This window comes from Pteronotus mesoamericanus, unplaced genomic scaffold (genome assembly GCF_021234165.1).
Source record: "Pteronotus mesoamericanus isolate MK-2021 breed Mesoamerican mustached bat unplaced genomic scaffold, CSHL_Meso_final contig_29, whole genome shotgun sequence".
NCBI lineage: Eukaryota > Metazoa > Chordata > Mammalia > Chiroptera > Mormoopidae > Pteronotus > Pteronotus mesoamericanus.
In genome coordinates, this window is record NW_026555123.1 from 452,285 (window position 1) to 524,373 (window position 72,089).

A 72,089-nucleotide genomic window follows, 5' to 3' on the forward strand; every position below is an offset into this window, starting at 1 on the left:
CATTTTGTAGTAGCAACACAGTCAAAGTCTGAAGACAGGAAACTGAACAAAATTCCTGACATTTCTGGCCTTCAAATTTCGCAGACGTCATCAACCTAGAAAAAACAATGAAAGAGCATATAAACATTGAGAAATATTTCAGATGCAAATTATTTCCAAGTTGTGCAAATATTGCGCATGGCCAACAATATAGGACATTACACATACAACCACATTCATCTAGGTCAGCTCCTGGTTTGGCAACGTTTGGCCACCTCCTCAAAGAAGTTGTGTTTTTCCCCTGGAGAGTTCACCTCTGCTGTTCTTTCTTTCAAGTGTTTCTCTGGCATAATATACGGGTTTAATCTATAATTAGGTTGACTCTACATCTCAGAATGAGACTGTTTCAAACTTAATTAAGTACCAGTTTAATTATTAGTAGGACCTCCTTATTCCCTTAAAAGATTCCAGTTTGGATGGGAAATTATGTGGTCCCCTATGTGTACTGAGACATCGCTGCTGTTTGTGGAGCTCTTGGGATATAAGGTTTCTATGACCTGTATAAATAAGTTTCAAACACACAGCTTCATTCTGCTTTACCGCTTCATGTACACACACCCTTCTATGGGATTCTGTTGCTCTTGGTTCGCTGCTGTGATTGCCTAGCCAATGGTAGATGTAGTTCTCTGGTCAGGTTTTCTTCCTTGGTTCCAGTTTTAACGTTCAGTTCCATGTTGATATAGCTTTCTCTGTATGCATTTCATCCTTATATATATCCTGCATTCCTTCTAAAGCAGCAAGGTTCTTTGCCTTTCTTAACTATAAGCTTTTTTTTGATAGTTTGAAGCAATTTATTTTTTTTCCTTCTACAGAAGTCATTCTGAATTGTCTCATTTCTTTGCTTTCCCCATCTCGTTCTGTTCTCCACTTTTCAATACATCATAACATGCCTGGATATCTCTGTGCACCATGTATAATGTCAGTTTCTTATTCTTCAAGTTTTCCATGGTCTTGAGCTCTATTTCTCTCTAAAAAGCCTATATTTTACTTTACCAGAACACTCCCTACTTTAAATCATACATCTATTTCTCCCACACTTTTGCCAATATAAACATTCATAAATTTAAGGCCTACATTACATTATAATTATGTCAACCCTGGGAGATGGTAGAATTTTGATTCTCCTGGGGAGTTTCAGAGGAGTTTTAACCATGACGCCATTGAAGATTTCTGAAATATGAAGCCATAGGCAGAATTTTATCTTTTGCAGTCATACCACATAGTCGGTGATAGAGAGCTTATTAAAACTCTGAGATAGTATGCAGAGAAGTTAAATAACCTGACATGTGCATGGAATTTTTCCCCCTAGCAAAAAGTATTGGTTAAATAACCATCTAGTTATGAAACATACATCATCAATAAAATGTTCCTTGTTTTCAAAGATGTTGCTGAATAAGCACTAAAATATCTGCTCCTATCACTTACTCCAGTTTCTGTGTATTTTTAAAGTAATTTGATGAGTCAAATATTTACTTTCTTATTCGTTTATCCATATACTCATTCAGTCAAGGATTATTTATTGAGCACTGACTACATGTCAGGTACTGCGTGAGGCACTGAGGATAAACGGTGAATGAGTAAGACTCTGCCGTTGCCCTAGGGAGCTTATAGGCCCCTGGAAAACAAGTAGGTACCTCAAGAAGAGTGTGATAAGAAATGCACAGGTGTAAAAGGTTCACCTTCCTGAGACCTAGTGATCAGACAAGGCTTCCTGTGAAAAGTCCTGTTCAAGCTGCAATGGCCACTGTGACATGCGGTGACCGGCCACCTCGAAATGGAGCAGCAGAAGGAAAAACTGACATAGAGTACAGACCACAGGATTAGCAGACGGCCTACTGGACAGGGTCTTTGGACTCCCTGAGCTATGTGGGAGGAATTAGAAGTTAGAATTTCTGTGAAACAGGTGGCTGTAAAGCTAGAGAAATATTTTTTGTAAGGACGCCTTCATGTTCCAGTTTTTACCCCTGGCTGCTGTGCATGGGGAACATACATCACCCACCTTAATATATTTCATTTGTTTCCTCAAACACACTTGCCAACACCCGGGCGGTGCGGGACCCTCATCCTGCAGGATATGGGAAGCGGATTAGGGAAGCGGCCCCGGGTGTGGCGGGGAGCTGGAGCACAGCAGCAGTGTGACACTGCAGGACTGTCTCCAGCTCTAACGGCCGCTCACACTGTGGTGCAGGTTGGGGGCAGCACCTTCTCTCCCAGGCGACCTGGGCCCCGGGGCCCTCGCAGTGCGGCTGCGGGGGTGCAGGGCATACTCTCCGCCAGGTGAGGCCCATCGGTGCTGACGGGAGCTCCGGCGTTTTCCAGACCCAGCCAGGGGTCTGGAGTCCAGGCCTCCTTGTTCACCAGTTGTGGTTGTTGTAAGCACTTGCCATAGGTGGTTTCCCCAGGGCTTTGTGAGAGGTCAGCCTTTTCACGGGGAGGTCACCTTGGGGAAACAGATTTTGGACAGGTTATCCCTTAGCTCTCCCCCTTTTCTGAACATGTCAGGTTAAAGATGTTGAAAATGTTCCTTTGCCTTTTAACATATGATTTAATTATTTTAATCTGTGGACAGTGTTTAGCTTTGTAACAGATACAACTCAGTTCTTAGCATTTTTTTTAAATTTAAAAATATTCTTATTTTTATATTACAAAATTAATAATGCTCTGTAGAAAAACTGAAAAACTCAGTTAACATAAAAAAGAAATTAAAACAGGTCATGTGTTTTCATAATTTTTCTAACTCTAGAGAAAAGCATACATATATGCACACAAATATATTTTTGTACATGTATACACACACACACACAAACACACATCTTAATCACACATTTATTGAAAGTCTGTAGACTTCTTATAAAATGATACCAGACATTTGAATATTGATGGTTTATATGAGTATTTCATTCACACAGATGTGCACATATGCGGGCAACCTAGGAAAATATTATGAGCTACTTATGGTTAGATTACTGAATGAGATGATTCATGGAATTAGATTAAATTTGTTTATATTCCAAGATAAAGAAACCCTACTTAAAACATACAACAATTTCAGTGACAAAAAACTAATTGTTAACAGGATTGTAATGCAGTTATAGAATTCTATCAAATGAGTGACTTATTACTAGAAAAATGGTGTCAAATGATCTAGAAAGCCCATATTCTCTGAGAAGCAATCATGTGACAAGGGTCACCGTGAGACAGTGACACAGATTGTTCTGGTATGTTCTCCCATGTGGGGCCCATTTTTCTCTAAGTTGGCTATGGCTCTTCGCAATGAAAAGATTTCATTCTTTTAATGGCTGAGTAATATTCCATTGTATCTATGTGCCGTAGTGGCTGCATCAATTTGCAATCCCACCAAAATGCAGTAGGGTTCCCTTTTCTCCGCATCCTCACTGACACTTATTTTTGTTGATTTTTTGATGATAGCCCTTCTGTTGAATTTATTTTGGGTGCTTGTGTGATAGGCGATACCCAGGAGATGAACTTGGCTGACCGTCACTGACCTGCCCATCTCAGCGTGTCTTCCCCTCTGATACTCGCTGAACCGCTGCCATTAGCGCCTTTCAGCGTAAGTAGCGTTATCAGCTTGTTTGGATGTGTCTGCATTCCAAATGTCGTGCCTATAAAGACGTACCACTCCTGAACAGTTTTGTTAGCACACACAGACCCGCGGAGCCGGCTGGCGGCAGCCCTGTTTAGCTCGGGTGGAAGGTGAGAAGCAGCGTGAGCATCGCCGGCTGCCGGGAGAGCCGGCCGCGCAGACTGTCCACAGGGGGCGCCCGCCCATTGACGTCCTTCCCTAACTCCGTCCCTTTCTCTGTGCCTCTCTGGGAGGGACCTGTCGCTGTAATTCTGGGTTTTATATTTCCTCAAGAAATATACATTTCATCGTATTTAGTTTTCCATGCTTTTGGATTTTGTATAAATGAAGTTATACTTTTATAAGTTGTTTTTATCACTCAGTATCACTCCTGAAAGTCTTTCGTGATGATGTATATAACCATAATGTCTTCAATTTAATTGCTATATAGTAGTTTCTTGTGCGAGCATACTGTAGTTTCTCCGTTTCCTGCTTTTTACAGTTGGAAATAGTGTATGAGTATTCTTTCTTTTTTTAATTTTATTTTTTTTGAGAGAGAAAGAGAAACACTGATCTGCTGCTCCACCCTTCCATACATTCATTGCCCGATTCTTGTATGTGCCCTGACCAGGGATAGAACTTGCAACCTTGGTGTATCTGGATGATGCTCTACCAACTGAGCTACCCAGCCAGGGCTATTCTTTATTTTTTAAAATTTATCTTTAATTAGACTTGACATACAATATTATATTAATTTCAGGTATAACATAGTTTCAGCGGTAACATTTAGATAACTTACGAAGTGGTCACCCTGTTAAGTCTGGTACTTGCCTGACAGACACCATACTGAATTATTACATTATTATTGATTATGTTCCCGCTGCTGCACATTATATTCCATGACTATTTTTATTACTAGAAACTTATACTTTTTAGTCATTTTCACTTTTTCATCCAGATATGCAATATCCACCCCCCCAACCTGGCGACCCTCAATTTGTTCTCTGTATCTTCTGCTTTTGTTTTGTTTATTTATAGTTTTTTTTTTAGATTCCATATATAAATGAATCATATGATATTTGTCTTGGTCTATCTGACTTATTCCACTTAACATAATACCCTCCAGGCCCATCCATGTTGTTGCAAATGTTAAGATTTCATTCTTTTTATGGCCAAGTAATATTTCATTGTATATATGTACCATGTTTTCTTTTACCAAATGTTCATCAGTGGACACTTAGATTGCTTCCATATCTTGGCTATTGTGAGCAATGCTGTAATGAATTTAGGGATCCATATATCTTTTCAAAATAGTGTTTTAGATTTCTTTGGATAAATACCCAGAAGTGGAATTGCTAGGTCATATGGTAGTTCAATTTTTAATTTTTTGAGTAACCTCCGTATGTTTTCTGTAGTGATTACACCAATTTACAATCCCACAAACTGTGCATTAGGGTTCCCTTTTCTCCACATCCTCACCAACATTTGTGGTTTGTTGATTTATTGATGATAGTCATATTGACAGATGTGAGGTGATATCTCATTGTGGTTTTAATTTGTATTTCCCTGATGATTAGTGATGATGAACATTTTTCATGTGTCTGTTGGCCATTTGTATGTTCTCTTTGGAGAAACAAGTATTCTGGTCCTCTGCCCATTTTTAATTTGAATTGTTTTTTTTTGACATTGTGCTATATGAGTTCTTTATATATTTTAGATATTAATCCCTTTTTGGATATATATTAGCAAATATCTTCTTCCATAAGTAGGTTGCCTTTTTGTTTTGTTGATGGTTTCTATTACTAAAATGTTGATGTAGTCAATTTATTTTTGTTTTATCTTAGGAGACATATCAAAGAAAATATTGCTAAGACCAATGTCAAAGATTTCTGGGGGTTTTATAGTTTCAATCCTTATATTTGAGTCTTCTATGAGTGTTCCTGTACCTGTCTTCTGGTGTTTGCTAATTTCATTAAGGCAGTGTTTTTGAAACTGTGATTTGTTACCCCATTACTGGATTATGAAATTGGCTTAGTGGGTTGTGGAGCAGCATTAAAGAATTATTACTATACTATACTAGACTAGGATCAAAGGTGGAAGGTAGGGGGTAGGTAGGACAGGGGAGAGTAATGGGGGAAATGGGGACAACTGTAATTGAACAACAGTAAAAAAAGAAAATCTCAGATTGCATTGTACAGAGGGTGAGGGTTATTTCATAAAACCTTTGCTTCAGTATGTGTGAATCTATGTGTATGTAACATGTACACATGTATTGAATTATAATGTAAAATATATTTTTTATTGGGAATCATGGCCCTAATTTTAAAAGCTATTGCTCTGGTATACATGGTTAGGAATAGGTTTTCAGATCACAATTTACTACACATCTTTTCCTATTGTGTACACATTAACAAATTATTGAGCTATAGCTATTTCTAATACTTTTGTTCTTTAAACTTTACACTAGTGTCAAGTGGTTAATACACCACCGTCTTACAGTATTGGAGTATTCTAAATCTGACTATATACTTTTATTAGTATATTGTCTATTTTCATGTTATTAATTAACATCCTTTTATTTCAACTTGAAGAACTCCTGAATTTCTTTTTTTTTAAGACTTACTTATTTATTTATTTTAGAGAAGGGAAGGGAGGGAGAAAGAGAGGGAGAGGAAAACATTAATGTGTGGTTGCATCTTGTGCGCCCCCTATTGGAGACCGGGCCTGCAACCCAGGCCGGTGCATGTGCCCTACACTGGGAATGGAACCAGTAACCCTTTGGTTCACAGGTGGGCACTTAATCCACTGAGCCACACCAGCCAGGGCTCCTTTCAGAATTTCTTGTAAGGCAGTCTAATGATGGTAAACTTTTGTTTGTTTGGGAAAGTCTTAATCTTGCCTTCATTTCTGAAGAACTATTTTCTGGGTAAAGTATTCTTGGTTGGCAGTTTTTTCTTCCATGTTTTTGAATGTATCATCCTACTGTTTCCTGGCCTGCAGGTTTCTGCCTAGAAATCTGTTGATGGCCTTAGGAGAGTTCCCTTATAGGAGGAAATTTTTTTAAAAAAAATTTTTATGCTTTAATTTCCTTATTTTTAATTTTTTATAGCCCACCAGCTTTCTGTGCTGCAGTCTGAATTTTCTGATGCTTTTACAATTTTTTCTTTGTCTTTGATTTTAGACAGTTTTTAAAATAATGCATCATGGAGAAGTTTGTTTTAGATGGACATATTAGCTTCTTGAACTTGGATGTCTAAATCTCTCCCTAGGTTTAGGACATAACAGCCACTATTTCTTTAATAATGTTTCTGCCCATTTCTCTCTCTCTTCTTCTTCTGGGATGCCATTGATATGTGTAGATTGTTTATCTTAATGGTTATTCCATAAGTCCTGTAGGCGTTCTTTATTCCTTTTCATTCTTTTTTCTTTTTGCTCTTCTGGCTGGATAATTTCAAATAATCTTTTTCCAAGCTCACTGATTTTTTTCTTTTACATGATTCAGGCTACTTTTGAAACTCTCTATTGAATTCTTCAATTCAGTCACTGTAATTTTCAGCTCCAAAATTTGTTTTTGTTTTTGTTTATTTGTTTTCTGTCTCTGTTGAAGTTCTCATATTGTTATTCGATTTTGTTAACTTGTTTAATTGTATTCCTTTGTAGCCCTCTGAACATCTTTGTAACAATTATTTTAAATTCTTTCTTGGGAAATCCATATATCTCCATTTCTTTGGGTTCAGTTACTACAGGTTTAGTGTGTTGCTTTGATGATGTCCCATTTCTGGGATTCTTCATGATACCTGTAGGTTTGCATAGGTGTCTGTGCGTCTGATGATGAAGTTACCCCTTCCAGACTTTATAGACTGACTTCAGTAGGGAAAGACCTTCACCTGTGGGAGTTGAGGAGGCATATTCTGTGATTCTAGGTCTAATGGTGCAGGGCATCAAGTGCAGGTATGTGTGGTGGCTCTGGTCCAGTGGTGTATGTTTCAGTGGCTTGACATGTTGAGGTCTATAGCAACTGCATGTTCCTTGGCAAGTACTGTGTGTGTGTTTGGGGGGAGGGTCCACAGTGGCTTAAAGGGCTGTTGGGTCCTCCACAGGACCTTTAATTTAGTTCCAGTGCTGGGGATCAGGGAAGGCAGCAGTGGTGGTCAGATCTGGTGGTGTGCACAGACTTGGCTGTGGGTACCAGCAGCAGGTGCCTGTGTAGTGGAAGGGACTGGTTGCAGGCACACATATAATGGTGGGGGGAGGGCCAGCAGCCAGGTCCAGGGCCAACTGTGGATGCACTGGCAGTTACAGGGGCCCTGGCTTTGATGTGCCCTTTTGTGGCTGCAGGACCTCACCTTGAGTGTGCAATCTTTTTGTGAGGTTATTCTCCAGCGTTTTGTTCTACTGTGTTTCTGAAGATTCTCAAGGGGACTCTTGAGTCTCTCAGAGCTATTTCTGTTTGTGGACAACTAATTGTTGATCTTTATGGTGGACGGAGCCTGAGGTCTCCTACTTTGTCATCTTGCTGATGCCATTCCCTTTTGATTCTTGAATGTGTTGGATTAGAGACAGCTTGATGTGGGTAACTGAAGTAATGTCCTTGGGATCTCTATGTAGCTGTCTTAATTTGCACAGAGATATGATCTGTCACACCTTACAATGTTATCTATAACATTCTCACTTTTAAGAGTGAGTGGTCCTGTAAAATTCTCATCCTCTATGCTTCAATTTGGCAATTAATAACGCATCAATTCCAGACTAAAAATTATTTGGTTTTAAGCCTCCCCAAATTAAAGACATTTAGGTAGATTACTCTTAGTCTTTATCCACGTTTAATTAGTATGCAATTGCTAGAATTCTCTATGGCCACTCCATCCCTTTGAAGGAGGAGAGAGAGGGGGAGGGAGAGAGAATTTTTTTTGTATAAAAATTACTTTTCAGCCTGCCTTATATATTTTGGCAGCCAATTTGTATGTTAAAAAATGACAACTCTTAAAAGATCTGTATCACCCATTGTCACCTGTATTTTGTTATAACATTTTCCATTATCTTAAAGGACCTTCTAAATTTTTATAATGTAAAATCTTTTCAGCATTTATTCTATAAAATATCAATATTTCAATAGAAAGTCATCATGTGGAATCAAGGCACATATATTTTAAATAAAGACATATATAGAATCACTATTATCACCTGAAGTACACAAGGTTATTAAATGAAGTAACACATCTTGGACATGATCAGAATTATCTAAACCACAGCATGTAAAATTTTTCTCTAAAAATTTTTAATTCCAATTGACATATATTAATTTCAGGTATACAACATTAGACACTTACATACCTTATAAAGTGGTCACCCCAATAAATCTAAACCATAGCATTTCATATGCAGTTTTATAAAAGTTGTGGTTTCATTGGATCAAATTGATATCTTGCTTTCAAACTGCAGACATGAGAAATAGATTTTAAAAGAAAACATTTACTGTGAATATAGAGATAAAGGAATAAGAAAATTCCAGCTGGCTGCCATAGCTCCCCTTCTGGCCCCTCCTGGGAAACACAGGAAAAAGGAAAATAAGAGATCAAGACCGCGCCTGGACACAACCCTAGGCTAGGATTTGCTGGCAAGTAAACAGCTTCAGACCTGAACTTGAATTCCAGCATCAGTCTCTCAGACAGAGATAAAAATACTAGAGTTCTGTCACATCTCCTTAGAGCTTCCCTATATAGGGTAGCCCTGTTCCTGTGTAAGGACCTCCATACAGGTTGGTTCTCTGCCTTCCCACATCTTGTGCACCAGGCACCTCTCTCTCACTCTTCCTGCTTCTGTCTTCTCTCCAAATGCCACTTTCTGCTGGGGGCGTCCCCTGATTCCTGAAGGAAGGCCCCGAAGCCTCTTCCAGGCTCCCACTCATGTTCTTTTATGTCTGCTAATTGAATGCATTATTTCCATTGTGTTTTGCAGAATTCTATTTCCTTGAATTTCTCCTCAAAAGAGAGCAAACAGACAAATAAAAATCTGAAATCTGTTTTGTGGCCCAGTGATTTTAGGACACTTTATTTTAGACTTCTCCTACATACTTATTTTACACATTTGAGTATTAATTGTTCTGAGAAGTAATTCAAGAAAGAAATTTGTTTTTACTCAACTCTTCCGGAATTAATTGACCATGAATCACTTCTTTTGAGAAAAGTCTGTCAGCAGACTTCTCTGGAACAAGGTTGGGAAATGTCCTATTGTATTGTGATTTGTTTTCTGCCTCTCCACTAGGCCATAATTATCGGTATCACTAGTGCTTGATACAGTGCCTGGCACATAGTAGATCCTTAGGGAAATTATTTGTTAATAAAATATGGGAGAGAGAAAGAGAATGACTTCCATGCTGGAAACTTGGGCAAACACAGTTATTAACTGTTGCAGAACAGAATACTCCAAAATTTGGTGACATAAAACAATCATTCTTTTTCTTGTTTTTGATCACAATTTTTGTGGATTTGGAATTCAGAAAGAGCAGAGTAAGGACACGCCCCCTCGCTTCCGGTCACGTGGGACCTCTGATGCCAGGATGTAGACGGCAAGCGGCACTTGGAGTGGTGGGGCTGGAACTGCTGAGCCGGAGGACCCCATTTCCAAGGCGGTCTCTGCGCTCGCGGGAACGGCCTGCACCCTTGCGTGCGGCTGCTCGAGCGTGGTGGGCTCAGCCCTGCCCATCTTCTCGCATCCTGGCTCAGGGCCCCCAGAAACCAGGCAGAAGCTACCTGTTTTTGAACATGACTCACCCTCAGAGATCTCAGACGTGCCCAGGAGTGTATGGCTGTGCTTCACACGGGCGCAGCAGGCAGGAGACTCCTGGCCCCACTCACTGTCACGGGGAGGGGGGTGGTTAGGAGAAGAGAGTTTGCTGGGTAGGAGACGTGGGAAAAGAGTGTGTTTGAGAGCGAGGCCCACGGGAGCATTCAGGCGGGGTGTCTACTAGCATGGGCCTGGGGCCCGGGCGGCAGGGGGAGTGGAAAGCGCGGGCTGAGGCTAACCTGTGCAGGCGACGCTGCGGGCACCCGTGAGACCCTCTGTCCTTCAGGGGGTGTGAGCAGAGACAGAGAGAGGAGAGGCTCGACGTGGGCCTGGTGTTATGGACCGAATGTTGCCCCCTCAAATTCCCATGTAGAAACCTTAATCCCCAATTTGATGGTTTTAGGAGGTGAGGCTTTTGGGAGGTGATTACTTCGGGGAGGGAGGGAGCTCCTGGGAGCTCCCTTGTCTTATTTCTTCCATGCAGGACGCGATGCGAAGACAGGGGACAGTCTGCAACAAAGAAGAGGGTCCTCACCAAGCCCCACCAGGCTGGCGCTCTGGGCTCGTTGGGCTTGGAGACTCCAGAGACATGTGACATAGAGTCCTGTTGTGCATGGGCCACATGTCCAGGGTACCTTGGGATGGCAGCTCGACCTCACTAACACACCTGCGTACTGCCAGCTCTGAAGGGGAAACTGGAGGAAAACACGCAGGGACGGGGCCGAGAAGCTGCGGTCATGGCGCCGGGAGGAGGGCAGCATGGTCGTGGGCAGCCGAGAGAGGACGGGGCTCCAGGGCGGGGCGGTCGACAGCATCACATGCCCCGGAGAAGTCCAGCAAGAGGGCCCGAGAGGTGCCCGCTGGGTTTGGCATTACCCCACCCTTGACTAAGGGACGATTCAGTGACGAGATGGGGGCCAGAGGTGGCAGTGGGGGACGGCTGTGGCTCTGTTGGGGTGGGAGTTGGGGGTGCGGAGCTGGAGTGCGCGCCACGGAGGCAGGAAGCTCCGCGTTCGCGGTTGAGCAGAATCCAGGTGGAGAGAAAGCTCCTTTCCCCTCCCGCAAAAGCCCTTCCTGGTGATTGCACCAGAAATCCCATGGCACCTCATTGACAATGGTTAGAAATGTGTAAAAGTCATCGAATGGCAAAAGCTTTTTAGGAGCGTAAGGCAGCCAGGGCGGATCACATAACAGCCCAACATGTGACGCGTCCCTAGATAAGCCCGAAGCCACAGCCAGTGACAGCTCTGCAATCTGCCAGGGAGTAGCTGACCCCGGGAGCGAATATACTTCCTCTGCTCGGCAGCTGCAGGCTGCTGAGAAGGGCCGTTTGCCAAGTCCGTGTTCCTGAAGGGCTCGCAGTCCTACGGGCTCTGTGATGATCAAGTTATGTCTTCAGATGGGAGTGAAAGAGCTGTGACTGCTGGGACAGGGAAGTGTCGTGGCGTCTTACGCGTTCGACGGTCCTCCCGACATCCCCCTTCTAGGAGGCGGCGCATGCAAACCTGCAGGAGAAACAATTTGAAAGATTGTAGTTATTTATTTATTTTTAGAGAGCGGGGAAGGGAGGGAGAGAGGGAGAGAAACATCAATGTGTGGTTGCCTCTCGTGCGCCCCCTACGGGGGACCTGGCCCGCAACCCATGTATATGCCCTGACTGGGAACCGAACTGGTGACCCTTTAGTTTACAGACTGGCTCTCAATCCACTCAGCCATACCAGCCAGGGCAGGAGAAACAATTTTAAGGTTCAGTTTTTTCCGACTCCTTGGGACTTAAAGGTAGCTCTTGGAAAAATTTTGTTGCAGCTGATAAACTGTGTTTAGATGAACTAATAACCTTAAAGCTCTTAGAACACAATGACTATTGTAGGAATAAACACCATATAAATGTTACTATTAATATCACTTTCTTATTATGTTATAGCTTTAAATACAGAAGTAAATTTGATTTGAAGGAAATCCTTTTTCTCCTTTATCTCACATTTCATAGATAAGATAAACTTCATATTTTGGACCTTTTCAAGAAACATTGTAAAGATGTGGGTAAAATTTCTTCAGCCCAAAGTAAAAGCACTATTACCAGAAAACAAAGTGACAACCATCCACATGTACTCAAAATAGAACCCACATTTGACAAATGACTGGATATATTTAACCAAAGTGGAAGTTCTTTGCGGCTGGTGTGGGCTTTGATTCCAGCGACTTGTTTTTGACTCTGATTATCCAGGTTGAGAGAGCGTCCTTTTGGGAAAAGCAGTATGTTCGAGTGATAAAACGTACGGGTGTAAAGTGATCTGACTTGAAGGCCTACTGAAAATTAGGAGCCTCATGGTACACCTCCTGTCTCTTTTGCTGTCTTAGAGAGAGAGAATGCTAGCAAGTTCAGGTCAGAAACTGTTTACTTACAAGCAAATCCTAGCCTAGGGCTGTGTTCAAGCTCTGTCCTGATCTCTCATTTTTCTTTTTTCCTGTGTTTCCCAAGAGGGGCCAGGTGAGGAGCCACAGCAGCCAGCTGGGGAGGTCGAGAGCAGGGTCTATGGGGAGATTATTTTATCCCTTCATTCCTATTCTGAAAATAAAACCTTTTCTAGCAAAGCCATCTCATGTTTGCACTTCTGAAAACAGGATTCCATTTTGATTCTATGCCTGCAAAAGTTTGATATAAATCCACATGAAGCTGTGTTTTAGATAGTAGGGAAAAAGTAGATGTGATTTCTGACTTCAAGATGTTTATATTTTAGATATATTTGAAATTCATAGCCAGCTGTCTGTCTATTATCTATCTATGTATCTATCTACCTACCTATCTCTCTCATGTATACATTTAGAAACATGAAGTGTTTATTTTGAAATTTATGTTTTCTGCACAGAAAAATAGTGGGACAGTTATGTAGGTCTGGAAGAATGTTTTAGAAAGAGGGAATAAGCAGTGATGGAGTAAATGCGATAAATTAGAGTTAAAGGCTTTACAAAAATTCCTTCATGAGATTGAAATAAACTTTCAAAGTGTTTTAGACAGAAGTCATTGTGGGCAACTCAAAAGCAGCCTAGGTATGATGAGTTGGCCCACAAATGGAGTCACCTGGCTTTCCTAGCGCTTCTCGTCTTCGAGGACCAGGGTGACACGGGCCATGTACTATGGTAAGAAGGGATGCTGTGGCCTAACAGGTACATACACTTGTGCTTCCAGAGAACACAGGGGGTGGTCTCTGATGCTTAAGCAGAGGGGATTTAAACTAATCACAGAGATGAGCCGTGTGTTTTGCATGCACCAGGTGTTCTGCAAGTGCTTCTTGTCCATAATGCAACCCACGTAGTTGTGAGGATTTTATGGACCTAAATCCCTGAAATGCATTTTTTTTCTTTGCTACTGGTGTGTTCTGACACAGCCTGATCTTGCGTTTTCTTTAGGCCACACGTGTGCTTGAAACCTCCCGGAGGCTACAGTGCTACGCCCAGGCTAGGAGTACGTCGTAGACGTGCCCGTTTCCTGCAGCCACTTAAGGCAGTAAAGTCCACAACAAGATTTTGGGGGGCCTTAAACACCAGTTCAGAGGTTGTATCTCTGAATATTGGTCCTCGCTAATTTTCAAAACTAGAGTTTGTTATCCTTTATAATGTTATGTCTAAAGTCAACTGTTTCTAAACTCAGCTTTATGGGAATTGGAATAGAGTTCGTTTCCAGGCAGTTTTTATGTCTCTGGAACTCACGTTCTTGCTGGTCTAGAGACTAGAGTTTGTATCTTCCGGAAATGAGACAAGACCTGTTGGTGGTCAGAAACCATTACTCGTTAACCCATCTCCTGAAGTTGAGCTTTGCCTGATTGATGTCAGTGGCAAGCTCAAATGGAATACGAGATTATTTCTAATTTAATTTTTGATTATCCAGAACATTAGAGATATACCAAGAGGTCAAGCAATGTTATGGAGGGAAATAAAGTCTCTCTCTCTCTGAATTAGCTATCCCTAATGGTAACAATACGTTATAGGGATTAGAAAATTGTTTGGTGACCAATGAGATAATTTCAGTACCACAGTGAACTATATACAAGATAGCGATACAGGATACTGTACTCAGTTAATCGTTTAACAAAAAGTATGCCTTTGATGTCTGATACAGGAGTCACAAGTCACATGTGGCTACTGAGCACGTGAAATGTGGCAAGTCCAACTGAGGAACCAAATTTTAAATTGTTTTATTTTAATTATTTTAAATTTAAGTTTAAAAACTGATACATGGTTCAGTTACTGGATGACTTTTATGAATGATTGAAACAACTTGGGTAGGTCTGTTTAGTTTTTGAGTAAATTCTATGGAGTCTGAGTACAGAGCAAGTGTTTGCTGTGAAAGCTTAGTGTCTAAATTGAGATTGTATTACATGTGTAAAATACACACTGGGTTTTAGAAACAATACAAAAAAGAATGTAAAATAACTCTTTCATAATTCTTTTACATTGATTACATATTGAAATGGTAATATTTAGATATATTGAGTTAAATCAAATATATTATTTTGTTTACCTTTACCTGTTTCTTTGAAAGTTTTGTAACGTGGCTTCTGGTAAATATACAATTACATGTGAGGCTCATATTCTATTTCTATTGGAACAGACCATACATGGTACAGTATTTCAAAACAAGGAAAAATTGAATAAAAGCATGGGAAGATCTGGAAATAACTGAAGCTTTTAGGTACTCAGAGGAGAGGAAACATTCCAGAGAGAGGGAATGGTGTGTGCCCAGGGCTTGGGCGAGAGTGTGTGTGTGAGGTTCTCTTGCGCAGCAGGTCCAGTGCGTGCAGTGTGTGCAGGGACTTGATGCGAAGCAGCGGGGGGTTCAGCTGTGGAGCTGAGCCCTGAGGAGGCCTGGCCGGCCGGCTGCTGAATGCCAGGCTAAGGGGCTTGGGTCGTCTTCTCTTGGCCATGTAGGACCGATCGCACATTGTTGAGACATGAGGATATTTTCTGGGGCTTAATTTTGTTTCATTTGAATGGAGAAATACTGGAAAGGAGATCAGCTAAGAGAAGATTGTGAAATCCATGGTGTAAGGAGGACCTGATTTCAGCTGGGTCGTGGTGGTGTTGGAAATAGAACTAATGAGAATGAGAAAACAATAGCTAATATTTATTAAGGGCTTATTTTTGTGCCAAGAATTGTGCTAAATACTTTTGCAAGAGTCGTGTTATGTAACTCTCATAACACTTCTCTGAGGCAGGTCCTGGTGTTGTCCCCACTTCACCGTGGAGGAGGCTGAAGCACACAGAAGTCGAGCATCCTGATGAGTGAGCTAGTAAGACCACATGGCTGGGCAGAGGTGGAATCTGACTGAAGTAATGAAATTGACCAATAACGATTAGGTTCAGTTTTGGGAAATGAACCTAAAAAATGCCATCTTTTTCCTGTTTCTCCATCTTTCCTGGAGAGCAATCCGCGCTGGGGAGGCTGGGGGAGGGACGCCTCTCTCTCTGTCATCCAATCTGCGGAGCGGGGGGAGGCTCTCGGTTGGCGGTGAGCTCCTGTTGGCTCCAGGATTAGGTGGCCCACCCTCCAGTCACTGCGTGTGTCCTGGGACTCGGTTTCTTCCTCTTTTTTTTCAGAATTTTGGAATATCAGACACATCGATCCCACAAATTGTAACCACACAGCATGAAACTTGAAGCCAAAACACCTGAGTTTAATCCCTTTCTTTGACTCATAGCAGCTATGTGACTTTGGGTATTTGAAGGTGTGAGCTTCAATTTCCTCTTCTGTAAAATAGTGCCAGTGACAATCTGTGACTCCCAGGAGTACAGGGAAGATGAAATGAAGTCGTGTATATGAAAATACTAGGAGGTGCTCCGTAAAGCTTCAGAGTGAGAAACTGTCTTTCTGTACGGTGTGCACTAAGACAGAGGTACCTGGGGTGGAAGGAACAAAGGTTTGTATCTAGACTTGCCATGGTCAAGCTCCGGATTCTCTAAGCTTTGTGATCTCTAACATGGGAATAAAAATATATTCTTTTCCTACCATTAATTGTTTTGAGTGTCAAAAAAAATTAACATACACAGTTATATGATTTAGGTTTGTAAAATGACACAATGAAATATAAATATGAATTGGTGATGTTAGGAAGTGCACAAAGTTTTAAAATACTCTAGAAAGCCTTTCACTGGATATTTAAGAAACTGGGGGAGGGGTGTATAAGGGGACTAAATGGTAATGGGAACAAAATACAATAAAGATTAAATAAAAAAGAAACATTATTCAAAGGAAGATAAAAAGCAATAACCCAGACTTAGAGAAAGGACCTCGAAGGCTTAAGTGGTCTTGTCTAGAGTCACATAATGTTCTCAGAGAATAGGAGGTAGAATCCCAGTGGTTCCTCTGGGCAACGGAGTCTTGAAGTCTCAAAGGTCAGATAATATGAAACCTTAAATAACTGCAATGTTTTTAATAGGCATGTTGCCCTATTAAAGTAGTATGCACATAGTATGCACATGCAGGGCAACATGCCTGCATGTAGAGTGAATTCCCATTTATTTGTAGGTAACAGGGGTGTGTGTGTGTGTACACATGTGCATACTACATGTCTTTTCTGAAGGGCATTAAATGTCAAATTAGAAAATAATATCAGGGATTTATAGTTAGTAATCTCTACCAATGCTATAATGGCAATGTATATGGAAGCTCTCATTGCAAAAAGATCTCTCAGAAGTGCAGTTAAGTAACAGTGTGAGTTATGAAATAGTGTGTACAGGTTTCTACAATTTGTGAAAAATAATATACATATATGATTCATATATATATATTTGCATGTCTAAATATCTATTGAAAAATCTAAAAATATTTTAAATAATGTCCCATGAAAGTTGCTGTGGTATTTCATTGCTCATATGATAATTCCATTTTAATAATGAGGCTTATTGTTGCAAAAAAATGAAAACATGAAAACTTTAAAAAGTAAACATGTTTATGACTTTAGCACTTTTGATGAATCAGTAGCTACATATTTTAATTATAGACAGTTAACCAATTAAAATCTAAAAAAACAAGAAATGAAAAGATGTATTATAATTAATAAATTGAAACAACTTATTTCACAGTTACTTTAAACAGCACTAAAAATATTGTCATTTTTAACTTCCAAGTAAAATAAAATGTAATAAATTATAATTTTTAATGTGTGGTATGTGCTTTAAATATTTTTAATAAATTATATATAATCTAATTTATTACATCTAAAATTATACTCAACAGTATATTATTCTAAATATGTTAATAAAATATTAAGTGCATTGATAGATTTAGCATAAACAATTTTAATATTTCTAAATTTTTTTAGATTTTGATTTTTTACAGGTACATATCTATTTTTATTATTATTGCAGTATTGCTTCAAAACAGGCTTTATATTTATCTGAAGAAAGGGTGGTGCAATCCTTCTAATTTCTCTGCTTTCACTCTATTTCTTTCAGATTCTAGGCAATAGAGGCCTTGCTTTGTTGGGTGTATTTAACCTCGATCAATACAAGGAAGTCATGGCCAATTAGTTTTTCCTTCTGTCACTTAAATCTGCCCACTTTTTTTGGTCTCCTTTGCCTGGGGAACAGAAGCCTAATATATAATGAATATGTCATAACAAATACATATTGAAATCATACCTGAGAAAATTCCTCTTAGATTCCTTAAAGCGATATCGTATTAACCTATGCTAAATATTTACACATTTTGGAATGTAGGATTCTGTTTTTCAGTGTTAGTGACTGTACTTTCTAAAGTACCACTTGTCAAGAAAACTCATTTTTAATAGTCAACAAGTGGTGTTGATTTCAAGATTTCTAACATATAGACTTGAAACACTAGAGTGATAGCTTTTGTCAGAACAAAGTACTAGCTGACAATTCAAAGACATACCTTTTTCTGAATGGTGTATTGTGAAGAGGAAATACTTGTGAACAAAAGGTGGAAATAACTGAACTGGGAATCAGGTATCACAGGCTGAGAACAAGAGTAACGGAGAGAATATATGGGCAAAGTCCGAGGGCTTGAATGACAGCTCAAAGGCGAGATGGGATTTCACCCACTTTCAAAACATGACTTCTGTGCTCTCCTTTAAAGCGCCGGCTGCTTTTCTTTATTTCAAGTGACTGTAACTATCAGTGCTCAAGCGTATATATGAGCTTCCACTGACTCAAGGGTGGTAGAAATATCTGTGTTTCATTGGACTTCATTCAGCAACTAGATCCTTTTCAAAGATTCGCATTCTCAAGTGTATTTTATAGATGAGTTCTTTACATGCATATGCTGTAAGTATAATCTTATCTTTCCTCATGGAAAATACGAGGATCATGAAGTTAGAAATATTACTGTTGCATGTAATTTTAAAAATAATTAATCTACCTCTAAGAGCTAAAGTCAAGAAATACAAACACCTGTTAATATGGTAAGGTGTGTAAATAATCCTAGCTGTATAAATTTGGAGATACTCATAGGAATATCTTACGCTCCTCCTTGGTAATGATGCTCCTATAGCAAACTCATCTGTAATCATTGAAGTGGTGTTAATGAGGGCAATTTAGAGAGCTGGCATGCCCTGGAAGTAATACTAGCAGAAAAAAAAATCACTACATAGTTCAAAGACTTGTGGAATTATGACTGGTGTTTTTGTGAATGAAAGATAAATATCAAATTATAAGGAAATGAATACCCAGGGGGATAATAAGGTAAAATGTGAAATAGGACAAAAGACTATAACTCTGAAAGAGATCTGAAAGACACAATCTGGGGGTAATTATGCCTTTTTAGTTCTTCCTTTCGTAGGGCTTACAAAAAAAAAAATAATACAAGAATAGGTAAATAAAATGAAATAACATGGATTTTGGGTAGAAGCTAGCTAGAATTTTAGTGCTAAGGTCATTTTTAAATATGATTTTTATGTTGTGATATAACAAGACTATCTAATCTATTTATGCAATGATGTACTTTTTAATAAAATTCCCTAGTTAAAACTAAGGACATTTTGATTAGTTAAAAATCATTTGAAGGGAGGTAGTCAATTGGCAAATTTTGTTTTTGGTATTTTACTGAATCATTAGACTACGAGAAAAGTTGCTTTAAATATAGTTGACCATAAAATTTTAATAGAGAAAATGAAATAGAAAATTAATATAATCAGAGACATCATCCTCAAAATATTTATGCAAAGAGCATTTTGACCTTTTCTGTAAGGTAGATTAAAATGAGAGCAACCACCACAAAATAATTCTTCAATAAACTCACAAGTCCCAGCCATTACTTTATCTGAATAAATGTCCATTTCAGCTCTTTAACATTTTTTGTGAAGGGTAGTGGAGTGGAACCGACATACTTGTGTAGCACTGATTTGGAAAAAGAAACCCATTTTCAACCCATGGGATTACAAAAGAGGCTACTACTTCACTGGGTTTTAGAAGGCAGGGCTTTTGGTAAATAATGTGTTTGTGAATTTTAGAGCAAAAAGGAGGAACCTTTGAAATCCTGGAGGCATCAGCTATGAGAAGTAAGCCTGGTAAACACTGACCATGCCTCATTTTGAAATGAGATGTAAATGAGGTCCCGAGGGATTAAATACTTTTCTCTCACGGTCAGGTAGCTGGTGAATAGCAGCACTGGGCTGTAACTTGGGCCCTCTAACTGCCTCCTGACATTGCGGCTCCTGCAGAGTCCTCGCGTCCTCCCGTGCCCTTGCATCCACCAGCCCTCATTCTGCGTGCGTCGTTACCATCTCCCACGTGGCCTGCTGCCTCAGTGCCGTTTCTAGGATGTGCGCTTCAGACTCCCGGGGCCTGCCCTGCTGTGAGGTGGGAGGATGGGACCACGCTCCGCCGGCGCCCCTTCTCCACTCATCTCTCCGTTCATCTCTGACAGAGTTCTGCGTTTTTGCTCTTATATTCATCTCTCCGGGGGCCTGTGTTACATGCTTTCTGTCTTTTTTCATGTAAGACTGCTTCCAGCATTCATGTTAACTTGATTTTATCTAGTAAAAGGCTCCAGATTTTTTTTTTTTTTTGGAGTGGGAGATGACAGAGTGATCATAGTTAAAACATGTCCTAGGACCCGTATCTTTCAACTGTGCCCCGTCTGTGATACCCTTATTTGCTGGCAACCACCCCAAGCTATCCCCCGCGCAACTGTCAGGTTACTTCCCTCGAGCACACATTGCCCCACTGTTATCCTTATCATTAAAAAATGGGAGTTTACTCTCTATATTTACAGAAATAATTCCTTAGTAGGATGTTTAGGATTTTCCATGATCTTTCACCCAAGTTTTCAGTGTTATCTCTAGCCATTCAAATCAGTGAACACTCCACTCCAGCAACAGCGATATTATTACTCAGTGTCCGTTCACTGAGCTATGTTTTTCCTGCTTCCTGTCTTAGGTCAGATCATGTCTGGTGTTGAGAATGCCGTGACTCAGGAAGACACGTAGCAATGTGGGCAATTATGAAACCTGTCCAGCCAATAGTAACAACATGATCACTATTACCATTATTATTTACAGGGCAGGTTTATAAATTTAACTCGTAACTTATGTGCATAAAAATATAATTTATTAATTTTATCGATAATTAAACTAGTGTCCCTCCTCAGTTCTACCTTTTGGATAACAGGGACCTATGTTCCTGAGATCCCTTCCTACCGAAGTAACTAGAATAAATGTTAAATTGTGTTTAAACCTTAGACAAACTGTAATTTAAATACTTGACTTGCTCAGTCTCTCTAGAAGCAAATGCTTGGTCTCATATGTTTTAATCTTCTATTGTGTCTTCCAAGTCCTTTCTAAGATGGTACCTGTTGTATTGGAAGTGGAGGGTTTGGATATGTCAGAGGAGAAAGCTGGGGGCTCTTGGGCAAGGAGTCCTCTGCTTTTCTGGTTTCTGCATCAGCGTTTCTTGTCCATGTAGTTGGTGCTTGTACTTCCTGGGACCCCTTCTCATGCCTTCCCATGAAAGGGCAGTGACCTCTTTGGGCCCTCTTCTGTGTGGTGTATTTTGCAGCCATGTGTTCAGAACCTTCCCACCCACCCAACCTCTGCCAATTCCCCACTCAGATTCAGCTCTCTGGTGTCTCGTCTATGCTACACGGAAATTTGGTTGAGGACCGCGCTTTAGAATTTCCCTCTGCCTGACTACAATGCATCATTTTCTTAAAAATTTTTGGGCTTGCCATGTGCTGTGGAGTTCCTTACATGGAGTCCAAAGCGGGGAGTGTGGGGAAGAGACCTGCCTGAGATTCTCTCGGTGCTGACGGACTCCCTCATTTAACACATCTCGCCTTTCCGGGGCAAGCTTGGGACCATGTCTCGTTGACTGCTACGTCTCTCCTACTGCTCTCTCTTTTTTCACACCAAATATTTGTGCCCAAAGAGACTAGCCTTCCTCATGCCTTCTAGCTTGCATGCTCTTGTTGCCAACCACGGGGCACATGCTTCACGTCCTAGACACAGCATTGCGGGCAGGCCTTCTGAACTGAGTCTCTAGGTCTGATCCTGACGTGGACCAAGAACTGTGATTGCCTTTTTATACATCATTCTCTCTCATTTCAAGATCAACATGTTTAAAAGAAAATTAATAAATTTTCCCTCCTCAAACTTGATTTTTTCCCCTATTTCTGTTAATGGCAATGTAATTGCTTGTAAGAAGTCTTTAGTCCCTTATTGTTCTCTATACTCTTTACTAAATTAGCCTTTAGTTCCACCTAGCTCTTGCTTTAAATTCCATCTTTCCAGTTTCCTTTATTCTGCCTTATCCTGTTTCTGTACCTGAGTCCCCTTTCCCCTGCATATTTATCCTATTTTCTTAACTAATTTTGCCACTTTCAGAATCTTTCTCTCAAAACCTTCATCTGCACTGTCAGAATTATAAAATACAAATCTCAAAATTTCCATCACCCCCAATATTTGGTTCTCCATGGCCTAGAGATAAATTCATTTATTTGGCAAATATTTATTCAGAGTGCATGATGCTGTACCTATATTTTCAATAGCTGTCAAGTCTGTTACTTCTCTCTCGATCCGTAACCACTGCTATCCTATCATCTCTTGCTCAGGTCATAACACTAGCCTCCTCTCTGGTCTCTCTGCTTTCCATCTCCAATCCATTCTTCAAACAGCAGCCATAATAAACCTTTATTCATTTATCTTCCCTCTATTGCGTTTCCTCAAAAAGTTGTCAAACTTGAGAGAGTAGAGGAAAAGGAGGTGACCTTTAAGAAGCTTCTTGAACAATGGGAAGAATTCCCCTCATGGAGAAGAGAGAACATCTGAGGTAGACGGAAAAGTATGTACAAGGAGAAGGAGGTATATAAGAAGAAAAGGCAAGAGGAATTGTAGGAGGTGGGGCTACAGAGGTTGGTTGGGACCAAATGGGATGATCTTGTATACTTTTGGTGTTCAACTCTCTAATGGAGTATCCAGAACACATGTTTGTAAATGTTCATGATAAATCCACTTGGGATAAATGTCCTTGAGTAAACTATGGTCAGTCTGTTCCTTCTCTACAGCCATCACTATTGATAGTAATAACAGCAACAACTGAATTTTATAGTGAGTAGTTATAATAAAAATCAATAGTGCTAGGGTTACAGATTTATCTCTGAAGAAAAGAGGACATGGCCCTCTCTGTCTGGGTAGTAGTATTATACACCAAACGCTTAGAAATAACCTTCCCCTCCTATTTTATAAATCTATGAGAAAGAGTGATTTCTCAAGAAACACTAAAATCTCTATTGACCACTATTCTTCACAAGGCACCACTCCAGCTTTCTGGAGAGTTCATCTTCTCTTTGTCTTCCTCTTTTTGACATCTGGTAGGCTATCCCTTCTTCATCTTCTCCAACTGTTACCTTGAATATTAATCTTTATTACCCAGTGTGTATACTGATGTTAAATTGTTTCTTAAAAAGGAATTAAGATGTGCTGCACTAAAGTGCAAGTGCAATAGCACTTAAAGTGGAATAGCACCAGGCTTAGCGAGGCTGGATTTTTAGAAAGTCACTGATTTTGTTGATGTCTATTCTTCTCATCTCATAACTTACCTGGTGAGACAATCGATCCTGAAGGTTATTCAGTGCTTTTTTTTTTTTTTTTTGGATAAATTCCCAGAGGCTTTGCACATATACCCAAGTACATGTATCATAGAGGAAGAAATGCGTGAACACCAGAGGTTATACTGATATCGGCCCCTTCGAGGAGGACCTCTGCGGGTTTCTTTTCCTCCAGTTTGGATTGAAAAGTCCCTCTGAGGGCGGGACAGTGCAGGTTCACCTGGATGGAGTGCTGGCCTGCTTTTTCTGCAATAATACGCGAAGGCCGTAGGGAAATATTAGACCTTGAAGCAGGCGTCCAAGAAACAATTTTGCACATTTCCCAGCAGTAGAACATCTTCCCCATGAATTCTCCTTAAAAAGTCAGGACAGATTACTACAGGACAGCGGAATGGTGGAAGGGGCAAAGCGTAAGGCTGTTGGCTGCCCCCGCGACGGCAAGTGGCCTTTTTCCTCTTTAATCACGGACCTGCTCAGTGAATGAATTCTAAGCGGAGGTTGGAAACTAAAAGCGACCTTCAAGCGGAAATATCTTCTGGTGGACTCATTTCATTTCTCTACCTTATGGATGACAAATGCTAGTCTTTCACAGGCAGTCCTTATTTTGGGAATTTTACTGAACTTTTGTTTCCTAAAAAACACCAAAAAAAGCAAAAAAAACCCCCCCCAAACTCTGCAAATTCATCTGACAGCCTCTATGTCTGTGCACCATGTTCATTTTTCTGTTTTTCTTCTTAAAATGGGCAAATCTGCTTTAAGAAATTTTGTCATTTGCTTTGGGTATTTGGGGACTTCTTTTTTGAAAGACTGGTTTACCGGTTAGGTGGCTTGGTACAGTGGCAATGTTTTAGTCCAGGAGATGTAGTTATTAGTTTTATCTCTCTCTGTTTTCGCCAAGAAGTCAGGACGCAGAGGATTTAAACACACAGCGCTCCGTCAGCACAGCCCACGGTAGCAGCAGAAGCAGGACCGCAGAATGGCAGGCAGGAGAGGGCATTTTCTCCCTTGTCATAGCTCCCTGTGCACAATTTCAATGTGGTAATTATTTAATGTTGTGGAAAGTTTTAACACAAACCATATCTGGAGAATGCATGGAGAAAGTTGTGCAATGCTACTTTTTATTTTTGTTTTTTAGAAAGAATAGCAGGTAGCATGTATTTTAGACTCCAATGTTGACTCTCATGGAATAAATTTAAAACTCATAGCTTTGCTTCCTTTGAAAAACTTTTAATATATATATATTTTATTTTATAAGGAAACTTTGGAGCAGCGTATCAACGATAGAACCTAATAAAATCGTACCTTCAGGCGAGCCTCTTGTATATAAACCCGGAGACTACAGTGCCAGAGCTCTCTATTAGTACCATCCATTTTGTTAGCATTTTTCCAATTTATCTTGCGTTACTAACTCTCAGCGTACTATGCCTATTGTAAATATTTAAGCATTACTGTTGACATAAAGATAATACTGACAAATTGAGTTAACATTTCTGCTGAGGATTACCGACCATGTGTAGGCCAGAACGACTTTAACACCCACACCAAACCCTCTACTCAGGCCAAATTGTGTTTAGTCTACAATACAGCGCTGTTCCTCAAATGAATTTTTAGCTTTGATTTACACAAAACATGAGACAACCTTTCTTGCATCAATTAATTGTTTGACTTTCCTAATACATTTCCATTTTAACTAGATTATGTCTCTATCAAAGGCAGAGGGACGTGTGCAAGATGTCAGTGTCTCAGGCGCCCAGACCCACCCGTCTGGGTGGATCGCAACTGCGTGCGTTCGGAGGGAGAGCGCATCTGCTCTGTTTCTCCGCAGTCCCACCTGAGGCTGCTCTCTCTCCCCCCCTGTACCCCAAGGGCACGTTTCACATGCGGCCTAGCGTTAACACGATTTAACTGGCTATGATATCTTAGGCGAAAAGGAAACCATTTGGAGGATTTTATCTTGTGGCCGAGCGCCAGCTCCATCAACCAGAAATTACCAGGTGAGGTGAGAGGGACCGGCAGAAGGTGCGATCCCACTCTGATGCAGTGACACACTTTTGGGAACCTGTGAGGAGATTTGTTTCTCCTATTGCACAGCGAGCCAGAAAGAGGCCATTCTGGGGGTTGCTTGCTGACGTGCCAGTCTCAGCTCCCCAGTCCTAAGGCGCAGTCATCCCTGTGCGTACAGTCAGGGGCCAAGTGTGACAAAGAGAGACGCGATGGCATTCTCCCAGTCACTGCCTTTGGAAGGCGTGTGGGAATCTTGGTCTTTTCAAACTGCCCATAACAGGTTAATACATTAGCACGGACAATTCTCTTTCCTGTTTTGATTAAATTCAGCTTCCACAGAGAAGCTTCCTACTACCAGCCTGACGGAGTTCAAAACACACATTAATTTGAGTTGCTTCCTTTTTCCTAATTCACTGACTTATTTGAGAAAGCGGTAACAAAAGCCTGGTGACATCAGGAAGGCAAAATCATAATTTGGTTAAATTGCTTCTTTCTTAATTACTTTGCAATTTAATTTCCCTCATTGCTTTAGTCCAGAGCCCTGGGACTCCTTTTATAATTATGGCTTACCCTAGGAAGAAAAAAAGCTACATTTTCCAGCTTATTCTTATAAAATAATTTCTGCATCTACTAGTTTATGTTTATCTCTTTAAAATTTTTCCAAATAGCTATTTAGGAAAAAGAAGGCCTTTTTATTTCTATATTACATATATTATAAAGTATTTTTCTCAGAAGCCTATCTTCAGATTTGCCACATGAGGCAATTATATTTTTTTCCTAGAGAAGTGTCACCGTTACAGGATTAAAATAAAAATTTAAGCACTTACTGCAAGAGTTTTATTTCCTCAGATAGAATGTCCCCTATTTGTGACAAAGTGGTCAGAATTAAAATGTACTGAAAGATAAATATGAGAAAGTCCTACATGTTGAAGTGTCTGACTAATGAGGTTGTTGGAGGAGCAATTTTCTATTGAGATGCTCTTCAAAAAAAGGAAACCCGCATTGGGAAAAACTCCAGCAATGTGATAGAGGCCTGTGAGGTCTAAGATGCCCGAGGTTCTAGTTTCATTAATTCCTTGGAGAAATCTATAGCCTTCTGTTGGGAAGCAAATGGCTTTGTTGAGAATCATCGGGCTTTGGGACATCAAATAGCTCTTACAAAACAACAGCATTTTGAACAAGCAGAAACAGATGGATTGAATTTCCTTTGAAACACAATAGGGTTTAAAAATGCTGGGGAGAAAAAATAATGCCAAATCCTCTACTTTTGTAAAAGGGTTTGGAACGCTTCCAGCCTCAGACTACTGTCTTGTTCACTTATCAGAGCACTTCGACGGGGGCGCTGCAGGACCCCACCTGTCTGTGAAAATGCCATCACTGGGTCAGGGACTCAGGTCCTGTGATCTGCCTGACCAGGCCTCAGACGTCACATTCCAAAAGAAATTATACTGAGCTCCAGTTTTCCAAAGTCAAAAGCGAATGAAGTTAGTAGAGTTTTAAGGCCTGAGTGTAGGAACAAAATGCGTTAATGTTGCTGTTTCCTTTTTTGGTTCAGATTAGAAGGAGAACCAAAGGGTAACTTCGGAGGTCCTGTGTACTAGGAATATTAATGACAAAGTGGGGAGGCAGCTCATGCGGTGTTTCCAACACTGTCGTAGAGAAGAAATGCCTGAAATTCAAGTAAGACAAGTTCCAGGAGGGAAAAATTTAATAAATAAATTCTGATGACTTAGGTGGGTGATAAATGGAATTTGAGCAAAGCAGTGTCATGATATCATTAAGAGTAGCTTGGCTATAATATATTATGCATTGGTTCTGGGGGAGGTAGTAACGATGCCAGCAGCTAAAACTTACTGAGCTCTTTTTAGTTACTGTGTCTTTTTAGAGGCATTATGCCATCCCTTCCTTTTGACAGCTCTATGAAGCCATTACTATCATTATCTCCACTTGACAAATGAGAATAATGGAGTCTAAGAAGTTAACCTTGCTTAAGGCTACACGTTTTGGTTGGAGTGAACCCTGGAATTCAAGGCACTGCTTGTCAACATTTTGCTGTGGAGGAGTGCTGGGTATAAGATACACAACAAAAATGCTATAGTTATCAATGCACAGGTGAAAGCAGTAGAGATGAAGAGTAATGCACATTTGGAAGGAAACATTTACAGGAATGAGTGGAGCAAAGGAGGGAGAAAAAGCTAAAGCTGAGATGCCCAGGTGGAACGGCTGGGGGGATGGTGGGCTTTGCCGGCAGTGATGACACCGGGGTGTGCTGACTCAGAGCAGAGAGAGAGGTGACGATGACGGAGTCTGCCTTAGCTTTTTTATTTTTTAAAGATTTTTTTTTTAATTTTTAAAGATTTTATTTATTTATATTTAGAGAGGGGAAGGGAGAGAGAAAGAGGGGGAAAAGAAACATCAGTGTGTGGTTGCCTCTTGTGCACCCCCTGCTGGGGACCTGGTCCACAACTCATGCACGTGCCCTGACTGGGAATCGAACTGGTGACCCTTTGCTTCGCAGGCTGGCACTCAATCTACTGAGGCCCACCAGCCAGGGCTTGCCCCTCCCCCCAATTTTAAAATTAGACTTGAGTTTGAGACATCTGCAAGACAGAAAGAGAAAAGGGGTTTCAGTTTAGGAGCGATGGAAGGCTGGGAGCATCAGCATATTGAGAAGTTAATGGAAAATGCGGGAAGAGATGAGCTCTTCGATGGAGAGGGGCCATGAAGACAGGGGAGTTGGGGACTAAAAACTGAGACTTCAGGGATGCTGAAAATATAAAGTCTCCTATTTTGTTCTAGGGTATTTCTCTGATGATTCAATATGGAGAAATACATGGTAGAGGAGGAATTTTAAGAGTTACTTCATTGTATGTAGGTGATCTGTTTGGGTAGAGACCTGTTTGCTGCGTAAGCTTTTTAATACTTTTGTTTTTAATAATAATTGATACTATCGTAACAACCTCTCCCATATGATATCGATTCCTATTGTATAATTATGTATAATTATGTTACTTTCTGTTCCTTTGTTTTAAGAGCTGAAGGAACATTTTCTTCTTTTTCTCATGCATCTTCAGATTTTATGGAGAAAGTGGAATGTGATGGAATCATGTTCGAGCCATGATTGTAATAGCTTTAGTTTTTCATTGCAACCCTTCCAATGTTTTCCTTATTGTCTGATGTAAGAAAGAGAAAACACACTACATCCTCTCTGACAGAGTGATGTATTTCAGAAACTTTGCTGAAGTAGAACAATAGTGGGTAGAAGAAACATTTTGGTTAATTATTTCTAAGTAGAAAATATGCCAGTCATTTACATGGAGTGGTAGTGGGGGTTAAGAGGAAAATCAGTCTATTTAAGCTTAGACCAAAAATATCTGGGTTAACAATTATGTAACCCACAAATATTTAGCAATTTTTGTCCCTCCAGGTCACTGCTAGAATTAATGTACTGTCTCCATTTGCTTTTCAGTTTCTGCCATCTTTTGTATTTGTTTCCTCCTTTTTGTGCCCACTATTTCAATCTTTATCTGGGGCAGTTATAATTTTATACCTGGTCATTATCCCTCTTCTTTCAGCCCTTCAAGTCACTGGTTTATTGCTCCAGAGTCATACTTTTAAAATTTAGATCTGATCCTTTCACTCTCAAAGATCTGTTCTTTCCTATAAAATTATACCCCAATAAATTAGTTAGTAGGTGTAAACATCCCCTATTGCCTGGTTTCAACTAAATCCCCAGTCTCATCTTGCTACTATTCTTCCTCACGTATGGGCATGCCTGCCACACTCTCCAAACACCAGTAACTTGCAGTGTTTGGACTATTGATGGTGGCAGAGCCAGCCCTCTGCACATCCCCACTTCACATGTGGGCTGGTTTTATCTGGGAGGAACGCCTGTTGAGGAGGCCTGTTGGAGGCCCGTAGCTTAGAGAAGGTATCTCGCCTTGGTAGAGTGTGAGACCCCTGAGAGCAGGAGCAATATCTTCTGCATCTCCATCTGTCCGGTTGCTAGCACAGCCTTTGGGCACATAGTAGATGCTCATGAAATACTACTTGGTCTCAGAAGTTTTACACTAGTTTCAGGTCCCCAGAATCGGTGTGGCGCCATGATAATAACAGTAAGGACAATAAGGGCGAAGGGATTCAGGCCTGTCTTTGATTAAAGGTCATGTACAGAATCAGCCAGGATTCCAGAGGCAAAACAGCTGTCACAGTCAAAACAGTTTCATTGGAAAAAATTTAATAAGGGGACTATGAGCAGAGGTGTGGAAGAGCTTAAAGAAACCAAGAAGGGAGGGTGACATTCCCGAGACCAGTTATAGCAGGAAGCTGTCGTTAGCCATTGAATTTACTAGCAGAAAGGCCGGTCCACAACGGGACTTACCAGCTGACCTTTTGCCATGCAGTGACAACTAGGAGCTCTTCCACGAATACTTTATTGCCCTTAAAATTTTCAAAGAAAACATTCAAAGAAATCATACTTTTGAGTGATATCATGGCAGCTTTTTTCCCCTTGAAAAATGTTTTTATACGACAAAAGGCTTGCAGAAAAATAAAGGAAAAACATTCATTGGCCTGCAGAAAAGTTTCTGTGATCTTTTAAATTTTCATTAAATCTCCTAACCCTGCTTTAACAGCTCCTAAGACATGTCAAGTCCTCTGAGCTCTTCTCGAGATTATGAGGTTTAAGGAGCTGCAGCTACACAGAAGTTTCTCTAAAAGTCTAACACAGGATAATGGAGAGGCAGAGGTTAATGGGTTGACTTTCAAGATTGACTTCTTTTAAGCTTCTGATCTCTGGGCTGAAAAACTGGAAGATGGTGTTTATTTGACTTGTCTGTACTGTGCAGCCAGTAAAGCACCCCAAATACCATCTTATTTTTATTTATGAATTCCATTTCCTAAAAGCAATAAGACACTCATTCCCTACCATGTGTTGTTAGGATATGACTGAATAGTTCAAGTGGCTAAATTGAGTTGGTTTGGAGCTTAGTGACTCATAACACTCATACCATTCATCAATTAAAGGAGGACTGCTTGTCTCTTGTAATTTGGCAAGCAGTGTTTTTGTCTTCCAGAAGCACTCAGAAAAATTTTCCCGTCCAAAGTGAAGGATGAGGAAGAGTGTTCAATGAAATCAGCAAGACAAGGCACTTGCCCTGATGGGACAGCTGCCTCAGACTTGCTACTGGGGTGCATTTTCCTTGGCGATGGTCATTACTACACGTAGAGAATGGAAAATGAATTCATTTTACCACATCTCAGTCTCTCGCTGTTAAATGAAGAGCAGCAGCTATGCTGGGAGAGTAATCAGACGGTGATTTCCAAATAATAGGAGTTTCTATGGGAGAAAGCTGCTCTATAAATCCAAGCCAGGGGTGGAATTCATTGTAATTCTGTTTTTATATCCAAGAATACACTTGCTTAAACAATATGATGCCACGTAATTTCTTTTGTAGTATAAATCGGGTCACATCATTCACTTTCTAACTTATACCCTCACTTCCTATTGCAGTTCACATAAAATCTAAAGGTCTTACGTGGTCAACAAAGAGCTAACTGAGTGGGCTTTCCTCTTTCTCCAGTGCTGTTTCCTCCGTCTCTCTCTGCCTGCAACTCTCTGGCCACACTGGCTCCCTTCCCCCTTGAGCGGGCTAAGCCCCTTCTCGTCTGAACCCCTCCTCCGTCGCCCTGCGTGTGCCGCCCTTAGCACCTGAAATCCTCTCTCCTCAGGTCTTCATGGACCTGACTCCTTATGTTCATTTAACTCTTAGTTCAAAGGCCATCGTCTCAGAGTAACTCCCTAACAGCCTCACTTTATGTTGCTCTTGAGATGCTCTTTCTTCCTTTCGCCTCTTTTAGTGCCCATCTAGAATCTGATGCTACCTAAACTTCCCTTCCTTACTGATTTGTGTACTTGTTTGCTGACGCTGCGCTCCTGGAGGATAAGCTAGGGAGGGCGGGAAGCTCGCCAGCCTTGCTCACTGCGGTATTGCTGGTGCCTAGAGCAATGGCAGGTATGACGTCAGTGCTCAACAAGTAGTTTAGTTATTGAATGGATGTTTGAGTGAGCAGGTAGCCCCCAGGGATTTAGCAAACATGCAAAAATATTATTTTCCCTAGTGACAACAAAAAAGAGAATCACAATCCTGTAGTCCCTAACCAGTATACACGAAGACAGAGCACATTCAGGAAGTTGGGTTTAATTTTAAATGTGTAGGTTACCCTGAGTTTTAAAAATCCTCCTAATTTTTTTTATAGGGTAACTTTATTTAAGCCATGGATTTATTTAATTATTAGGTATCTAAATGAAGCCCATTTAATTAAAATAGGAAACCTATTTCTAAATATGTTCTAGTATCACTGCAAAGTGGTTGAGCTCTGAAATTAGATTAGTGTTTCCCAATATATGTATATTCTCTTTCTAAATTGACATTAAGTGGCAATACTTCTGAAACATTCTTATATAATCATTTTATTTTTATTTTCAGTGAATCTGACTGGCATAATACAATTGTATTCTCAACATTTGTATCAACTTATATTAAATCATTCTAAATTTGCATGCCACTTAAGTTTTGGGTGGTTTTAGGAGTATTTCACAGGAGGCTGATGATGCAAAATTCATCCCCAAGGCCTACTTTAAAGTTTTCATGAAGAGTTAATTGAATTCTGAACAAAATCAAAATAAGTTGGGCTAAATTCTCTAAACAATACCAGTGCCGCAAATATTATCATTGGTTGAAAAGAGTGAAAAAGTAATGCATTTATCAATGTCTATTAAGGCAAAATGAGATGCCAATATACTCAACTTTCCATAACAGATAAAAATAAGGTTTAAAATAATATTAGTTTTGTGTTTGTACTTTAGGAGCACTCTACACTGGAGTGAGGTGGGTGAGAGCGTGCACTCTGGGGTCAGACAAATAGGGATTTGAGTCCTGGCTCTGCCATTTTCTGGCTGTGAAGTTGTAGGAAAATGATTTCACCTTGTCCAGCCTCAGTTTTTTCATCTCCAGAAAGAGGGTAACATGACCCATCTCACAATGTTGTTTTGAGAACAAAATGAGAATATATGAAAAACTCTTAGCACAGCATCCAAGACATTGTAGGTACTAAATATTTGGAGGCTGTAGTTGTTAGTTTGAAAACTTTTTCTTCAGATGGTGATTTTATACCTTCTTATCTAGTTGTTTTTAATTTTTCTTTCCAATCATAGTTTACATTCAGTATTGCTTTGAATTAGTTTCAGGTATACAGCGTTAGGCTGAAATCTCTGAAGTCACATTTTAAATGGTCACTCGCTTATGAAATGTGAGACGTAGACTGAGCGGAGTTGGCAGGGTGCGTGTGTTTGTGCGAAGCTCCAGGGACGCCCCTCCTGGGCTGCCCTCGCCTACGTCCCACTCGTTGTTGATGCGGTTGTCAATGTGGTTGTTAATGTAGCTTCCAGTTTATTAATTCCTAGTCAATCACTTATTTCAGTTCTGTATAAACTTTCAGAATGGAAATACTTTCAGAAGAAATATTTTTCTCTATAGAGCCTGTTAGTTACGCTTGTTGGTTAAACTATAGTCATATATGTTATTTGGTTTTTGAAGATTACTCAGTTGCATTCATTCGAAATGTATTTATGAGTACCATATAAATAAGCCATGAGTGCTTGTACATGGTACGTGAGATAAGACGTATTCAAGAGTAATTATATATCTATATTTAAAAGTAAGGTACAGTCACTGTTCGATTAAAAAATGTGGTTCGGAATGCTATTTGCATTCAGGGAAAGAAAACGATGACATGTCTGTGGAAATTTTAATGGAAGGCATGGTGTTGAGTGAGGGGATGCAGACAGGGCGCTCAGGAGCACAGAGCAACGCAGGTGAAAATGGAGTAGAGGTGAAGAGAAAGATCAGCTTGGCGGAACATGGGCTCAGCAGGCTTAGGGGGATCCGGAGGGACAACGCGGAGGCCCCCGAAGTAAAGACGAGGAAGCTGGACTTTGTAATAGGCTGATAGTAAACCAAGGAACGATCGCTCCTCGTGGCCGGGTGGAGGGTAGAACGTGATGGAGAGGAGTCAGGCAGAAGGAGCCGCTGAGGGGCCGCTCCCGCTGCTGAGGGAGGCAGCGGGCCTGGAGAGGACGGGAAGTCGTCGGGAGTTCGGGGTCTGGTGGAATAGGTGGATGAAGAACGATACAGATAAAGGAGAGGCCGAGGAATCAAATTTCTACGATAAGAGAAATTGTTCTAAAATTATTAGTAGTAAGGAAGTCAAGATGAGTTTGTACTGAGAGCAGATCTTATTAAATGAATCAAAGTGTTAGCCAAATAATCTTTAGCGTAAGCAATAACTAAGGGGTTTATTTTATTTTATTTTAGACTGATGTATATAGTGGTCGAAGTGTCTATTATTTGGAACAGCCTTCGTGGCTAGATCCAGCGAGCCTGGAACTCTGAATGAGAACAAGGCACTTTTTTGCCCTACAGCTTTCCCTTAGTGGACTCAGTATCACATCTTTCCCCAGAAACCCACATCTTGGAGATTAAATGGTATTGTTTTATCTGTCATTACAGATAATTCCAGTTTTTTATGAACAAAATTTTACTTCTATCTCTGTCTGTGTCTCACATATCTATTTCATTCATGATTATCTTTCATTTAATATAATTATTGGTGAAATAAAATTTATACATAAATGCATCTAGCATTTTAGATCATTTGATCTGTGTTTGTGAACGTAGAGTTGGCATTTATGAATCCACACGGGTTTTCTAGAATTACCTTTGGGGAAGGAAATTTCCATGCTTTTTCTTAACGCAAATAGGAATTTTTAAAGTTAGATTTCTGGATCTGAAGCATGTAGTCTGTTTGGCTCCCTGAGAACTAGGAAATGGAAGGAACTCAAAAACTGTAACTTTCCATGTGGTTTGTGCTCACTGAGAAGGAATCTCTTGGCTAATTGGGGAGAAAAGAATGTTTAAATAAGGAAGTTAGAGTGAATCAAAAATAACATTTGAATATGAGAAGCCTGCAATGCCCACTTCCTTTAGTTGTGAAACTACTTCTGTTGACGATACCGATTTGTAAACACGCATTGCCGTCTTTAGTTGCATTGCGTAGTCTGTGCTAATGGTTTATTGGTCTCCATATTTGGACCCATTTTCTGCAGCAAATAAGTATTCTGTAAGAATGCCGGAGAAATAGACACCATCTCTCTTTATCTTCCCACTCCTTCCCCTCTGTTTTCTTATATGTACTAAATGGAATGGTGAAAACTGTGAACATAATTGATCACCGTACTTAGATGAAATAGGGCAGGACTGGAATGGATACAATGATTACTTTCCTCTTCTAGTTGGTATTGAGTTTTGTATCAGGATTTTATTTGGAAATATGGGTTTATTCTGGATTTAAATACTGGTAGCATATCACATTTTCAACAGTTGGAAAAAAAACACCTGATAATGACATAAAGTCTTGAGCAGGATTAAGAAATTCTGATGAGTCTCTGCATTTTATTACAAATATTCCATTATGTTTCTATTGCTACCTTATCAGGGATGGTGTCATTTCCCACAGAGTTTTATGCATCCTTTAGCCTATATCATCTTCACAGACAAGTGAGACCATTTTTTTTCACCATGAGGCCTTACTCAGTAATTTATGTCCATACTGTATTCTCTATTATTTAGATTCTTAGAAGACCAATTGTCTCTATTATACTATTTCTCTTTTGATCATATAGGCATTACATTCCTCTTTGGCCTGTAGCAGATTATCTCTGCAGTGGCCCCCATGATAGATGTCTCCTGCTGTTCTTGCCCTTGTATAATTCCCTCCTTCTGAGTTTGGGTGGAAACTGTGACTTGCTACTAACAGACTATTACAAGGGTGACAGTTTCTCCCTTGATTATTTTTTTAAATTTATTGACTTGAAAGAGAGAGAGAGAGAAACAAAGGTTTGTTGTTCTACTTGTTTATTCATTCATTGGGTGCTTCTTGTATGTGCGCTACCAGAGATGGAACCTGAAACTTAGGTGGATCTGGACGACGCTCTAACCAACTGAGGTACCTGGGATTGTGTAGTGTTGCATCAAGCTCCATCTGGCTTGCAGGCTCCCTCTAGAGCCTCTCTCCCTAGCTGATGTTGAGTGGCCACACTGGGAGACAGAGCCGAGGGCAGCCTTTGAGTGCAGAGGGAGACCTGTAGAAGACAGAGGACCCCTTAGTCCCCTACTCCTGCTGCTACGAGGAAATGAATTGTGCCAACAGCTGGGTGAGCCTAGGAATGAATTCTTCCCCTGCTGAGCTTCCGGGTGAGAAGGAAGCCTGGCTGACACCTTGATTGCCCTTGTGTGACCTGAGGCAGAGGACCCACTTAAGCCATGACTAGACTTATGATGCCTAGAAAGTGTGAGATAATAAATACAGGTTGTTTTAAGTGGCTCAGTTTGTGATAGCTTGTTACACAGCAATAGATCATTAATACAGCCATGTCTTATTTCCCAGACAAGGTTGGATACACCTTAGGGGATAAAGCTGGTAGTACCTCAGTCAATACCATGACAAGTGTATAGTAGACGATAGGCAAATACTTGTTAAATTTTTATCACAGGAACTTCTACAATCTAAAGCAATGTATTGAATTGCTTCAATTTGTTTTCTAGAATTGAAGCAATATTGAATGTATGTGGAACTTTCGAGGATACAGCCTGTCATATTCATCTTTGCGTCTTCTTTGCCTGGCAGGGGTCTGCCCCATACTTGGCATAGAATATATATTGTTTCAATGGAAGTTTATTCAGTGAGATATGACCACTGTGAGTTCTGGAGTAAGTCAGCAAACAATGACCCACTGGTCCAATCTGACCCACTGCCTATTTTTGTACAACTTTTGAGCTAATAGTGCTTTTCACATTTTAAATGGTACAAATATCAAAAGAATGATATTTTTTGATATAGACATTATGTTATATTCACATTTTAGTGTCTATAAATAGTTTTACTGGAAGACAGCTTCCTCCCTCATATACATGTTATCAGCGAGCGTGTTCATGACCCCTGGTTGGCACTCTACAGATGGCCATCATGCAGTTATTACTCGACTGTGCTTCTGGTGCCATGCATATTGCCAGATGACAACATTAGAAAAAATTTTAGTACATATTTATTACAATAGTGCATACCTATTGTGTCAAACCAAGAAAAGTAGACTTTGAATGTTGCTCTTTGAAGACACAGTGGACTGTGAATTATTTTGTTATTCAAGAAGATGGCAAAGCAGTGTATTTTTTGTGCAATAACAATATAGCTATGATACAATATATGTCAGCACTTCCAGACTAGATATTTATTACACTATACTAACACACTGGAATGCAAAAACCAGATAAATTCAATACTCATCACAGAATTTCTTCAGAAAAGTAAAAAATAAAAATGAGATTACAACTGAAGTATATCTCTGGGTGCCTTATTTGTTAGCAAAGGAAGGAAAGCTGTTTAACAGTAGTGAATTAATTAAATTTCACTTCACTGCAGCAACAAAAGAAATGCATTCAGAAAAAAATAAACTTGCTTAAGACTATGAACTTTCTTGAGGGAACAGTTGCTTACAGAATTGAAGACATTGGGAGCAACATCAATAGTAAGTTAAAAAACAAAGGAGTTTGCGTGCTTTTTCTTTGTCTCTTAATGAATTAATACATCGTTTAATTCCTTAGTTGCTCAGTTGTTGTTTATTTGGAGTCAAGGCCAAGTCTGAGTTGACTGAACAATAAGCCCCAGTGAATGGTCTGTGTGGAACAACTACAGGTGACAATATTTTGAAAGAAGTGTAGAAAATACTAGTTTAGTATAACCTGAAGTGGAGACTGCTCATAGGTACCACTACTGACGGCAACGTGACATGTGACGAGCAGAGGAAGACTTAGCTGGACAAATAGACAAAGCTTCTGAAGATATAAGGTGTTTAAAAGTCTCTGCTTATTTATTCTAATATTTCTCAGAGGTACTTTTTGAAAATTCTTGAATTTGTCATGGGGTTTTGAACCTGTGCCATCAATGGTAAACTTCAGTAGCTTTTATAGACTCAACCAGAATCAGTTCCATGAATTTTTGCCTGAAACGGAAGCTGGGTACACTAACTTGTTCTACCACATAGAAATGTAATGGCTTAGCAGTGCTAAAGTTTTACTGTGATTTTTTTTTTTTTTTTTTTTTTAGCTCAGGAAGACACTGAAATTTTACCTTGCTGACACTTGTTGTCACCTGTGGAAGACCCTTTATAGTTTTAACCTTCTATGAGTGTATAATATAAGCTCATTGTAATTTTACATTTTCCCAATGACTAATGATAATGAGGTATATTTTTATGTTTATTGGCCATTTGTATATATTGTCTAACCAAGAGTTTGTTCAAGTCTTTCGCCAAATTAAAAAAATAGACTGTTTTTTAAATTATTGAGTTTCAAGAGTTCTTTTTGTATCCTGGATATATGTTCTTTGTCAGAAATATTGGGAATATCTTTTTTCCCAGTTTGTGGCTTGCCTTTTTCATTTTCTTTCCTTTTTTTCTTTTTTTATAATCACAAGAGCAACTTTATTTTTGTCTCCCACTTTGCCATGAAACCCATTCAAGTGGGGGTGTTCCTGCCCCTGTCCCTCTCCACACGAAGGCTTGGACAGACCCTCTGTCTCAGCAGTCACTCAAAGGTAAGAGAGCACCAAGGTCATTCTGATTGCAAACATAGCCTCAATTCAGATTTAAAATGTTGGACACCTGCCCACTGTGGCCCCCAGCTTCGAGGATAAAGTACCATAAGCTCTCTAAGGGGCCTTTTTTTATTTTAATGATTTTTATGGTGTTTTTTCCATTACCATTTAGTCCTCTTACACCCCTTTTTGCCCACCCTGCCCCCAAGGTCACCACACTGTTGTCCATGTCCATGAGTCCTTTTTCCTTTTTGCTCAATGAATACAGAAAAAGTCCCTCGCTAGGTTGATACCTTGGAAGAAAATGCAGGCATTCTGTTTTGAAGGCTCTATCAGCTGAAAGGTTTTCCTTAAGTAGAGGTGAATATGGTCAAACTAATATTGTAAAGTGTCATGTCCAACCTCAGAAGAGACTGAGAAACATCCTCAGGCTTCCTCAGAAACCAACTAAGAATGGCATATTTTCATGAGTATTATTATTTTTTTACATTTGATAAAACCTAGTTTATTTTTGTATTTTTCTGTTCCCTGTTCTTAGTGAGTTTAATGCCACTTTCTTTTCTTTTTTTAAATTGTTGTTCAATTACAGTTGTCCCACTTTTTCCCCCAGTTGCTCTCCGCTGCTCTGTTCCCCCGCCCCTCCCCCACTGCCGCTCCCACGGTCACTCCCGGCCCTGTTGTCTATGCCCATGAGTCCTCTATTCCTGTTCTTTGACTTGCTCCTTCCTCTTCTTTCCCCTATTATGCTTCATCTGTGAGTATGTGTGTGCACATTTTGTTTTGTTTAAGAACTATTTGATTAACCTAGTGTGTAAGAATATTTTTTGTATGTTTTTTTAGAAGTTTTACAGTTTGGACATTTATGCTTAGGTCTATGATCCATTGTTTTAAAACCTGGATTTTTTGTATGTTATGAGGTAAGGGTCAGTATTCTTTAAAAAAAAACCCAAACGAATATCCAGTTGTTTCAGCATCAGTTGTTGAAGACTACCTTCCCTGCATTGAATTATTTTGGTACGTTTGAAAATCCATTAATTTCATTTTGTAGGTCATTTCTGAGCTCTTTGTTTTGTTTAATGATCAATTTGTCTATTTTTATGCTAATACTGCATTGCTCTAATTACTGTACCTTTATAGTAAGTTTCAAATTCAGATAATGTAAACTCTTATTTTTGTTTATTTTAAAAAATTCTTTGGTTAATCCAGGTACATTGCATTTCCATGTGAATTCTAAAATCAACTTTTGATTACTATTGGAAAAAACAAACTGAGAAAAATGACCAAACAACAACAAGATAAAACGCTAAAAAATGCAACCCTCCTAGAATTTTAAATGATACTGTGCTGAATTTACAGATCAATTTGTGAACTGGCATCTTAATAATCTTCAGTGTTTTCCTTCATGAACATAGTATATCTCTCCAATTAGTTAGGTCTTCTTTAAGTTCCCTTAGTAATGTTTTGGAGCTTTCAGTGTACATGTCTTGCACATGTTTTCAAAAATTTATCCCTAAATATTTCAGTTTTGTAGATGCTAAATATATATATATTTAAAATACAATAGATTTTTCTAGATTGACCATGTATCAGGATCCTGCCTCCTTAGTAGCTTTGCTTATTGGTACTAACAATTCTTCTGTGAGTTAATTGTAAGTGTTGATATATATGACCATGGTATCTCTGAACAGAGGCAGTTATTATTATTAAATGCAAATATTCAGACCATTTGCTTTTAATCTAAGTTTTTATATTCTTGGCTTTACTGTGCTTTTATTTTTTGTTTTGTTTTATATGTTGTTTGCTCCTTTGTCTTCTTTCCTCCTTTATTTTCTTTTTGTATGTTGAGTTTATTTTCAGTGTTCCATTTTACCTCTTCTATTACCTCTTTGTTCTATTAATTTATTGGTTACTCTAGGATTTACAGTGTGCATTTGTAAGTTATCATCATCTTCCAAATAATATGATACTACTTAGACATATATTTCACAAATTCTTTCTTTTAAGCTTGTATTTCACTTCACCATTTTTATTATTTTAATGAGTTAAACTATTAATTCTCCTTTTAAAATGAATTGTTCAGTCTTGTAGTGTTTTGCTTTTCTTTCACTATTTGTCTGTGTGTATATCCTGTATACACAATCACCTCTTGCTATGGGTCCCTATTTCCTAGGATGAGTCCCCATCATTCCTACCAGGCTTTATCTAATCTCTTCCTGAAGTTCTGCTAATGTTACCTTGACCATCTTCTTGAGGAAGTTTATTCCAAAAAGAACTGTGTGCAATAAAAAAAAAATCTGATTGTAAAGAAGAGGTGTGCTAAGAGTAATGTTTGGACAGCCTGCGTTTCTTCTTTTTGAGACAGAGGACACCTACCCAATTCTATGTTTCTTATTTGTCTACTCATTTGATTACCAACAAACCACTACTGATTCCACTTTTGGGGAGACCCTTGCAGAGTAAGCTGTATTTTTGAAGTTGGTTTCTGAGGAAACCTGAGGATGTTTCTCAGTCTCTTCTGAGGTTGGACATGACACTTTACAATATTAGTTTGACCATATTCACCTCTACTTAAGGAAAACCTTTCAGCTGATATAGACTTCAAAACAGAATGCCTACATTCTCTTCCAAGGTATCAACCTAGCTTGGGACTTTTTCTGTATTATCCTCAGTGTAAATTGTTATTATGTGAATAGTGGTCATTTGGAAGAAGGTAATGCTGAATTAAATAATTTGATAAACAAATGCACCTAAGTTGGAAAGTATTTTTATAGATGTAACCTTTGAATTTGTGTATTTTACATACTCATTTCATAGTATGCTGAATGATTAACCTGCATGGCATTCTTGTTACCGGATTCGATAGTTAACACATTAGCTGGGTTTACTTTGGGATATAACAAGGAATCCTCTGTGCCTTTGGTTTTTCACCTCCACAGTAGCGATGATGACAGCACCCGCCCCATTAAGTTGTTTTGAGGATTAAATAAACAATTATATGGAATGTGTTTGGAAGAGTGCCTGACCCATAGCTGCCACTCAATATGTGTTAACTGCTTATGTACTTATTGAAATTTTAGAAATATTATTTAGTGAGCAAAAGAAGGGAAAACAGAAAGAAGAAAACCAATCTACTGAGTTAAGGAAATAAAAAAGGATCAATAATGGAATTTGATGGGATATTTACCAGAAAGGACAGGATATGAAAACACAAGATTGTTTTGCTTAATGGAGAAAGTGTGTCACACTACTTTTTAAATAACAATAACAACAGCAATCTAACAAAACAACCCCTTTGGGAAGCTCAGGTTATTAATAGTTGAAAGTTAACTTGGATTTTCTTTGTGAAACAACCCTTTTTCCAAATATTTGATGTTCATTTATTTTTATTAGTTACACAATTTGACATTTACTTGCTTTTTACAAACAATAGGAAAAAACGGTCTATTCATTTTATACATATCTCCGTTCCACATCAGTTCTTTCCTATTTTCCTTTATTTGTAGTTTATAGAAAACTCATTAAATAACATCTTCATTGGTTTGCCACCACTTGTGTTGTTGTTTGTTTTTATTTTTCATATGAGAGTATTGGCATGTGCACTTAGGTTCTTTTGTTGTAGTAAATTTCCTCTTGTTTGAAGGATGTCTTTGTGGGTTTTATAAAGTTAACTTTTCATGATGAAGATGATGTAAACCTTCCACTCTTCACTACCAAATCGAGGACCTGCTCAATATGAGAAGCCCAGTGTAATAGCCCTGGTTGGTATAGTCTACTTAGATTTAATATTTGCATTGAATGCATTAAAATATTTACTTGGACGTATGGTTAGTAGATTTTTACTTAAAATTATTATATTATAGGAGAATTTATAAAGAGTATACTGAAAGTTAAGTAAAATATCTACCTATAAATTTATCTCATAATTTTGGAGGCTATATTTGTTTGCTAGTCTATACTCACTATTCTCAAGCATGAATTTTTATACCTCTATAAATTCCAGAAAGGTGTTGAAGATGTTAGCTGCTTGAATAGCCATAAAATGATGGAGCCATTAAAAATGGATTAAAGGGCAATAAAATAAATATTGAATTAGAAATTCTGCAAAACTTTGGTTAAAAACAACTACATTGTAGTGTTCAGGTTGGCTCTGAGCTTCTTAGTAAATAAAGCAAAAAGGTGGTCAGCGGAGACAAACATTTTTCTTACGACATATTCTAAGAGGAATTCACTACATGGAACTTATTTAGAGACACTGATATTACCAGCAATTTTGCTGATGACAGGGAAATATATATTCATATATCATATTCCTACATGCCTCCCCACCTCCTGCTTGTTGGGTGGTTTTAATAAAATATAACCGCTATGCAAAAAACAACATATATGCACAAATCATAAGTATAAATCTCAATGAGTTTTTTACAAACCAAATAATATCTGTGTAACAAGCCCCTAGATCATTAAAAAACAGATTAACTGCAGCCCTGAAAAGCCCCTATTGTGCGTGGTCTTCCTCCCCATAAAAACCACTAATCTGATTTCTTGTTTTTAATTATATTTTATTGATTATACTCTTACAGTTGTCCCAATTTTCCCCCTTTACCACTCTCCACCAAGCACCCATCACTTCCTCAGGATATACATATTAGCTTTGCTTGTGTGAACTTTACGTAAAAGGAGTCAGGTACTACATCGCCTTCTGTGTCTGACCTCTCTCCCTCAAAGTTATGTTTATGAGATTCCTTCAGGTTTTTGAGTGTAGTTTTTAGATAATTAATTTTCGCATTGCTGTATAGTTTTCCTTTATATGAATATAATGCAATTTGTGCCTTTGCTGTTGATGGACATATAGGTGGTGTCCAGCTATTGGCTTTTGTAAATAGCATTGCTATGGGAATTTCTGTAAGACGTCCTTTTGTGGTATATGTATATACTTTTGTTGGGTGCGTGTGTATAGTCTAGTCATATGTATATGACTAGAATTGTCATGGTATAGTATATGCATGTATTCAGGTTTAATAGACACCCCCAAGCAGTATTTCCGTTTTCTCTCCTGCCACCAGTGCATGGGAGCTCAATTTGCCTCACATCTTTGGCAACACTTGGCAGCGACACTCTTCATTTTAGCCATTTTAGCAGGTGTGAGGTAGTATCTTATGGTGGTTTTATTTTCTCTTTCCCTAATTGCTAATGGAGATGGATATAGTTCATATGTTTATAAGCCATTGGGATGTTACCCTTTGTTAAGAGTCTGTTCACATCTTGTGCCATTTTTCTACTGAGTTGCCTGATACGATCTTCTGTTGGCATTTCTGTTTCATTGTAGGGCCTCCGAGGATCCTGAAATATTGGTGTTCTATACTCTTGACAGCAAAGGAGGACATACAGTTTAGATGTCAGGCGTAAATGCAGAAAAGTCAATGCTTTATTTTGAATATGAAAGACAATAAATTACTACCAAGCACAGGCTTGGATTGGAGAAATTACCATTCATAAGGACAACTCCATTCTAACCAGAACAGGTTGCGGCTTGGCAAAAGTAACATCCCTAGGGACCTGACTGCATCAGCTGACTGCAAAATACAGTCCTGATATTGAATGGATTTGGCTGTTGAGTGAAGTTTTCTAATCTTTTTAAAAATTATTATTCGTCTCAATACTGAAAATTGTCTGCCAAAATCGTAATTTTGGTATAGGACATGTGTAGATATTAAAGAACATTGAGACCAAGGACTGCAGTTTATTAAGGTTAAAAATTATAGATGATGTATTGTAGAACTGTACATTTGAACCTTATATAATCATGTTAACCAATGTCACCCCCAATAAACTTGATTAAAAAAATTGGATGGAGATTTGAGAAGATAATCCATTTGGGGCAATGCTCTTAGCTTTCAAATGGCTCTCATCCTTTTAATAGTGAATGAATTAAGTCATGTTGTGTTTAAAAGCATGCTTGGCACCTAGCAAGCACTATGTAAATTTTGATTGTTGTCATTATTATTATTACATTCTGCTATTTCTGTCATAACTTTTGCTCTATCTGCTGATCTTATTATTTTTTAATGATTTTTTAATTGTAATTTTTGTTACCCCCGCTTCCCCCTCCCATAATCACCACACTGTTGTCCAAGCCCATGAGATCTTTCTAGGTTTTGTGCAGTCTCTCCACCCCAACCCTTCCCCCTTTCCAGAGCTGTCTGCCTACTCTCTATCGATGAGTCTGTCTTTATTTTGCTTGTTCCCTCATTTTGTCTATTAGATTCCGCATGTGAGTGAAATCATATGGTATTTGTCTTTCTCTGATTGGCTTATTTCACTTAGCATAATGTTTTCCAGGCCCATCCATGCTGTTGCAAAAGGTAAAATTTTCTTCTTTTTTATGGCTGAGTAGTATTCCATTGTGTGAATGTACCACAGCTTTTTATATCCATTCTTTTTCTGGTGGGCACCTGGGCTGCTTCCAAGTCTTGGCTATTGTAACAATGCTGCAATGAACATAGGGGTGCATATATTCTTTCAAATTAGTGCTTTGGGTTTCCTAGGCTATATTCTCAGAAGTGGGATTGCTGGGTCAAAAGGCAGTTCCATTTTTAATTTTTTGAGGAAGCCCCATACTGCCTTCTACAGCGGCTGCACCAGTCTGCACTCCCACCAACAGTGCATTAGGGTTCCCCTTTCTCCACATCCTTGCCAGCACTTGCCGTTTGTGGATTTGATGACAGCCTTTCTGACAGGTGTGAGGTGATATCTTGTTGTGGTTTTAATTTGCATTTCTCTGATAATTAGTGACATCGAGCATCTTTTCATATGTCCTTTGGCCATCGATATGTTCCAGCTGCTTACAGTTGGGTATTGTTTGTGAGCTTAGCTTATCTTGTGCATCTTCATCTTCTAGGGGCTGCTTCCGACATCTTACGAAAGCAGGTCTCGGGTGTGTGAGGGGATGCGGAGCCTGGAGTCCCTCTTCTTAGCTCCCAACTGCTCCTGGTCAGGTTCAGGACTCCCCAGGAGACAGGCGGGGCTGAGATCTGCCTCTTCCCTCATATACGCCTGGCATCTAGCATGGAGCCTCGCCTTGACAGGAACCTCATATGGCGTTAGCCGAAGGTTTGCCCGCCTGCATCTCTCCCTGGGCCGTCTGCTGCCTGTGAAGCCTGTGTGCATCTCACGGGGTCAAGGCCCATGTGCGTGAGTCTGGAGACACTCTTGGCGAGTGGAAAAACTTTAAGATTCAGTTGGGTCTGACTGAATCTTGACCCTAGTTTATGCACTTTATCCTCGCTGTGAAACCTTGGGTAAGTCCCTTTGACCCTGGAGTTTTAGTTTCTTTCTCAGTTAAATTTAAGTGAAGAATTCCGAACTCTAAAAGTTATTGCAATGATTAAGCTTAACCTACCTATAGAACTAGTAAGTGCACACTCCTCAATAAATGGCATTTGTTACTATCCAATAATGGCCATTTTTTTTGAATTACTCACTCTCCTTTCTGCTTTCATCCTCCCACTGTTTTTTCTATTCCACACCCTTAAAAATTTTTTTTTCTGCACAGATATCCACAGTATTCCATGACATTGATATCCCTTTGGTTCACTCTTTCTTACACAACTCTGCACCAGGAAATGGGACAATATTCATTCATTCACTCATTTATTTATTTTTAAAAATATTTTATTTATTTTTAGAGAGAGAAGGAGGGAGGGAGAAAGAAAGAGAGAAACCTCGATGTGAGATAGAAACAAACATTGATTGGCCGCCTCTTTTAGGCACCTTGACTGGGAACTGAACCCACAACCCTTTGCTGTGCAGGAAGACGCACAGCCAACCGAGCCACACTGGTGAGGGCGCGGCAATGTTTAGCGACATCGCTATTCTGTCCTAACCCACAGACACTCTCCATATCCACCTAAGAGAGCTTTATCTTGGCCAGTCAGGTCCCTGGGTCTTTTGGTGCAGAATCATGACATTTGGTGATAAAAAATGGGATGATGGTTGTTAATTATCCTGAACATTATATATTCTATGTATGTACTAAAAACTCCTTTGTTTCATTTTTAGTGGTTTTGTGTATATAACTCTTATTTCCTCAACAAGCTGTGAGACTGTCATGGATCCAGGGACTATATTGTTTATTTCTTTTATAGCAAGCATTTGAAAATACTTGTGAATATGAGGTATTTAAAATATATTTAGCAAAGAGATTCTTTTCAGTAGAATGAAAGATTGTTGACCCCTACATAGGGAAACTGTTTATTTCATGTGGTGCTCACTGGATACCATGTTCAGAATGCTTCAAACTCTTATTGGTTATTTATTGTCAGGGATTTCAGAGCTATATCTGAGCAAAGTCTAGCTTTCTGTCTCCTACTTTTATTTTTCCAAACCCACTGCTGCAGAAATGTGTTTTTCAAATAACAGGATGGTAGAAGGAAATTTATTAATGTTTAGTTTTAGGTGTTTTGCCCATAGAAACATTAATGAGAGAGATATATTTAAATCATTTATGACAGACCATGGAAAAAGCATATTTGTTTTGGGATGGGTATGCCTGGAAATTTTCTATTTTAAATTGGACAAAATAGTTATTTTGAATTTATGCCAAAAAAGAAAAAGACCCTACCCCCCCCAAACAACCCAACCCTTACCCGAGGGCTGCACAAAAGCCATTTAAACAAGTGTGTGGTCCTTTCCGGGCCAAGCCATCAGCTGTCTTGGGCCCTGGGACACACTTATTCTGTCCCCTGCCTTACACAACCATGTGCTCTCTACATAGTCAGCCAGCGGGGGGTGGGGGGGTGGGGGGTGGGGGGAGAGAATAGGCTACATCAGAATGGAGGAAAAATGCTAAGCAGGTACTTACTTAAGTTTCAGATTCCACTGCCAACCCTATGGTGATGTAATTCAGAGTCAACATACCTCCCCAGAACCTGGGAGAAGCCCAGGTAGCCTCAAAGGGATGGGGCAGTAAACGGCCCCAATACGATGATGCTCTCAGTTTGTCCCTATGGAAAGTATGACCAAGGGCTATTCTAGTTGTGTGCCACTTTACACGTGTAGGGAATTGTGGAGGGTGTATTGTTGACATTGTGGCCCTAATAATGGTATTTTCAGGGTGCCCAGAATCTTCAATGTAATAATTTGTTAGTACGATTTAAACATGTCAACATTGTGGAACCACTCCTCACAAACTGCAAGTGTCTAAGGATAGAGCAGTAGATTATTATTTATTTTGCAAATTCTAGGCGACAATGCTGGAGTAGGAGATTTGTAGTTCTCACTATGCTACTATTTGCAGTCAACCAGGTAATGTAGGAAATGGCACACCAAAAAGAATATTCCATCATTTATTCTTTTCCTCATCCGACAAATGTTTTAGGTGCTTCCCACATGCTGCAAAGATGCAGGACGGCCTTGAAAAATTGCACATTCTAGGTTGTGGTGAGGTTTTAGCAGGCTGTGATTATATGATGGAGGAGAAAAATATTATTTTTTTGTGGTATGAGGAAATTAAAGTTTCTTTATTTGTTCTCAGGAAGGTTTATTATGTTAAACATAACTGCTTACGTGTGCTCAGAGACATCTAGACTTCCTTAAACAAGCAATAGCTATTAGAAGCCCCCAGACGGGCTGACACTCTGGCTTTCCTAAGGTAAGCAGAGGAATCCAACCGTTCCTCTTACGGTAGAAGGAAGAGAACGAGGCCTGTGAGTCAGCTTCCGCAGGCCTATGGGGGACGCATGGTTCTGTGATGAAGACCCACCAAAAAGCCTAGGTGGCTTCACAGGGGCACATGCCAGGGGCAGCCAAGCCATCTAAGGAAATGTGCCAGCCTCACCTTAAAATTAATTTTAAAATGGGGTGGATCCTAGGATGCTTAACTTACATGAGATGAAGAATTTATTTATTTATTTTTTAAATATTTTATTTTTATAGAGGGAGAATGGAGGAAGAAAGAGAAACATGAATGTGTGGTTGCCTCTTGCGCGCCCCCTAGTGGGAAAACTGACCTGCAACCTAGGCATGGGCCGTGACTGGCAATTGAACTGGCGACCCTTTGGTTTGCAGGCCAATGCTCAATCCACTGAGCCACAATTTACACATCTGAGTGTCAGAAAGTACATTAAGATGCCCATAAAGTTTCTTTCTATGTTTTTCTTGCATTATTTCTATGTATGTATTATAGATATTTAGCTACTTCAAAATGATAATTCCAAAATGCCTTGAAAGAAATATAAACATCTGTTGCATTATGTAGGTTGCCACATGCCCCACTCTCCTGGAATTATAGCCATCAGTATCTATGCTTACACTGTAGATCAGTGATTTGCAACTGGTGCACCACAAGAATTTTTAAATCACGCAATACCTGTTTAGTCAGGGGCACTGACCTCTTTCTCTTCAGACTGTCAAATAAAAAAATGACAACAGCCCACACAACAATAGCCATCTGGTGTAAATGAATCAAAATTGTACCTATTTTTGTGTGTGTGTGTGTGTGTGTGTGTGTGTGAGACTGGTAAAAAATATACTTTTTGGTGCGCCTCGGGATTTTAGGAATTAATTAATGTGTGCCATGAGATAATGAAGTTTGAAATCATTTCTGTAGATCTTTAATTATAAGGCATATGTGGGCTCAGAGAGCTACCCAAAACAGTGCTGTCTAGTGGCAATTAAGGTGACACACAGTCATGTGATTTCCACCCCCAGAAGCCGGGGCTAAGGATTTCATCTCATTACTGAGTTACTTGAATATCGTAGAAAATCGTACATTAATATGGTGTTCAAACACTGTTTGGAAACATGTACTGGGGAATGTGATGTGAGGACAATAAAAGCTTTGCAATTGCGTTATACTTGAGCTAGCTATAGGCTCTTGGGACATATTTGCTCACTGGTGTTTATCTTGGAAATATTCATTTCAGTTAGAGGTTATGTACTTAATTACTGTTGTGTTTGAATTTTTTCCCTTTTGATGTAATAAGCCATTAGGCTCAATGAAGTTTATTTTTAATTTAAGTAGACAGAGACTTCAAAGAAGAGAGGGCAAGGTTGCAAGTGAGTGAGACAAGATGGCCAAGTTGATACAGAAGTATCAAAACACTAGGAAAATAGCAACATGTTTTGCATAATCAATCACTGAAAATGTGTCAATAAGAGTGAGGTCATTTGGAATAGGTTACAAATACACTGAAATAAATGGTGTAAGAAAGTGCAGTTGAACTCCTAAACCCAACCTGTCTCTTAAAAGGAACCATAAAGAGGTAAGACCTGTAGTGTCTGAAAATTTGTACAAATTACAATAAAGCAAAAATATTCCTTGTGGTATTTTCAGTCCTAAAATTTAGCCATCTGGAATTATTTTTAAGGGACCTTACTATGAAATCTTTTGAAGTGGAGAATTTTCCTCTTAATAGGAAATCTGTATTTGATTGTAAAGATGGAACACTATGTCCTCTGCCTGGCTGTTCTGGAATTGTAGGCTCAACATATAGTAGAGGCTGGCATCCTGGTCCCAATGTACTGCAGACATGAAAGGCTGGAGGAGCGAATGCATGCGTGTGCCTGGAAGAGGGAAACAGCGTGGTGCGCTTCTCGCATACGGATTCCAGAGGAGTGACACCATTAGGCTCCGTGTGTTATGACGACGCTGCTGGGATGGAGGGCATTCGGTGATGGCCGTGATTAGCTACTGGCAAATCCGGCTGCACAGAGGATGCAAAACAGCACATTGGCGGGTTTACACAATGAAACAGTTTGCCAAGGAACACTCTTGCTTTTTTCTGGGAAAGGAAATCATGGGCTACACTAAGACAACATGACTCTGTCATACATGGGGCAAATTTAAAAGGAGAACCAGAAGTTCAAAAATAACTAGTATTTTTTAAACAGAATCCTTTTCTACTTTTTTGTTGTTGTTGTTGTTTAGAAACTATTCAAGAGGTTTGCGATGGTCAATGCTCGTGTGTCTTCAGCTAAGGTTGACAGTTTTCAAGATAAATCAGAAGGTGGCTTAGCGTTTATGAAAACCGGTAAGATAGAGATTTGGTCTCTGGTCATTGAGAGTGTGGACTTTGCAGCTGAACCCACAGGCTGCCTCTCCTTGTGGCTTGTAACCAAGGTTCTGAAGGGCTGGAGACTTCAAAGAAGGAGGATCGTATGGGTGAAGGGGTGTGGGTGAATTGTTGAAGTTTTTGCTGCTGAAAATCTCTAGAGACTTCATTTATTTTCCCCAAGCATCTTCAGCCTTTTAAATAACATTTCTAAGACTTCGCACTTTTACTTGTATCAGTAATATCAAACACCTGAGACTTGGGGTGGCCGTTGAGAGAATGGGAAGAGGGTGGAAGGAATCACTCCTATCTGTGGCATATTTCCCAGCCACTTCCTGATTGACACTGGTAGGGAATTTTTGACCGTTGTAATGTTAGGCTGGATTTTAAGCTTGTCCATGGATAGGAAATGTTTATAATGCTTTTCTCATTCTCACGATTCTTAGCAAAATTCTATGCACATTTTAAAGTCATAGTGTCATGGAATCATAAAATAGTCTGGTCTGATACGTTGAGGTGTAGAGGTTAAGTAACTTGTCTAAAATCACACACATAGAAAATATAAATGTTTCTGACTAGAGGAGAAAGGTAGAAAATTAGCTTTAAAGTTCCCCCAAATTTCAACATTCCAGTAGTTTTGTCAGAGACTTTGCCTAACAAGATTTAAAAACTTTATTCACATAACCCAAATATTACTGACTTAAATTTATTTGTTGTGTGGAAATTGGTCTGATTTCATAAACTCAAATATGTTGTTTAGAATTAAAGTGTCCCAGGAAAAGGAATATGAGACCAAATTAGAGAAGAGACTACCAGGGCTATTTTAGAATAAAATATAAATCTTCTAATAATTATTTAGAAAGTTTAATGATTTGATTATTTGGAAAGTTTAATGCTTCTGATAACATTTCCTTATATGATGAAACTATTTAGACAGTGTCATATCTAGATAATATTCAAAATATTTTTAAAATGAAGATTTTAAAATATAATTTTTGCGGTAACAAAATAATCACATCAAAAGGGAGAAGCCTGAAATGGGTCCCCCGGACTCCAGCGTGGGGGGTTGTCAGCGGGGCTGTGCTCCTTCTGGGGGCTCTGGGGCAGAATCTGTTCCTTGTCTTCTCCGGCTTCTAGAGGCCGCCCCCATTCTTTGACTTGCGGTCCCGTCCACCTCTTCAAAGCCAGCGATGGCAGGTTGAGCCCTTCTCCCATCGAGTCGCTCTGACTCTGACTCTTCTTCCTCTCTTTTCTGGCCTCCCTCCAGGGCTCTTGTGCCCCCCATAACCCAGGATCGTCTCCCCGTTGTAAAGTCAGCTCACTAGCAACCTCAGATCCACCTGCAACCAAGTTCTCCTTTGCTCGGTAAGGTGACCTATTCATGGGTCTAGGGGGTAGAATGTAGATACCTTTCTTGGGGGGGGGGGTTATTATGCTAGCTATCGTGATTTATCTATCGATTTAATGTTTCCAGTTCATGAGACACTAAAAATTTGCCTTAGGGAGCTGAGATAAAATGTATGATGTGAATCTGTGTATAATCGGGTCAGTTCTGAGATTAGAGGCATGTTGAGTAAGAAGCACTAATCAGGCAGGAGAAGAGGTGAGTTGGGCTGGGGTCCGCCTGTGCTCCTGGGGTGAGCTGATCTGTCCGGTCCCTCGGGCCACTGTTGGTTCTGCCCGATACAATGCTGTCAACTGGATGCTGTCTCAGTCAAAGTTCACATTTTTTCTAAATCAAGAGTTGGGAAAATGCTGCCTAAAAATCTTATGGTAGCTTTTAAAATGGAAATAAAATTTTCTCTCCACTGTTAAGTCCCTTATTGATACTGTTGCTAACCCTATAGTCTCCTTAGATGTTGTAATGAAATTACAGAATGACCATGTGCACTGGTATAACATCAGTACTCCTGAACTTTGTGACTTGGAAGGTCACTTAAGACCCAGGACTTGAATGTTGTCTCTTCTGCCACTTCTGGCCAACTCACAGAATCATTTAACAAACGGACAGCCCAGGGCTTCATCCCAGAATGGGAGGGCGCTGGAGCTATGGTTATATTTCAAAATGGCATGACCCTTGCATCTCCCAGGGCAGGAGAGAAAGTAGGAATCTGAAACGTGACAGGAAAAAAAAAAGATTGAAAGAAAACAACAGATAGAATATTCTTAAAAGTGAGTAAAAACAAAAATGTAAAGATGCAGCATAATGGCACATAGCATCAGAAACAATGGAGCACAGGAAAGTCACAGAAGGAACTCAAAGTTATACTGAAACTTGAGAGTTGAAGGAAGAACAGATGTAGGAGGAAAAAAGTATCATCACCCAACATTGGGCAATGCAAGAGAAAGTGCAGTAAAATGGTGGCGTGAATGTGAGCCAGAAATACAGCTAAGGTGAAAATAAGGTTTGCTTTGCGCAGCCTTAATAACAGGAAAGGGACGTACTGCCTTCTCTTAGTTTTTCATCCAAATGTTAAAATTTGTGGCCAGTTCTACAAAGCCTAAGGCAGTAACAACCACTCATCACTGAGGAATTTCTACTTACTCAGAAAACATAGAGTTAATATTGTCATTTGGAAGAGATCTTTGGGAACTTTTATATCGTGTTTGTTACTATTTTAATTTGAGTTTACTGTTATGTCTTTTTAATTGAGTAGAGATGAAAAATTTGAAACCTGTCAAGTTAACAGGCAACATAATCTCCCTAAGAGATGGACACATAGAATTTGGCATAAGACTTTGGCAACGTGTTTGGCATTTGCCCGAACACATTGACTGAGATGCACTTGAAGCCACAATCCCTGCTTGCTGGGAGAGTGGAGATGTGTCCTGCTTGCAGGCAGAGAGGTGGATTAAATGACTTTTTGGGGGCCCCTTCTAGTCTTCAAATGACTTTAAGATTATAATCTGTAAACACTTCATTTCCCAGCTGGTGAGCCAATTAGATGTTCTCTGCTTTAAAGATAAAGGTAACTTTCAATTGTCTGCCCTAATTCAGAAGAAGTGGCATGGGACAGATAAACCAAAATGATGGAAAATCCAAGAATAATTTTATTTTTCTTTGAAGGGGTGTGGTACTTACATGTAACGTGGTACCTAGGAAGTGCTGAACATGCACAGCTTTTCGGACAAAGTGAGCTGCCTGTCACCCAGGACCTTCTCTCACTTGACCCTCTTTTAGAGGCCAGTGTAGGGTCTTGCATATCTTCAGGGAGCCTTTGTAGAGTTGAAATTAAAACGCACTGCCAGGCCTGACCGTGGAGACTGCCCCTGTCCCTGTCCACTCCTCACTGATTCCCAGGCCAAGTGGAATGGCCTTTGTCATCGCTCACGAGTGGCAGAAAGCACCGTAAGTTTCCACTCCAGCCTTCAGGCTAAAGGGATTCTCCTTCAGCACCTGCTGTTCCTCAAACATGCCAGGCATGCTCCTTAATACAGTGCTTTTCTACTGACCGCTTCCTCCTTCTAGAGGGTTCTTCCCTTGCATATGTATGGATAGCTTTCTTGCTTTAAGAGTCTGTTCACATATCACCTTGCTTTACCTTCTTATAGAATAGAATTGTACTCACCCCGTTCACTGTCTCCCTCACTCTGTTACCTTTCTCCATAACAGTTATCACCTGCTTATCCGACACGCTGTTTTCTGGTTTGTTTATTGTCTTTCTCTGTATGTTCGTATAAATTCTCTGAGGCCAAGAACTGTTTTGGTATTGATAATGTCTGGAACAATATATACACCTAATAGGTAATCGATAAGTATTTGTTGAATATCTAATTGAGGATCTTTATACAGTATGATGCAGGGGTGAAAAAAGTGCCACTTGTTGAGCAAGGTGCCTGCTTCTCCCCGACGCCGGACAGGGTGAGGTAATTAGCAGCGCTGCTCACTGTCTCCATCCAACAGTCCGAAGCCGAGTATCGAAAACAGGGCAGGCACTGACCGGAACCAGTAAATCTGAATCTCATCCGTCCGGCTCCTAGGTGCTGTAATGCGCGGTATACATTTCTTGTGTTTTCTCGAAGGCTCTGGAGGGTATAAAAGCTCTGTGAAGCGGTCTGAGGAGCAGGAGGGGACAGGGCGCCAGGGCGATCGGCCTGAGCGAGAGCGTAGCGAGAGGGAGAGTCTCAGGAACGCAGAGAAGCAAAGGCCAAAGCGGGGCGCGCCACCCGCCGAGCTGCAGAACAGGCCAGGTGTGCTCGCGGCGCGGCACACGCACCGAGTCAGCGCACGGGTGTACACAGGGGTCTGTGTACACGCTCCGAAGCCGAAGCCGGAGCGTCAGGAGAGTCAAGATGCCCAGGGCAAAGCAGGACTGCGCTAAGGCAGAAAATGATGACAAGATTAGAGGCCAGCTTCCCTGTGCTGATGCGTGCGGCCTGTGGGTGAATTTGAAGGACTAGGGATGGCCTGGAGCTGGATGAGGAATGGCCAAAGCGCCCCTTTGGAGTATCAGCCCCACACTCCCGCGGTGACCGGTGATAGGGCTGGCTGCCCCTTCTGTAAACTCACTCTTCGGTCAGGTTGCTCGCCCCGCGCAGTGAGGGCCTGTGCGGCCAGGCTGCCTGTGGTCCCTCCGCTGGGGGAGCTGCCGCGTGGCTCAGCTCCATCTCTTTAGCTCCTGCTACCCTGCAGGCTGCATTACGCACGCGCACCTTTGCCTTGGGGGGCCCCTTCCCTCATCACATGTTAAAAGTTGCATTTATGACTGTCGGTCTAAGGGTGCCTATGTTGATAATGTATAGTAAAACGTTATCGTCAACCTAAAAGTTTATTTATTGTTTTTCATATTTTAAAAGGAGTTAAAAATACTGGTGGGGCCGTAAAATTATTGCGGGTCCTGGGCACGGTGTCGATGGGGGCTGACTGATAAGGCAGCCCGGCCTCCCTGCCCTAAAATAGAAGATAATCACGTGACATCCTGTGTGATGGGGGCCGCTGGGCCTTCGGTACTCTGATCAGGACTGAAACAAGAGCATGCAGCTTTGTCTAGCAAAAGTCAATCTTTCTCAGTATGAGGAATCTAAAAATGCCTACCGAGGGTCTCTTAGATTTCGTGGAAAAACATGAAGTATCAGTACTTAGCTGCAGAACTCTTTAGATTGTGAAATCGCTTTCAGTTTTCTTTATATTTATGGCCTTATAGTGTCAGCAGCTTGACTGATGCTTTCACACAGAAAAAGGAAGGAACTAAAACTAAAAGAGACTTTTGCTCCTGGAAAAGCTGGGAACTCCCAAAATGAAGATTAGTTAAGAAGATGTTTAAATTTCTTAGATTTGCTGGGAAAGGGTAGTACAGTTGTGGCAATAATGAATGATATTTAATCACCGTCATAATATGATGCTTTGATTTGACATTTCTCAACTAATTGTGGGTTCTCGGAACAAGAGGAGAAACAAACGTCCGCGTTTCTCTCATTGACTGACCTGTCTCTAACATAACATTGTCACCAAAAAATGAACCCATTTTAAAATTAATTTTTTGAAAGCATGACAAGAATGTTTGCCCTAACACATGGGTAATTTTTATGTAGACCATAGGCATTTAGCCACTGTAAATGACGTGCGCGATGCGGCGCTAACTGCAGGGAGGACGCTTTGCTTGCTGTCACATTGCTGTGCTCTGAATCTGTCACTAGACGTCATGTGAGCCACATGCGCCGTTTAAACATTTCTAGAAATCACATGAAAAATAAAATGAAATAAATGAAGTTAATTTTAATGGTGAGTTTAAACCAATATCCTATCATTTTGACATGTAATTAACATGAAAATTATTGTGATATTTCGCTTTTTTTGTGTCTTAAAATTTTAGTGTGTTTACCTTCAGAGCACATCAGAATGCCACTGTTTATTGTTTTTCTATTACACTTGTCCTAATTTCCTCTCACTGCCCTGCCCTGCCCTGCCTACCCCCCAAAATGCCATTTTAAGAAAACACTCAAGAGGAACTTATATTTCATAAAAGCAGTTGTTGAAAAAGTAGATTTATGAGCCTAGGTGGTGTCAAACATACTTGAAAGTTTTCTAACAATGGAATTGAGTATCTATTTGTAAATTTAACTTCGAGGAATTAAAATAAAATCCGTGGACCCAGACACATTTCAAATGTTCGGTAGTCCTTTGTGGCGACAGGGCTCATTTTGCTCATTGACTGGTAACGTGCACACAGAAGCCATTTTCTGTGTTCAGGGTCTCCACTGTTGGATCTGTTTGGCGTAAGTTAGATCATTTTGTCCTGTGCCTTATTTTGTGTCTGCTTACACAGCAAAAGATAATTCAAAACACAAGGAACCACGCTTTGAAAGTATGAAGTTTATTTTGACCTTGCTTGAATCCTCTACATTTCCCTTCTCGTATCCATCCTTATTCCTTCCACTCCCCACATTTAGAAACAGGAGAACATAAGTGGGATTAGGAAACAAAATAATTTTAGATACTTTATCACCCTCAAAATCCTTTAGATGTTATTGGGAATCTCTAGTTATTTGTACTATAAACATTATCTATTGCTAGAAAATAAGTGAAAACATGCTTTTCTTAGCTACTATTGTTTTGGGCTTTGACAAATGCTCTTTTGGGGTTCTTTGAGGTGATGTTACTTTGTGGATGTGTTTGCCTTTTGACTAATGCTTTGGTGACTAAAACTCCCTGGATGGTATTCAAGACATGAGGGACTCAGAGTTGTTGAAATCGGGTGTGGAAAGCTTTGACAGTATCGGGTGCCGGATACTGGAATGGCAGTAACTGAAAAGTCAATATCAGGGTGCTCTATGGGACATCACGTTGTCCTATAAATACAGTGGACACCGATATGCTGCTTATGACATATAAACAACCTGGGGCTGGGGCGTGGCCGAAGTGATTTTCATTGGCTCCATTCATTACCTTCAGTCACATGCACCCACTTTAGTGTCTGACATTAGTTTGGCCTTAGATGGGAGGATTCTGTATATTTGGTTTGGTCCTAAGATACCACAGCTACCTAGTTAGGTCAAGACATCCTAAAGTCACCCCAACTTATTGGAGGGTTGATAGAAGGATCAAAGAATAATTTGTATTTTTTTTTTTTTTTGTGGGGATGATTCAGATCATGGAAAATAAAAGATCAAGACCAAAGACAAAGGAACCTGATGACTTAGCCTCACCTAGTCTGAAACTTTGTGTACAAATTCAGGTGGTATGCTGGAGGCAAATGGCTGTGTCTTGCTGCTTTCTATTGCTTGTCTTCTCAAAAATCTCAGCCTGGGTAACGGGCAATTTTTTTTTTTTGGTATAAATACAAAGTTTATTTAGCATAGCGTTTAGAAAAATAAGTTCATGTCATTTCAGAAACAAATTAAACATTTAATTGTTACGCATAAACCCCTATTACAGTACAACATACAAACTTTAGAGCTCTTTGGTTGGGTAATTAAGAACAGAAATGTTCTGGGACATGCTCCATGTGCCATCACCTAACAGTGCAATAAAGACTCTGTTACCCCATCCCATGACATACATTCTGTAAAGACCTCTGTGTAAGGCACAGTAAAACCATACTGAACATATAACTGTTTGCCTCTAAACATATAGTACATGCAACTCAAGAAGAAACTTTTTTGGAGAACCCTGAAAGTCAAAAGAGTCACATGCTATATAATTTTGATTAATAAAATGTAGGGTTGCAATATTAAATTAATGTGATACATCAATTAGACACAAAATAAATGTTAGGCTCTAATCATTGATAAAATGTAATTCTTCCCCCCACAGTTTTCCTGAATTATTTATATTTTTATGATGAGATGATCTGTCAAAAACATTTTAAAGAATGAAGAGCTTCTGGCTGTGTACTAATGCACACTTGTCTAAGATGTAGCAGGGCAGGCTACAATACATGCCCAATAATCCAAATTTTAACATGCAAGATGTAACTCCATATACAGAGAGATTTAAGGTCACTCTACACTTAAGTGTGCAATCTACACATTATAACCATAGATAAAAATTGGGCAACTTTTTAAAGGTATACTTAATAGGGTAGTATTACCATTTTTGCCCTTCTCTCACCCTACTTCCTGACTATTGATGTAACTACTGTGATCATGATGAAACTTTTTAAATTCCTCACGTGGGGGGGAGGCCCCACATGCTTTATTTTAAAAGCTTAGCCTAAATTTTCTGTTTCTATCGTGTGAAGATATTTACTCTCTGCCATAAGGCTTCTCTTTTTCTATGCACTCCCTGGGCATCTTCAACATTCCTTGAGGGACTTGAAAGACTGGACTGTTTTGTGTGCAAGTGTGTGTGAGATTTGCTTCTCCCGTGAGAGCTTTCATGTCCTTCACTTATTTCAGTCTGTATGTGTTGGTTTTAATGTAATTTTTATGTCATTACATTCCTTTTAATAAGAGGTCATAATATAAGCCCAGTTATTTACTTTTTTTTAATGGAATTGAGCAAATGAAGCCAGAAAACATGGTTGTGGGAATAGTGTCACTGTCTTTTGGATACTCTGTGTCTCCATATTGAGAAAATGCAATTTTATCTAGTTTTTAAGGCATAAATTTTAATTTTCTTTACTATTTGATAGAAGTGTTGGTTGATTGACACTTTGGTATTAATGCAAGCCTTAAATTTGTCCCTAAAATTGAGAAAGCATGTAAGAGCATGGTAACCAATGCATAAAGTCAGATCCTTACTTAATATAACAGAATTCTACTAAATCTCTACAATTTTAATGTGAAATTTTAATTAATTTTCATGTGTCTTATTCAAAAAGATTATTCATATAAATATTAGCAGGATATTGTTATATAATATGTCACTGTACATGTTCTTAGAATACTAATATTTCTTAAATACCTAAAATATTAAGTTTATTAATTAAAGAAATTCCGAGTAACAGAATATGTGATGAACAAGTGATAGAAATAAAATATATAACTAAGGAAATACATGTGAAAAATGCAATAATGTTGAGATATGGATGCAATAGCAACAAATATACCAAAAATGTGAAATCAAGAAAAAAAGGACAGACTAAGTGAGCAGATATTTATGAAGTGTAGTTTTTCTTAGTACCAAATCTCAGGAACCTAGTAGAAAAGGAACCTATGTAATTTCTGTGAAAGTAATTTTTAATATATAGATGTAAAAGAGAAACTGCTCATATCCTGATTGAAGTACAGACGATGAGGGCCAGTTTACTCCATTTTGAGAAAGATTGTTCTTCTGAGCACTGGAATTTTTATGCAGGAACTTTATCCAGTTTAAGCTCATCTGGATTTCTATGCAAAGAAGTACTTAACTTTTATGAGCATGAGTAGAATAAAAATCTGTATTCTTTATAAACTGAGTGATGGAACACATATTATTGTGGTTTAATTTTACCACATGGCCATAACAAGTACAGATGGGAAATAAAGATTCTAGTGGAATTGGACAAACTCACTGTAGAATTCTTTGCATCTGATAAGCTAATTATCATGGGAGGTTTTGTCTCACATGCTGGCAGTGATGCTAAAATGTGGAGAAAATCATCAGAATTCATAGAATTGCGGAGTAAAATGACACTGGTCTTACTGTGTAAGGGATTGTGCCAAGATCAGTTTGAATCAACTAATACCACCTTTAGCTTGCACATGAAGAAGAGAAATGTTGTTTAAGGGCTTCTAAATGTGGTCTTTCAAAAATTGGGGGTTATTGTTTTATAATGGAAAGGGAAAGCAGTTCCTATTAAATTCTGAATATCAGATTGACCATTGCTTGACATACCAAGTTCTCAGGAGTATAGATGAAAAGATCGAATCATATTACATACATATTACATCTTGTGTTGTGTATCTATATTTTGTGTACCTACAAACACATTTTTGTTGTTATAATTATTTTTTATACTTTTGTCTTTTAACTTCTCTACCAGAAATAAAAGTGATTCATACACCATTATTTGTCTGTATGTTTACTTTTGCCAGTGAGCTTTATACTTTCACATGCCATGTTGTTTAGCATCTTTTTGTTTCAACTTGAAAGACTCCCTTTAGCATTTCTTATAAGGCAGGTCTAGTGGTCATTAACTCCCTTAGCGTTTATCTGGGAAAGTCTTTATCTCTTGTTCATTTTTATAGACACTTTTGCCAAATTAGAGTATTTTTGTTTGGCAGTTTTTTTTTTTTTTTGGTTTGAGCACTTTGAATATATCATCCCATTTTCTTCTGGCCTCTAAGTTTTCTGCTGAAAATGCTTTTGATAGTCTTAAGGGTTGCCCTTGAACGTGATTTGTTGTTTTCCTGATGCTGCTTTCAAGATTCTTTCTTTGTTATTGGCTTTTGATAGTTTAATTATAATGTGACTTGATGTAGACTTCCTTGAATTCCTTGTATTTGAATATACTGTATTTCTTAAATCTGAATGCCCATCACCTTCCCCAAATTTGGGAAGTTTTTAACTACTATTTCTTTAAGTATGTGTTCTTCCCCTTTTCTCTCTTTCTTCTCCTTTGAAACCCCTATGATTCATCCTCTTGATAGTGCCTCATAAGCCCCTGAGGATTTCTTTATTCTTTTCCATTCCTTTTTTCTTTTTCCATTCCTTTTTTCTTTTTGCTCCTCTGACTGTATAATTTCAGATGACTTGTCTTTGAATGTACTGATTCTTTTTTATGTTTGATGAAGCTTGATGTTGAACCCCTGTGGTAAAATTTTTAATTCATTTATGGCTGTCTTTAACTCCAAACTTTCTGTTTTGTTCTTTTATATTTTTTATTCTTTTTGTTGAAGTTATAATTTTGTTTATTCATAATTTTCCTGAGTCCATAGCATCTTTATGGTGGTTATTTTGAATTCTTTATCAAGTAATTCATACAAATCCATTTCTTTTAGGTCAATTTCTGGAGATTTATTTTATACATTTGAGTGGGCCACTTTCTCCTGGTTCTTCATGTTTCTTGTAATTTTGTGTTGGTATTTTTGTATTTGAAAAAACAGCCTTCTCTCCCAGTCTTTATGAATTACTTTTGTAGAGGGAAAGACCATCACCAGGTGACCTGGCTGGCATTGTGAGGCTTCTCAAACCTTTTCTGTGCATGTGTCTTCTCTAGACTTGCACATGTAAATTCTCAGTGAGAGAGATTCCAGTTTTCTTTTTTTCTTCAAGGACTGAAACCTTTTACTCCCTCTGGTATCTGTCTGTTATACCACAGGTCCTCTGTGTCTTTTCGGTTCTCAGCAGCCTTCAGATATCTAGAATATGCTGGGTCCTGTTAGTGCTCTGAGGCAGGTAACAGAAGCCAGTCCTCGAGCACCCTTTTTGAAAAGTGAGAACACTGTACATATGGTCCAGTCTTCTTTTTTTCACCCCAGGGAGCTCCCAATCACATGGTTCTGTGCCAGGAAGAGGAACTCTGAGAGGGTGCCATGAATTTTCCTTCAGGCTTCCATGCAGCTGTTTTGATGCTAGCCAAGCGTGTAAGAGCCTTTCATTATTTCCTAGATTTTTTCAATACCAGAAATTAGTTGGTGTTTTGTTGTTGAATCAATGTATCCCTGAGAGGAACAAGGGTTGGAGGCTTCCTACTCTGCCATCGTGCTGACATCAATATTTCTGACCATACAATTATTATGGCAACTTGTTCACTGTGGATTAGACTCTAGTTAGAGGCTTTAGAATGGACCATTGTTTTACAGCATCAAGACCAGTATTTTGTAAAACATAGTTTTATGAGATGGTTGAATTTAATTTTTCAATATAGCTGTTAGATTTGCACTGTATCAGAAACCTCAGCTACACATCTTCACTTTACCTTTGCTTTCAGGCATAGTAGACTGCAGCAGTTTTGTGCTAACTTCAAATTTATCTCACGATGGTAACATCATGCCTCAAATGCATAAATATGTCTCTCATTTTCTGTTCTGGCTGCTGTAATGCAACACACTTCAAGCATGGACATGCTGCTCAGAAGTGTGGGGACATTAACATTCTCATTGGGGCCACCTTAACCAGTGAGAGGCAGGAGACAATGGGTAAAATCTTAGTCTATCCTTGGGCAGACAATTCTTGGAGAGGCATCCTATAAACTTTTTTGAAATTCCAAGGTGGGAACAAGTTCTGTTGTCCCAAATATCAGCAGTGACCTTGGTAATGAATTCTTGTATTGGCCTTTCCTCTTTACCTTATTCTCTCTGGTCCATTATTCCTACTTTTTGGGATTACTCTGAAATAAATAGCCTCTATAAAAATCTTTGGCTCTGCTTTTGGGAAGAACTAAGGAAAGACAAGGTTTTTTATCTAAGCCTTACCCCACTTTATCAATGTTACTGCTAAGAAATTTTTATATTATTTTAATTTATGTTTATTTTACATTTTAAATTTTTATTGAATTTATTGGGGTGACATTAATTAATAAGATTATATAGATTTTAAGTGTACAGTTCTATAATACATCATCTGCATATTGTATTGTGTGCTCACCACCTAAAGTCAAGTCTCCTGCTGTCACCAGTTACTCCCCCTTTACCCTCTTCTACTTCCTGCCACCCCTTTCTCTCTGATAATCACCACACTGTTTGTTTCTATGAGTTTGTTCCTGGTTAATCCTTTCATCCTTTTAACCCAGCCCCCAACTCTCTCCCTGACAGCTATCTGTCTGTTCTCGGTGTCTCTGAGTCTGTTTCTATTTTGTTTGTTTGTTTATTTTGTTCATTAGGTTCTGCATATGAGCAAAATCATATGGTATTTGCCTTTCTCTGACTGGCTTATTTCACTTAGCATAATACTCTCCAGGTCCATCCATGCTGTTGCAAAGGTGAGGTTTCCTTCTTTTTTATGGTTGAGTAGTATTCCATTTTGTAAATGAACCACAACTTTTTTTATCTACTCATCTGCTGATGGAAACTTGGGCTGCTAAGGAATTATAAAAAAAACTATTAAATAGTAAGGTAAAATCCACAATAACGAAGTTCTGCAATCTGTGAGCATTCAAGTATGTGACGAAAGCCAGCTATTCTATTCCAGACTTTGCAGGAAAAGAGTGATACTAGTGTTCAAACAGTGGCTTAACTGGGGGCAACCACGAGACAAGAGACGAATGTTAAAGTTGATGGGCCTGAGGGCTCTATCTGTGTACAGATTGGGAAGATTATGGTTGTTGTTACCTTTGGTGCCTTTTAACCTCTAATGATCAGCTTTGGCTATTTCACTCAAGGAGGCAAAGAGTGATGAACTCATTCATGATGCAGTGTAGTGACTCTACCTTAGCTCTCTTGAGAATGTTTGTATTGTAAAAGAAGTTAAGGGAGAGTGGGTCTTTAGAAGTGACATTTCAGTCACAGGTGAGGGTACCAGCTTTCCCAGGGATCCTTAAGTCACACCACACGGGCCAGTCACTCTTCTCAAATCTTGTGTCTATGGCTTGGGTCTGATCAAGATTATTGGAAAAAAACCCTATGGTATGACATCAGAAATAGCTTTACTTTTCAGCTGTTCTTAGGTTCTTTAACTCTCCCACAAGTGCCACAAAGAATGTTCTCTCAATACAGCTTAGGCAAGCTGAGCTACTCCAGGGGAGCTGGAAAGAAGTACCAGCAGGCTAAGTCTGTGAGGACTGGAGTAGGCTGCTCCATGAAGATGTGAGTTCCCAGTTGAAGATCACTCCAGTCAGGGTCAGACACAGGCTGGTCTTTCTGAGTGAAAGCCCTCTAAGTGTGCAGCATGGAGCTGGATGGTCCTGCCTAGTGACATGGAGGATTAAGCAATGCTAAGTATTGCTGTTGGAAGTCCTTTGGGCACTTTTCTAGGGTTAATTTCCAGCATGCCACATTGACCAGTCTAGGAAATATATAACAACCCTCTGTGGCAAACAGTTCCAGGTTCACTGTAGGCATTAGTTGAGGGTGTTTTATTTTTGTTTTGTTTTGTTTTGTTTTGTTTTTTTTGCTCTCCCTCTTTAAAAGATTCTATTATGGTTGAAAAAAACCTTGATTATGGAAAATTTTCACACTGTCAATCACCATGAAATATATTGACATGTACCGAAAGGATTTGACTTTCCAATTCCATCTTTGCAAGGGAGTCATTGATTAGGTATATGGATTCTAGAGTTCTCTTTTGACCCACAAAGAAACCCCCTTCTGAAATGCTCTTTTACATCAGTTTAAAAAGGGGTCCAATGTTTCAGGTTATTCTGATTAGAAGCCTAAGTGCGTTTAAGAATCTGAGTTTATCCAGAATGCCAAAACAATGAACAACTTAATTTTAATACTTTCAAATATTATAAAACATTATAAACTTTAACAAGAATACTTAAATAGATCATGAAAAGCTAAAGGGGTATGGGAAAGTCTGCCTCTTCAATGGCTTATCAAAATGAATTGTTAAATATTACAAAATTTAGACGAGAAATAAAATGTGACAATGCTCTTTGTATTCAATTTGTACTAACAATAAAATAACTTTTTTAACTTTAACAATCTGCTTATTCATATTTTAGCTTTTTATAACTTATAACTAAAGATATATATAAACCTTTCTTAAAGCATTCATTACATCCCAGGTACTTTGATAATTTCTCTGTAGTAAATTTTTTTTATTTTGTATAATCTTTGTAACAACCTCTGTGGATTATTGTCACATTTGAAAGGTGAAAAGATACAGGCTCACATAATGTAGCTTATGAAGCTCAGGCAGTTAGCAAGGGCCAAGTCTGGAGGCAAATCCTGTTCCTGTTTTCAAGCCCAGGTTTTTTGAAATACACTATGCCTTCCCAGCAAAAACTGGTGTCCAAACACAGCTCTCTGTATGGCTCAGAAACAGACCTTAGATATTGGTTGGAGGCATGCCCTGTATCCCTAGACACAGAGTAACGGCAGGTAAATAGTATAGATGCAGACATGAGTGTTGTGTAAATGGGAAGTTTAACCAGAACCATGAGACCGTGTTTGGTACATTAACTCCAGGTTGCCTTGGCATGTTGGGGTTGGGGTGGAGAAGATAGAGTATACATAAATCCAGAAGGAGTTAGAGGCTTATTGCAAAACCTGGGGAGAAGCTGTGCCTGGATTGAGCTCTAGTGCCTATTTGACAGTAGGGTAGAAAGTCTCCATATATGCAGAATGAACATTTCAAAAAGAAAGTAATTTTTGAAGGAACATGGAATCTAGAATCTAACAGTAACAGTACTTCTTCAGTAAGAAAAATGAAGTGTTGTGGAAATTATGAAATTGGCTAACATTATTACTGGGAGCTATGGGTGGAGAGGGGCAGACAGGTTAAAATAATTGGATTGTTGACTTTGGGGCCAGCAGGTTGAAGGTTAGGACAAAGTTTCAAAGGCCTAAGAAACATTGAGATATCACTTTATATCCATCAGAAAGGTGAAGCTCACACCTTTTGAAATAGGTCTTATAGGAGATCCTAGATGTCCTATTCTGTTTTTTACATTATTTTTTCTCTTTACATTCCTGTTTAGGAAGTTTCTATTGACCTATTGGCAAGCTCACTAATTCTTTCTTTGGCCATGACATGTCTATGGATGAGCCATCAAAGATATTTTTCATTTTCCTAATGTTTTTGATTTCCAGTATTTCTTTTAGTTCCTTTTAGAGTTTCTATCTCTCTGCTGACATCATCTTCCCATTCTTGTATGCTGTCAACTTTGTTCACTAAAGTACGTAATGTAACATAATGTTACGTAACATTAACATAACGTAACATAATGTTATGTTCTTATTTTACATTTCCAGCATGACAATTACAAAATCTATGTCATATCTGAGTTTGGTGCTGATACTTTTTCTCTTCAGACTGTATTTTTGTCTTTCCTTTCAGCGTGCCTTGTAATTTTTGTCGAAAGATAGGCATGATGTATTGGGTAATAGAAACTGAGGTCAACGGGCTTTAATGTGAGGTTTTTTGATTTGGCTAAGAGTCGGGCGATATTTAATGTTTGTTATAACTTTAGGCTTCGGATTCCTCTAGCGTCCTTTCTTGCACCGCCCCCCACCCCCCGCCAGCCCTCATTGTCTTGGGCTCCCCTAACACCTTCTCCTTAGATAGAATCTGCATCTCGCAGCTCTCTCGGCTGTCATCTACTGTTACTCTCCTCGAGTCCTGTGGGAGTGGTGGTCGTGTGTGGAGGGAGAGAAGTGTCCTACACGATTATGATTAAGCTCAAGCTCGGTGTTCAGTAGGCCTGTGTCCTCGGGCCGTGACCCTTACTTCCTACTTTGTAAAACAAATACTTCACACATTTTTGTCAGCCTTAAGGTGAGATAAGAAAGCAAGAGGGAGGAGACTGTAGTATGGAAAATTCCCTCCCTCAGGTGGGATGAGGCGCAGGTAAAGTCTTTTAAAGTATTTTCTGCCCCCTGGGTAGGCCTTTGTTATGGAGAATGCATGGGCATAACCCTGTAATAGTTGCCTTTCCTCTTTTTCTCTCAGAGCCTTGAGACCCTCCTGGGGTTCCAGGAGGGAAGACCCACACGCGAGCAGGAGCAGGTGCCTGTCCTAACACTGCAGCTTCCAGGAGCCCCTCGTCACCATGCTAGTCTCCACCCAGTCTCCAGCCATTTCTCCAGACAACCATTTACCTGTTCCTGCCAGTTAACGGTTCCGGGGCTCACACTCTGGATTAGCAGGCACTGAATCTGACTTTCTGGATTTTCCTATCGGTCCAGCTTTCGGGGTGGCAGTTAGCCTTACAACCTCAGTTCTCTAATAAGTCTAAGAAAAGGCATTGATTCTCAAGGTTTTCTGCCTTTTTTGAGGGGGGAGGGTAAGGATTAGAATTTGTACAGTTTATTTTGCACTGTATGATACAGTCGGCAACTTTAAAACTGTTTAAAAGCGACAAATACAACAACTCTTCCTACTGGCTTATTTTTACATTGAGATCATCTGTAAAAGGTACAGACTGGACAGCCCTAAACTGGTTCGCTTAATCCCACTTTGGCCAGGGGTGGAACTTCCTTTCACATCACCATTATCCCTTGTGGAAGGTGAGTCTTGCGCTGCCTGTGTGAAGGATGTACGCGTGGTCTGTTGGACGACTATGGGTCATTCAAAGGTGAGCACCACGTAGGTTTGGACAGCTTTTTCCTTCCCTGAGCAGCCCTCTCCGCCTACCCCACCTCCAAACAGGAGAGAGATACTCTCCTCATCTGTGAAGACCTCCCATCATTCCCTCTTCTCCTCTCTTGTTAGATTTCTCTAAGAACAGCGAGCTCGATCTGCAGCACTATGTCTCATTTCTTCAGTGCGCATAGTCCTTTGTTATTTTTCCACTGCAGGTGACATTTTTATCCTGAAGTTTGATGAGGAGGGCGATGTTTGGTGCAGGCAGAAAACAAGTTAGTATTTGCCACTATCATCTCTGTACAATCTAAACACAAATATGAGGGACATTGTGAGAAAAAGAAAGAATGAATTTAAAGATATAAATTTTGAGGAGTTTACAATCTCGTAATGCTATTCATTCCTTTCTTCACGCATAGAGTAGACAAATATTGAGCCCTTAGTCTGTTCTCGGCATTACACCATGAACAGCATGCCATGTTCAAGGAGCTTGGTCTACTGAGGGAGTCAGCTATCACGGAAATAATTCGAACAAAGCACAGTACATGCTAAAGTAGAGAAAAACGCAACGTCCTATGGGAGCTCCAGGAAAGAACGTGAAACTGTTAATCCGTAGAGGAGGTCGGTGGAGATGGCAAGAGCCAGCAGGGAAGGAGCGGGAAGATAAGGGTAGTCAGATAGAAGAGAACTTCCTTTTCAGTATTTCACACATTTTCAAATGATTAATACGGAAAGGGGGGAGAACATATGAAGTAGTCACTCAGGTGAATATGCTTTAAAAAGGTGCAGTCTATCAAAGTGTAATTAATTTGTTCACCCATTTATTGATTTATATGACAAATGTGCCAGGGTGCTGTGCTGAACTCTGTAGGTCCAAACCTGAAAATAAAGGAAAGCAAGGCTTGCTCCTTCAGGGCCGTCGATCTGAGCGTTACTCTACGTGCAAGTGTAGGATTGTTTCCAGGAAGGAAAATTTCTAGTTAAAGAAACATTAACCTCCTTTAAGTAGCTGCTATTTTCCAGCCATTCTGCTGATTGTCGCCCATGATGGATGGATGTTATTATCCCATTTTACAGGTGAGGACTTGCAGTGCAGCTGCCAAGTCATGGCATCAGGACCCTCTGCTTCCGGGTCTCAAACCCATAGATATAGTTTTTCCTCTGTCCAGCTGCCTCTGGTTAGTGATTTAAACATGCTTCTGATTATAAATGTAGAACATATAGGAAACTGTAAAGATGAAAATAAGAAATCAGAGAAATGCAGATGAAAACCACCATGAGGTACCACCTCGCACCGGTCAGAATGGCCATCATAAACAGATCAACAAACAACAGGTGCTGGCGAGGCTGTGGAGAAAAGGGAACCCTAGTACTCTGCTGGTGGGAATGCAGACTGGTGCAGCCACTGTGGAAAGCAGTGTGGAATTTCCTCAAAAAGCTGAAAATGGAACTGCCTTTTGATCCAGGGATTCCCCTGCTGGGACTATACCCTAAGAACACCAAAACGCCAATACGAAAGAACCTATGCACCCCAATGTTCATAGCAGCACAATTTACAATAGCCAAGTGTTGGAAGCAACCTAAACGCCCATCAGTAGATGATTGGATCAAAAAGTAATGGTACATATACACAATGGAATACTACACAACAGAAAGAAAAAAAGAACTACTAAACTTCGCGACAGCATGGATGGAACTGGAGAGCATCATGCTAAGCGAAATAAGCCAGGGGGTGAAAGACAAATACCATATGATCCTACCTATAAGCGGAACCTAACCAACAATACAAAGATGGAAGGAAAATATGACCAGCAACACTGAAAGGAAAAGAAATCAACAGAGACAAGAGGGAAGGAGGGAAGGGGGATGGGGAAAAGGAAGGGAAGGGGAAAGTCAAGGAACATATAGTAAGGACTCATGGACAAAACCAAAGGGGAAGAGCTGAGGGAGGGAAGGAGGGTGGGGGCAAGGGAAAGTGGTGGGGGGGAGGCAGAGACAAATGTATTTGAAAAAATAAATTAAAATAAAATTAAAAAAAAAAAGAAATCACTTGTATCCCACATTCTTGAAGTGCACTGCCCATTATGACAGCCACTAGCTACCTTTGGCTGTTGAGCCCTTGAAATGTGGCTAGTTTGAAATGGGATGTGCTATGGATGTAAAATATGCACTGGGTTTCAATGACTCAGTATAAAAAAACATAAGATATCCAATAATTTTTTATATTGGTTATGTATAAATATATTTTGAATGTATTGGGTTGGATAAACTATATTATTAAAATTAAATTTTCTTCTTTTACTTTTTAATGTGAATATCAGGAAATTAAAAATCATGTATGTGGCTTGCGCCTATCCCTACTGGGCAGCATTGGTCTGCAGAATGTATGCTTATTCTTTTTCCCACACATTTACATACATGAAAAGTTGTGATTGTATCATACTTACTGTTTTCTTTTTCTTTTTCTTTTAATGGAACATCAAGAACATTTTCTAATGCTGTTAAATGTTTTCCTATGACATAATTTAAACTACTAAATAATGTTCTATTACATCAGATATAGTATATTTATTTAACAGACTTCTTACTTTTGGACATCAAGGTTATTTCCAGGATTAACTTCACAATGGACACTATTGTATATAACTCTATCTGTATCTCAGTTTGCAGATTAGGAAAAATTCCCAAGAGTGGAATTACTATAAAAGTTTAAAACATGTTTGAGGTGTTTGATAATTATTGCCAAACCACCCTGCAGAAAGCTGTGTTTTGTGCCTCCAGTTCCAGTTTAAGAATGCTCATTTCTCTCAGCTGTCTGTTTCATTTTTGCTGAGGGATTTCACTTAGTTTCAGAGAAACAGAATTTTATTTGAAAAACAAAGGGCTATTCTTTGGGAGTAAATTTTCATTTTCTGAGAAACTTGTAGTCTGCTTGAGGCTTAATTATTCTGAATCATCATATTGTTCCTTAAAATTATTCTTGAGCTGCATCCTCTAAGTGAAAAATGAGTGAACTATATACTTTTTAGGAAAGGGACCAAACGTATTTCCATACAAAGGATTCTATTGGTTGGTCACTAAAAATATTTAAAAATAACTGTTTTTTCAGAGGTGTATTTTTGGTTTCAAGCAACTGTTTTCTTCGTGTGTCAGGTTAATTCAGTGGTTAATTTTTTTTCTCTGTACTTCAGAGCAAAGTTGTCAGAAAGATCTCCTCCTCCTGTTACATGCAGAATAAACAGCTCTCCACTGGAGTTCACGGGCTGCTTGAGTGGTATTTACACCCATGAGTTCATTGAGTAGCAGCACATGCTGTCTCTGTCATATCAAACTTGGGCCAATCTGATAAATATGCCTCACAGCTCTGAGGTTCAGCGACTCTGAGTTACTCCAGTTGACATTTCTCCAGGACCAGAAGATCCATCACCAGTAGGACTTGGCTCTCCAGCCACGGCTCGCCATGGTTGCCCACAGCGTGGGCATACAGCTTCCTTCAGTGCTGTGAGCCTCAGCCGGCAACCTCCACGTGCTGGGCTGGCCCGGCCACGCTCAGTCACGGCAGGATGGGAAGCGCACCTTGTTGGCTTTGATTTCTGTTTGACTACTTTTTATCAGTGTCCCTATTTATCTGGGATACTTAGAATGAAAACTCTCCTTTTAAGGTAGGGATATGGGAAAAAGGGGCAATCTTTCCAAAACAAAGTCCTACTGACAAAAGGGATTTTTAAAAATAGTGTGCTCACTGGTGTGTGTGTGTGCTCACACGCGTGTGTGCTTCCAACTAACTTACAATGGACTCAACTGCTCTAGAGTTTACTAATGATTTTGTTGTGATTAGATAAGATGAACAAATATTTTAAAATACATTTTGGCCCGAGGAAAAGTTTGCAACAGTAAACTTTAACAGGGAACTGAAAACCACATGTGAAGGAAATGTTTATTTCTTTGAATCCCAGCCACTGGCTGAGTATCTAGAGCACAGAGCAAGGCTGTAATACTTGTTGCTTACCTAACTTGTGGTCCTTCATTGTTTTGTGACTGCTTTCTCTTAGGTATTAATTCTGTCCATCTGGCTGCGATTTTCCTCTGTGGCCTCCCTTCCAATTGTAAGCAGATAACCAACACCCAGGAGAGAGAAATGTGTGTCGTGTCTCCTTAGCCGCCAGCATAGGAGGAACTAACTGAGGTTCCGTGTGGGATGCAGTTGGTATTGGTGGAGTGAAGCGCAGAGAGGTGGTGGAGTCTAATTAGCAAGTAAGAGAACTTCCCGTGTGCTGGTCGGAGACGGCTCTGAGGGTGATGTTGCAAGACTTATGATGTCAGAACCTCTTATTTCCCCCTTTGCCTATAGTTCTTTAACTATTTCTCCATTCCAATCCTATGACATAAATCCTCTTCTGGCAGGATAATTCTGAAAATGTCTGGCCACAGGAGCTGTGATATTGTAAAAATCCTTAAATGCATTCATTCTTGTATCCTATGCCCTAAAGAGTTTTTCTTTAGTATATATGTGGTAGGAAGTAAGTGAAAATAGATATATATTTTTTTAATCCATGAAGGCGAGTAAATTTATGCTTGCTGTGCTGAATTAAGTTTTGGTAGAAACAGGAAAAGTGTGATAGGTTAGAAACATTTTAACTTGTGGTACAATGAACAGACTTAAGCATTTCTTTTATTTTTTTAAGTTTCAGTGTAGTTAGCATACAGCATTTATATCAGTTACATTAGTTTCAGGTGTGTAATATAGTGATTTGACATTTTTATACCTTCCATGTGATCACCCCACTAATTCTAGTTATCATC